At 34.8% G+C, this 72,089-nt stretch overlaps 20 non-coding genes across 20 annotated transcripts; all 20 read right to left on the reverse strand.

The window, feature by feature from the left end:
- Positions 1–7,647: 7,647 nt before the first annotated feature.
- On the reverse strand, positions 7,648–7,721 carry TRNAN-AUU (transfer RNA asparagine (anticodon AUU)). The gene has a single exon. It is a non-coding gene; the product is annotated as a tRNA-Asn (tRNA).
- Positions 7,722–9,993: 2,272 nt separating this feature from the next.
- On the reverse strand, positions 9,994–10,067 carry TRNAI-AAU (transfer RNA isoleucine (anticodon AAU)). The gene has a single exon. It is a non-coding gene; the product is annotated as a tRNA-Ile (tRNA).
- Positions 10,068–12,338: 2,271 nt separating this feature from the next.
- TRNAN-AUU (transfer RNA asparagine (anticodon AUU)) lies at positions 12,339–12,412 on the reverse strand. The gene has a single exon. It is a non-coding gene; the product is annotated as a tRNA-Asn (tRNA).
- Positions 12,413–14,685: 2,273 nt separating this feature from the next.
- On the reverse strand, positions 14,686–14,759 carry TRNAI-AAU (transfer RNA isoleucine (anticodon AAU)). The gene has a single exon. It is a non-coding gene; the product is annotated as a tRNA-Ile (tRNA).
- Positions 14,760–17,029: 2,270 nt separating this feature from the next.
- On the reverse strand, positions 17,030–17,103 carry TRNAI-AAU (transfer RNA isoleucine (anticodon AAU)). The gene has a single exon. It is a non-coding gene; the product is annotated as a tRNA-Ile (tRNA).
- A 1,106-nt stretch (positions 17,104–18,209) lies between these two features.
- On the reverse strand, positions 18,210–18,283 carry TRNAI-AAU (transfer RNA isoleucine (anticodon AAU)). Its single transcript has one exon. It is a non-coding gene; the product is annotated as a tRNA-Ile (tRNA).
- A 4,609-nt stretch (positions 18,284–22,892) lies between these two features.
- On the reverse strand, positions 22,893–22,966 carry TRNAI-AAU (transfer RNA isoleucine (anticodon AAU)). Its single transcript has one exon. It is a non-coding gene; the product is annotated as a tRNA-Ile (tRNA).
- Positions 22,967–27,572: 4,606 nt separating this feature from the next.
- TRNAN-AUU (transfer RNA asparagine (anticodon AUU)) lies at positions 27,573–27,646 on the reverse strand. The gene has a single exon. It is a non-coding gene; the product is annotated as a tRNA-Asn (tRNA).
- A 2,273-nt stretch (positions 27,647–29,919) lies between these two features.
- On the reverse strand, positions 29,920–29,993 carry TRNAI-AAU (transfer RNA isoleucine (anticodon AAU)). The gene has a single exon. It is a non-coding gene; the product is annotated as a tRNA-Ile (tRNA).
- Positions 29,994–32,269: 2,276 nt separating this feature from the next.
- TRNAI-AAU (transfer RNA isoleucine (anticodon AAU)) lies at positions 32,270–32,343 on the reverse strand. The gene has a single exon. It is a non-coding gene; the product is annotated as a tRNA-Ile (tRNA).
- A 2,272-nt stretch (positions 32,344–34,615) lies between these two features.
- On the reverse strand, positions 34,616–34,689 carry TRNAI-AAU (transfer RNA isoleucine (anticodon AAU)). The gene has a single exon. It is a non-coding gene; the product is annotated as a tRNA-Ile (tRNA).
- A 2,276-nt stretch (positions 34,690–36,965) lies between these two features.
- Positions 36,966–37,039, reverse strand: TRNAI-AAU (transfer RNA isoleucine (anticodon AAU)). Its single transcript has one exon. It is a non-coding gene; the product is annotated as a tRNA-Ile (tRNA).
- A 2,276-nt stretch (positions 37,040–39,315) lies between these two features.
- Positions 39,316–39,389, reverse strand: TRNAI-AAU (transfer RNA isoleucine (anticodon AAU)). Its single transcript has one exon. It is a non-coding gene; the product is annotated as a tRNA-Ile (tRNA).
- Positions 39,390–41,663: 2,274 nt separating this feature from the next.
- Positions 41,664–41,737, reverse strand: TRNAI-AAU (transfer RNA isoleucine (anticodon AAU)). Its single transcript has one exon. It is a non-coding gene; the product is annotated as a tRNA-Ile (tRNA).
- Positions 41,738–44,015: 2,278 nt separating this feature from the next.
- Positions 44,016–44,089, reverse strand: TRNAI-AAU (transfer RNA isoleucine (anticodon AAU)). The gene has a single exon. It is a non-coding gene; the product is annotated as a tRNA-Ile (tRNA).
- Positions 44,090–46,367: 2,278 nt separating this feature from the next.
- TRNAI-AAU (transfer RNA isoleucine (anticodon AAU)) lies at positions 46,368–46,441 on the reverse strand. Its single transcript has one exon. It is a non-coding gene; the product is annotated as a tRNA-Ile (tRNA).
- A 5,788-nt stretch (positions 46,442–52,229) lies between these two features.
- TRNAN-AUU (transfer RNA asparagine (anticodon AUU)) lies at positions 52,230–52,303 on the reverse strand. The gene has a single exon. It is a non-coding gene; the product is annotated as a tRNA-Asn (tRNA).
- Positions 52,304–53,399: 1,096 nt separating this feature from the next.
- On the reverse strand, positions 53,400–53,473 carry TRNAI-AAU (transfer RNA isoleucine (anticodon AAU)). The gene has a single exon. It is a non-coding gene; the product is annotated as a tRNA-Ile (tRNA).
- A 3,445-nt stretch (positions 53,474–56,918) lies between these two features.
- TRNAN-AUU (transfer RNA asparagine (anticodon AUU)) lies at positions 56,919–56,992 on the reverse strand. Its single transcript has one exon. It is a non-coding gene; the product is annotated as a tRNA-Asn (tRNA).
- Positions 56,993–66,278: 9,286 nt separating this feature from the next.
- On the reverse strand, positions 66,279–66,352 carry TRNAN-AUU (transfer RNA asparagine (anticodon AUU)). The gene has a single exon. It is a non-coding gene; the product is annotated as a tRNA-Asn (tRNA).
- Positions 66,353–72,089: the final 5,737 nt, after the last annotated feature.

Consider the following 72,089-nt stretch of genomic DNA (forward strand, 5'->3'; position numbering starts at 1 on the left):
AGCAATACAAAATGTACAAGTGATATATTAAAATCATCTTTCCAGCTTGAATTTCAATGATGCATTGGGGCAACGATTTTGTGAGAAACATCTTCACCTTTAAATAAAGATTTTCTTAATTCCTTACCTGTGTGCTAATTAGATATCACTTTGTTTTCACATTAAACAGACTTCCACATTAGAAAGCAGCAAGGATGCAGTGGCGTTAATGTTTCCTGGTGTCAACCTGTATTAATTCAGTAGACATTGAAATGAGGATGCATCTTGCTGCCTTTCCAATGAAGCAAGTTTAATTTAGTAATAGGTGAAAAACCATCCCTACAAAGGTGTTAATCAGAGACTTGGCTTTGTGGACACTTTTCAGAGAACAAATTTGTTAGCATAAAAATAAAGCCAGATAATGAAGAGCTGTTTAATCACTCAATTGGATATTTTCGCCAGCATATTTCTTTTTCTCTGCAACCCACTGCTAAATTGTGCTTCCTAGCTGTTTTTATAAAATCACTGAATCAAATCTAACTCTGATTACATCAGAGAAGGCCAGGTACCCTACACCATAACAGGGGGTTTGAAATTTTGACTTGTCTACTTAAAGATCACCAAAATCTGATAACAAGGTCAATTACGTCCCTGGGTGGGATTGAACCACCAACCTTTTGGTTAATAGCCGTACACACTAATTGATTGCGCCACAGCGACACTTTGCAAAAGCACATACTGACAAAGGCTAATAAGCATTCATCTAGAACGTTTCCTAGAAAAACTGTAAAAAGTCAATAATCTGGAGAGTTTTTGTAAGATGTTTCTTCCATCAACCAATGAAGAAACACATTGGTACTTTCCCATGATGAGTGAGTGCTTCAGGATCTCTTGCACTTACATGTGCAGCAGAGTACTGCAATGGAAGCATGCTTTGTCCATAACCCAGAGGTAGGCAGATTGAAACTATCCTCTGCTATATGCATTTTTTTTTTTATTTAAGTAATCCAAAACTGGGATTGATATTTTTGCTCTTTTATTTTTACTTAAAGTACAATAACTTTTACCATTTTAATTTGTTTTAATAGTATATTGACAGTATTGTTTTCTTTCAAAAATCCACTTAATTTTCTTTACCCTATTATTAAAATGGTAATTGACAAAAACAAACTACATTGTCACCAGAAGAGCAATACAAAATGTACAAGTGATATATTAAAATCATCTTTCCAGCTTGAATTTCAATGATGCATTGGGGCAACGATTTTGTGAGAAACATCTTCACCCTTAAATAAAGATTTTCTTAATTCCTTACCTGTGTGCTAATTAGATATCACCTTGTTTTCACATTAAACAGACTTCCATATGAGAGAGCAGCACAGATGTAGTGGCGTTAATGTTTCCTGGTGTCAACCTGTATTATTTCAGTAGATATTGAAATGAGGATGCATCTTGCTGCCTTTCCAATGAAGCACGTTTAATTTAGTAATAGGTGAAAAACCATCCCTACAAAGGTGTTAATCAGATACTTGGCTTTGTGGACACTTTTCAGAGAACAAATTTGTTAGCATAAAAATAAAGCCAGAAAATGAAGAGCTGTTTAATCACTCAATTGGATTTTTCTGCCAGCATATTTCTTTTTCTCTGCAACCCACTGCTAAATTGTGCTTCCTAGCTGTTTTTTTTTATAAAATCACTTAATCAAATCTAACTCTGATTACATCAGAGAAGGCCAGGTACCCTACACCATAAGAGGGGGTTTGAAATTTTGACTTGTCTACTTAAAGATCACCAAAATCTGATAACAAGGTCAATTACATTCCTGGGTGGGATTGAACCACCAACCCTTTGGTTAATAACCAAACACGCTAACCAATTGCGCCACAGAGACACTTTGCAAAAGTGCATACTGACAAAGGCTAATAAGCATTCATCTAGAACGTTTCCTAGAAAAACTTTAAATAGTCAATCTGGAGAGTTTTTGTAAGATGTTTCTTCCATCAACCAATGAAGAAACACATTGGTACTTTCCCATGATGAGTGAGTGAGTGCTTCAGGATCTCTTGCACTTACATGTGCAGCAGAGTACTGCAATGGAAGCATGCTGGGCCATTAACCCAGAGGTAGGCAGATTGAAACTATCCTCTGCTATATGCATTTTTTTTTTGTTAATTAAAGTAATCCAAAACTGGGATTGATATTTTTGCTCTTTTATTTTTACTTAAAGTACAATAACTTTTACCATTTTAATTTGTTTTAATAGTATATTGACAGTATTGTTTTCTTTCAAAAATCCACTTAATTTTCTTTACCCGATTATTAAAATGGTAATTGACAAAAACAAACTACATTGTCACCAGAAGAGCAATACAAAATGTACAAGTGATATATTAAAATCATCTTTCCAGCTTGAATTTCAATGATGCATTGGGGCAACGATTTTGTGAGAAACATCTTCACCTTTAAATAAAGATTTTCTTAATTCCTTACCTGTGTGCTTATTAGATATCACTTTGTTTTCACATTAAACAGACTTCCACATTAGAAAGCAGCAAGGATGCAGTGGCGTTAATGTTTCCTGGTGTCAACCTGTATTAATTCAGTAGACATTGAAATGAGGATGCATCTTGCTGCCTTTCCAATGAAGCAAGTTTAATTTAGTAATAGGTGAAAAACCATCCCTACAAAGGTGTTAATCAGAGACTTGGCTTTGTGGACACTTTTCAGAGAACAAATTTGTTAGCATAAAAATAAAGCCAGATAATGAAGAGCTGTTTAATCACTCAATTGGATATTTTTGCCAGCATATTTCTTTTTCTCTGCAACCCACTGCTAAATTGTGCTTCCTAGCTGTTTTTATAAAATCACTGAATCAAATCTAACTCTGATTACATCAGAGAAGGCCAGGTACCCTACACCATAACAGGGGGTTTGAAATTTTGACTTGTCTACTTAAAGATCACCAAAATCTGATAACAAGGTCAATTACGTCCCTGGGTGGGATTGAACCACCAACCTTTTGGTTAATAGCCGTACACGCTAACTGATTGCGCCACAGCGACACTTTGCAAAAGTACATACTGACAAAGGCTAATAAGCATTCATCTAGAACGTTTCCTAGAAAAACTTTAAAAAGTCAATAATCTGGAGAGTTTTTGTAAGATGTTTCTTCCATCAACCAATGAAGAAACACATTGGTACTTTCCCATGATGAGTGAGTGCTTCAGGATCTCTTGCACTTACATGTGCAGCAGAGTACTGCAATGGAAGCATGCTGGGTCCATAACCCAGAGGTAGGTAGATTGAAACTATCCTCTGCTATATGCATTTTTTTTTTAATTGAAGTAATCCAAAACTGGGATTGATATTTTTGCTCTTTTATTTTTACTTAAAGTACAATAACTTTTACCATTTTAATTTGTTTTAATAGTATATTGGCAGTATTGTTTTCTTTCAAAAATCCACTTAATTTTCTTTACCCTATTATTAAAATGGTAATTGACAAAAACAAACTACATTGTCACCAGAAGAGCAATACAAAATGTACAAGTGATATATTAAAATCATCTTTCCAGCTTGAATTTCAATGATGCATTGGGGCAACGATTTTGTGAGAAACATCTTCACACTTAAATAGAGATTTTCTTAATTCCTTACCTGTGTGCTAATTAGATATCACCTTGTTTTCACATTAAACAGACTTCCACATGAGAGAGCAGCACAGATGCAGTGGCGTTAATGTTTCCTGGTGTCAACCTGTATTATTTCAGTAGATATTGAAATGAGGATGCATCTTGCTGCCTTTCCAATGAAGCACGTTTAATTTAGTAATAGGTGAAAAACCATCCCTACAAAGGTGTTAATCAGATACTTGGCTTTGTGGACACTTTTCAGAGAACAAATTTGTTAGCATAAAAATAAAGCCAGAAAATGAAGAGCTGTTTAATCACTCAATTTGATTTTTCTGCCAGCATATTTCTTTTTCTCTGCAACCCACTGCTAAATTGTGCTTCCTAGCTGTTTTTATAAAATCACTGAATCAAATCTAACTCTGATTACATCAGAGAAGGCCAGGTACCCTACACCATAAGAGGGGGTTTGAAATTTTGACTTGTCTACTTAAAGATCACCAAAATCTGATAACAAGGTCAATTACTTCCCTGGGTGGGATTGAACCACCAACCCTTTGATTAATAACCAAACACGCTAACCAATTGCGCCACAGAGACACTTTGCAAAAGTGCATACTGACAAAGGCTAATAAGCATTCATCTAGAACGTTTCCTAGAAAAACTTTAAAAAGTCAATAATCTGGAGAGTTTTTGTAAAATGTTTCTTCCATCAACCAATGAAGAAACACATTGGTACTTTCCCATGATGAGTGAGTGAGTGCTTCAGGATCTCTTGCACTTACATGTGCAGCAGAGTACTGCAATGGAAGCATGCTGGGCCATTAACCCAGAGGTAGGCAGATTGAAACTATCCTCTGCTATATGCATTTTTTTTTTGTTAATTAAAGTAATCCAAAACTGGGATTGATATTTTTGCTCTTTTATTTTTACTTAAAGTACAATAACTTTTACCATTTTAATTTGTTTTAATAGTATATTGACAGTATTGTTTTCTTTCAAAAATCCACTTAATTTTCTTTACCCGATTATTAAAATGGTAATTGACAAAAACAAACTACATTGTCACCAGAAGAGCAATACAAAATGTACAAGTGATATATTAAAATCATCTTTCCAGCTTGAATTTCAATGATGCATTGGGGCAACGATTTTGTGAGAAACATCTTCACCTTTAAATAAAGATTTTCTTAATTCCTTACCTGTGTGCTAATTAGATATCACTTTGTTTTCACATTAAACAGACTTCCACATTAGAAAGCAGCAAGGATGCAGTGGCGTTAATGTTTCCTGGTGTCAACCTGTATTAATTCAGTAGACATTGAAATGAGGATGCATCTTGCTGCCTTTCCAATGAAGCAAGTTTAATTTAGTAATAGGTGAAAAACCATCCCTACAAAGGTGTTAATCAGAGACTTGGCTTTGTGGACACTTTTCAGAGAACAAATTTGTTAGCATAAAAATAAAGCCAGATAATGAATAGCTGTTTAATCACTCAATTGGATATTTTTGCCAGCATATTTCTTTTTCTCTGCAACCCACTGCTAAATTGTGCTTCCTAGCTGTTTTTATAAAATCACTGAATCAAATCTAACTCTGATTACATCAGAGAAGGCCAGGTACCCTACACCATAACAGGGGGTTTGAAATTTTGACTTGTCTACTTAAAGATCACCAAAATCTGATAACAAGGTCAATTACGTCCCTGGGTGGGATTGAACCACCAACCTTTTGGTTAATAGCCGTACACACTAACTGATTGCGCCACAGCGACACTTTGCAAAAGTACATACTGACAAAGGCTAATAAGCATTCATCTAGAACGTTTCCTAGAAAAACTGTAAAAAGTCAATAATCTGGATAGTTTTTGTAAGATGTTTCTTCCATCAACCAATGAAGAAACACATTGGTACTTTCCCATGATGAGTGAGTGCTTCAGGATCTCTTGCACTTACATGTGCAGCAGAGTACTGCAATGGAAGCATGCTGGGTCCATAACCCAGAGGTAGGCAGATTGAAACTATCCTCTGCTATATGCATTTTTTTTTTATTTAAGTAATCCAAAACTGGGATTGATATTTTTGCTCTTTTTTATTTTTACTTAAAGTACAATAACTTTTACCATTTTAATTTGTTTTAATAGTATATTGACAGTATTGTTTTCTTTCAAAAATCCACTTAATTTTCTTTACCCTATCATTAAAATGGTAATTGACAAAAACAAACTACATTGTCACCAGAAGAGCAATACAAAATGTACAAGTGATATATTAAAATCATCTTTCCAGCTTGAATTTCAATGATGCATTGGGGCAACGATTTTGTGAGAAACATCTTCACCTTTAAATAAAGATTTTCTTAATTCCTTACCTGTGTGCTTATTAGATATCACTTTGTTTTCACATTAAACAGACTTCCACATTAGAAAGCAGCAAGGATGCAGTGGCGTTAATGTTTCCTGGTGTCAACCTGTATTAATTCAGTAGACATTGAAATGAGGATGCATCTTGCTGCCTTTCCAATGAAGCAAGTTTAATTTAGTAATAGGTGAAAAACCATCCCTACAAAGGTGTTAATCAGAGACTTGGCTTTGTGGACACTTTTCAGAGAACAAATTTGTTAGCATAAAAATAAAGCCAGATAATGAAGAGCTGTTTAATCACTCAATTGGATATTTTTGCCAGCATATTTCTTTTTCTCTGCAACCCACTGCTAAATTGTGCTTCCTAGCTGTTTTTATAAAATCACTGAATCAAATCTAACTCTGATTATATCAGAGAAGGCCAGGTACCCTACACCATAACAGGGGGTTTGAAATTTTGACTTGTCTACTTAAAGATCACCAAAATCTGATAACAAGGTCAATTACGTCCCTGGGTGGGATTGAACCACCAACCTTTTGGTTAATAGCCGTACACGCTAACTGATTGCGCCACAGCGACACTTTGCAAAAGTACATACTGACAAAGGCTAATAAGCATTCATCTAGAACGTTTCCTAGAAAAACTTTAAAAAGTCAATAATCTGGAGAGTTTTTGTAAGATGTTTCTTCCATCAACCAATGAAGAAACACATTGGTACTTTCCCATGATGAGTGAGTGCTTCAGGATCTCTTGCACTTACATGTGCAGCAGAGTACTGCAATGGAAGCATGCTGGGTCCATAACCCAGAGGTAGGTAGATTGAAACTATCCTCTGCTATATGCATTTTTTTTTTAATTGAAGTAATCCAAAACTGGGATTGATATTTTTGCTCTTTTATTTTTACTTAAAGTACAATAACTTTTACCATTTTAATTTGTTTTAATAGTATATTGGCAGTATTGTTTTCTTTCAAAAATCCACTTAATTTTCTTTACCCTATTATTAAAATGGTAATTGACAAAAACAAACTACATTGTCACCAGAAGAGCAATACAAAATGTACAAGTGATATATTAAAATCATCTTTCCAGCTTGAATTTCAATGATGCATTGGGGCAACGATTTTGTGAGAAACATCTTCACACTTAAATAGAGATTTTCTTAATTCCTTACCTGTGTGCTAATTAGATATCACCTTGTTTTCACATTAAACAGACTTCCACATGAGAGAGCAGCACAGATGCAGTGGCGTTAATGTTTCCTGGTGTCAACCTGTATTATTTCAGTAGATATTGAAATGAGGATGCATCTTGCTGCCTTTCCAATGAAGCACGTTTAATTTAGTAATAGGTGAAAAACCATCCCTACAAAGGTGTTAATCAGATACTTGGCTTTGTGGACACTTTTCAGAGAACAAATTTGTTAGCATAAAAATAAAGGCAGAAAATAAAGAGCTGTTTAATCACTCAATTGGATTTTTCTGCCAGCATATTTCTTTTTCTCTGCAACCCACTGCTAAATTGTGCTTCCTAGCTGTTTTTTTTTATAAAATCACTTAATCAAATCTAACTCTGATTACATCAGAGAAAGCCAGGTACCCTACACCATAAGAGGGGGTTTGAAATTTTGACTTGTCTACTTAAAGATCACCAAAATCTGATAACAAGGTCAATTACATCCCTGGGTGGGATTGAACCACCAACCCTTTGGTTAATAACCAAACACGCTAACCAATTGCGCCACAGAGACACTTTGCAAAAGTGCATACTGACAAAGGCTAATAAGCATTCATCTAGAACGTTTCCTAGAAAAACTTTAAATAGTCAATAATCTGGAGAGTTTTTGTAAGATGTTTCTTCCATCAACCAATGAAGAAACACATTGGTACTTTCCCATGATGAGTGAGTGAGTGCTTCAGGATCTCTTGCACTTACATGTGCAGCAGAGTACTGCAATGGAAGCATGCTGGGCCATTAACCCAGAGGTAGGCAGATTGAAACTATCCTCTGCTATATGCATTTTTTTTTTGTTAATTAAAGTAATCCAAAACTGGGATTGATATTTTTGGTCTTTTATTTTTACTTAAAGTACAATAACTTTTACCATTTTAATTTGTTTTAATAGTATATTGACAGTATTGTTTTCTTTCAAAAATCCACTTAATTTTCTTTACCCGATTATTAAAATGGTAATTGACAAAAACAAACTACATTGTCACCAGAAGAGCAATACAAAATGTACAAGTGATATATTAAAATCATCTTTCCAGCTTGAATTTCAATGATGCATTGGGGCAACGATTTTGTGAGAAACATCTTCACCTTTAAATAAAGATTTTCTTAATTCCTTACCTGTGTGCTAATTAGATATCACTTTGTTTTCACATTAAACAGACTTCCACATTAGAAAGCAGCAAGGATGCAGTGGCGTTAATGTTTCCTGGTGTCAACCTGTATTAATTCAGTAGACATTGAAATGAGGATGCATCTTGCTGCCTTTCCAATGAAGCAAGTTTAATTTAGTAATAGGTGAAAAACCATCCCTACAAAGGTGTTAATCAGAGACTTGGCTTTGTGGACACTTTTCAGAGAACAAATTTGTTAGCATAAAAGTAAAGCCAGATAATGAAGAGCTGTTTAATCACTCAATTGGATATTTTTGCCAGCATATTTCTTTTTCTCTGCAACCCACTGCTAAATTGTGCTTCCTAGCTGTTTTTATAAAATCACTGAATCAAATCTAACTCTGATTACATCAGAGAAGGCCAGGTACCCTACACCATAACAGGGGGTTTGAAATTTTGACTTGTCTACTTAAAGATCACCAGATTCTGATAACAAGGTCAATTACGTCCCTGGGTGGGATTGAACCACCAACCTTTTGGTTAATAGCCGTACACGCTAACTGATTGCGCCACAGCGACACTTTGCAAAAGTACATACTGACAAAGGCTAATAAGCATTCATCTAGAACGTTTCCTAGAAAAACTTTAAAAAGTCAATAATCTGGAGAGTTTTTGTAAGATGTTTCTTCCATCAACCAATGAAGAAACACATTGGTACTTTCCCATGATGAGTGAGTGCTTCAGGATCTCTTGCACTTACATGTGCAGCAGAGTACTGCAATGGAAGCATGCTGGGTCCATAACCCAGAGGTAGGCAGATTGAAACTATCCTCTGCTATATGCATTTTTTTTTTTAATTTAAGTAATCCAAAACTGGGATTGATATTTTTGCTCTTTTATTTTTACTTAAAGTACAATAACTTTTACCATTTTAATTTGTTTTAATAGTATATTGACAGTATTGTTTTCTTTCAAAAATCCACTTAATTTTCTTTACCCTATTATTAAAATGGTAATTGACAAAAACAAACTACATTGTCACCAGAAGAGCAATACAAAATGTACAAGTGATATATTAAAATCATCTTTCCAGCTTGAATTTCAATGATGCATTGGGGCAACGATTTTGTGAGAAACATCTTCACCCTTAAATAAAGATTTTCTTAATTCCTTACCTGTGTGCTAATTAGATATCACCTTGTTTTCACATTAAACAGACTTCCACATGAGAGAGCAGCACAGATGCAGTGGCGTTAATGTTTCCTGGTGTCAACCTGTATTATTTCAGTAGATATTGAAATGAGGATGCATCTTGCTGCCTTTCCAATGAAGCACGTTTAATTTAGTAATAGGTGAAAAACCATCCCTACAAAGGTGTTAATCAGATACTTGGCATTGTGGACACTTTTCAGAGAACAAATTTGTTAGCATAAAAATAAAGCCAGAAAATGAAGAGCTGTTTAATCACTCAATTGGATTTTTCTGCCAGCATATTTCTTTTTCTCTGCAACCCACTGCTAAATTGTGCTTCCTAGCTGTTTTTTTTTATAAAATCACTTAATCAAATCTAACTCTGATTACATCAGAGAAGGCCAGGTACCCTACACCATAAGAGGGGGTTTGAAATTTTGACTTGTCTACTTAAAGATCACCAAAATCTGATAACCAGGTCAATTACATCCCTGGGTGGGATTGAACCACCAACCCTTTGGTTATTAACCAAACACGCTAACCAATTGCGCCACAGAGACACTTTGCAAAAGTGCATACTGACAAAGGCTAATAAGCATTCATCTAGAACGTTTCCTAGAAAAACTTTAAATAGTCAATAATCTGGAGAGTTTTTGTAAGATGTTTCTTCCATCAACCAATGAAGAAACACATTGGTACTTTCCCATGATGAGTGAGTGAGTGCTTCAGGATCTCTTGCACTTACATGTGCAGCAGAGTACTGCAATGGAAGCATGCTGGGCCATTAACCCAGAGGTAGGCAGATTCAAACTATCCTCTGCTATATGCATTTTTTTTTTGTTAAATAAAGTAATCCAAAACTGAGATTGATATTTTTGCTCTTTTATTTTTACTTAAAGTACAATAACTTTTACCATTTTAATTTGTTTTAATAGTATATTGACAGTATTGTTTTCTTTCAAAAATCCACTTAATTTTCTTTACCCGATTATTAAAATGGTAATTGACAAAAACAAACTACATTGTCACCAGAAGAGCAGTACAAAATGTACAAGTGATATATTAAAATCATCTTTCCAGCTTGAATTTCAATGATGCATTGGGGCAACGATTTTGTGAGAAACATCTTCACCTTTAAATAAAGATTTTCTTAATTCCTTACCTGTGTGCTAATTAGATATCACTTTGTTTTCACATTAAACAGACTTCCACATTAGAAAGCAGCAAGGATGCAGTGGCGTTAATGTTTCCTGGTGTCAACCTGTATTAATTCAGTAGACATTGAAATGAGGATGCATCTTGCTGCCTTTCCAATGAAGCAAATTTAATTTAGTAATAGGTGAAAAACCATCCCTACAAAGGTGTTAATCAGAGACTTGGCTTTGTGGACACTTTTCAGAGAACAAATTTGTTAGCATAAAAATAAAGCCAGATAATGAAGAGCTGTTTAATCACTCAATTGGATATTTTTGCCAGCATATTTCTTTTTCTCTGCAACCCACTGCTAAATTGTGCTTCCTAGCTGTTTTTATAAAATCACTGAATCAAATCTAACTCTGATTACATCAGAGAAGGCCAGGTACCCTACACCATAACAGGGGGTTTGAAATTTTGACTTGTCTACTTAAAGATCACCAAAATCTGATAACAAGGTCAATTACGTCCCTGGGTGGGATTGAACCACCAACCTTTTGGTTAATAGCCGTACACACTAACTGATTGCGCCACAGCGACACTTTGCAAAAGTACATACTGACAAAGGCTAATAAGCATTCATCTAGAACGTTTCCTAGAAAAACTGTAAAAAGTCAATAATCTGGAGAGTTTTTGTAAGATGTTTCTTCCATCAACCAATGAAGAAACACATTGGTACTTTCCCATGATGAGTGAGTGCTTCAGGATCTCTTGCACTTACATGTGCAGCAGAGTACTGCAATGGAAGCATGCTGGGTCCATAACCCAGAGGTAGGCAGATTGAAACTATCCTCTGCTATATGCATTTTTTTTTTAATTGAAGTAATCCAAAACTGGGATTGATATTTTTGCTCTTTTATTTTTACTTAAAGTACAATAACTTTTACCATTTTAATTTGTTTTAATAGTATATTGGCAGTATTGTTTTCTTTCAAAAATCCACTTAATTTTCTTTACCCTATTATTAAAATGGTAATTGACAAAAACAAACTACATTGTCACCAGAAGAGCAATACAAAATGTACAAGTGATATATTAAAATCATCTTTCCAGCTTGAATTTCAATGATGCATTGGGGCAACGATTTTGTGAGAAACATCTTCACACTTAAATAGAGATTTTCTTAATTCCTTACCTGTGTGCTAATTAGATATCACCTTGTTTTCACATTAAACAGACTTCCACATGAGAGAGCAGCACAGATGCAGTGGCGTTAATGTTTCCTGGTGTCAACCTGTATTATTTCAGTAGATATTGAAATGAGGATGCATCTTGCTGCCTTTCCAATGAAGCACGTTTAATTTAGTAATAGGTGAAAAACCATCCCTACAAAGGTGTTAATCAGATACTTGGCTTTGTGGACACTTTTCAGAGAACAAATTTGTTAGCATAAAAATAAAGGCAGAAAATAAAGAGCTGTTTAATCACTCAATTGGATTTTTCTGCCAGCATATTTCTTTTTCTCTGCAACCCACTGCTAAATTGTGCTTCCTAGCTGTTTTTTTTTATAAAATCACTTAATCAAATCTAACTCTGATTACATCAGAGAAAGCCAGGTACCCTACACCATAAGAGGGGGTTTGAAATTTTGACTTGTCTACTTAAAGATCACCAAAATCTGATAACAAGGTCAATTACATCCCTGGGTGGGATTGAACCACCAACCCTTTGGTTAATAACCAAACACGCTAACCAATTGCGCCACAGAGACACTTTGCAAAAGTGCATACTGACAAAGGCTAATAAGCATTCATCTAGAACGTTTCCTAGAAAAACTTTAAATAGTCAATAATCTGGAGAGTTTTTGTAAGATGTTTCTTCCATCAACCAATGAAGAAACACATTGGTACTTTCCCATGATGAGTGAGTGAGTGCTTCAGGATCTCTTGCACTTACATGTGCAGCAGAGTACTGCAATGGAAGCATGCTGGGCCATTAACCCAGAGGTAGGCAGATTGAAACTATCCTCTGCTATATGCATTTTTTTTTTGTTAATTAAAGTAATCCAAAACTGGGATTGATATTTTTGGTCTTTTATTTTTACTTAAAGTACAATAACTTTTACCATTTTAATTTGTTTTAATAGTATATTGACAGTATTGTTTTCTTTCAAAAATCCACTTAATTTTCTTTACCCGATTATTAAAATGGTAATTGACAAAAACAAACTACATTGTCACCAGAAGAGCAATACAAAATGTACAAGTGATATATTAAAATCATCTTTCCAGCTTGAATTTCAATGATGCATTGGGGCAACGATTTTGTGAGAAACATCTTCACCTTTAAATAAAGATTTTCTTAATTCCTTACCTGTGTGCTAATTAGATATCACTTTGTTTTCACATTAAACAGACTTCCACATTAGAAAGCAGCAAGGATGCAGTGGCGTTAATGTTTCCTGGTGTCAACCTGTATTAATTCAGTAGACATTGAAATGAGGATGCATCTTGCTGCCTTTCCAATGAAGCAAGTTTAATTTAGTAATAGGTGAAAAACCATCCCTACAAAGGTGTTAATCAGAGACTTGGCTTTGTGGACACTTTTCAGAGAACAAATTTGTTAGCATAAAAGTAAAGCCAGATAATGAAGAGCTGTTTAATCACTCAATTGGATATTTTTGCCAGCATATTTCTTTTTCTCTGCAACCCACTGCTAAATTGTGCTTCCTAGCTGTTTTTATAAAATCACTGAATCAAATCTAACTCTGATTACATCAGAGAAGGCCAGGTACCCTACACCATAACAGGGGGTTTGAAATTTTGACTTGTCTACTTAAAGATCACCAGATTCTGATAACAAGGTCAATTACGTCCCTGGGTGGGATTGAACCACCAACCTTTTGGTTAATAGCCGTACACGCTAACTGATTGCGCCACAGCGACACTTTGCAAAAGTACATACTGACAAAGGCTAATAAGCATTCATCTAGAACGTTTCCTAGAAAAACTTTAAAAAGTCAATAATCTGGAGAGTTTTTGTAAGATGTTTCTTCCATCAACCAATGAAGAAACACATTGGTACTTTCCCATGATGAGTGAGTGCTTCAGGATCTCTTGCACTTACATGTGCAGCAGAGTACTGCAATGGAAGCATGCTGGGTCCATAACCCAGAGGTAGGCAGATTGAAACTATCCTCTGCTATATGCATTTTTTTTTTTTAATTTAAGTAATCCAAAACTGGGATTGATATTTTTGCTCTTTTATTTTTACTTAAAGTACAATAACTTTTACCATTTTAATTTGTTTTAATAGTATATTGACAGTATTGTTTTCTTTCAAAAATCCACTTAATTTTCTTTACCCTATTATTAAAATGGTAATTGACAAAAACAAACTACATTGTCACCAGAAGAGCAATACAAAATGTACAAGTGATATATTAAAATCATCTTTCCAGCTTGAATTTCAATGATGCATTGGGGCAACGATTTTGTGAGAAACATCTTCACCCTTAAATAAAGATTTTCTTAATTCCTTACCTGTGTGCTAATTAGATATCACCTTGTTTTCACATTAAACAGACTTCCACATGAGAGAGCAGCACAGATGCAGTGGCGTTAATGTTTCCTGGTGTCAACCTGTATTATTTCAGTAGATATTGAAATGAGGATGCATCTTGCTGCCTTTCCAATGAAGCACGTTTAATTTAGTAATAGGTGAAAAACCATCCCTACAAAGGTGTTAATCAGATACTTGGCATTGTGGACACTTTTCAGAGAACAAATTTGTTAGCATAAAAATAAAGCCAGAAAATGAAGAGCTGTTTAATCACTCAATTGGATTTTTCTGCCAGCATATTTCTTTTTCTCTGCAACCCACTGCTAAATTGTGCTTCCTAGCTGTTTTTTTTTATAAAATCACTTAATCAAATCTAACTCTGATTACATCAGAGAAGGCCAGGTACCCTACACCATAAGAGGGGGTTTGAAATTTTGACTTGTCTACTTAAAGATCACCAAAATCTGATAACCAGGTCAATTACATCCCTGGGTGGGATTGAACCACCAACCCTTTGGTTATTAACCAAACACGCTAACCAATTGCGCCACAGAGACACTTTGCAAAAGTGCATACTGACAAAGGCTAATAAGCATTCATCTAGAACGTTTCCTAGAAAAACTTTAAATAGTCAATAATCTGGAGAGTTTTTGTAAGATGTTTCTTCCATCAACCAATGAAGAAACACATTGGTACTTTCCCATGATGAGTGAGTGAGTGCTTCAGGATCTCTTGCACTTACATGTGCAGCAGAGTACTGCAATGGAAGCATGCTGGGCCATTAACCCAGAGGTAGGCAGATTCAAACTATCCTCTGCTATATGCATTTTTTTTTTGTTAAATAAAGTAATCCAAAACTGAGATTGATATTTTTGCTCTTTTATTTTTACTTAAAGTACAATAACTTTTACCATTTTAATTTGTTTTAATAGTATATTGACAGTATTGTTTTCTTTCAAAAATCCACTTAATTTTCTTTACCCGATTATTAAAATGGTAATTGACAAAAACAAACTACATTGTCACCAGAAGAGCAGTACAAAATGTACAAGTGATATATTAAAATCATCTTTCCAGCTTGAATTTCAATGATGCATTGGGGCAACGATTTTGTGAGAAACATCTTCACCTTTAAATAAAGATTTTCTTAATTCCTTACCTGTGTGCTAATTAGATATCACTTTGTTTTCACATTAAACAGACTTCCACATTAGAAAGCAGCAAGGATGCAGTGGCGTTAATGTTTCCTGGTGTCAACCTGTATTAATTCAGTAGACATTGAAATGAGGATGCATCTTGCTGCCTTTCCAATGAAGCAAATTTAATTTAGTAATAGGTGAAAAACCATCCCTACAAAGGTGTTAATCAGAGACTTGGCTTTGTGGACACTTTTCAGAGAACAAATTTGTTAGCATAAAAATAAAGCCAGATAATGAAGAGCTGTTTAATCACTCAATTGGATATTTTTGCCAGCATATTTCTTTTTCTCTGCAACCCACTGCTAAATTGTGCTTCCTAGCTGTTTTTATAAAATCACTGAATCAAATCTAACTCTGATTACATCAGAGAAGGCCAGGTACCCTACACCATAACAGGGGGTTTGAAATTTTGACTTGTCTACTTAAAGATCACCAAAATCTGATAACAAGGTCAATTACGTCCCTGGGTGGGATTGAACCACCAACCTTTTGGTTAATAGCCGTACACACTAACTGATTGCGCCACAGCGACACTTTGCAAAAGTACATACTGACAAAGGCTAATAAGCATTCATCTAGAACGTTTCCTAGAAAAACTGTAAAAAGTCAATAATCTGGAGAGTTTTTGTAAGATGTTTCTTCCATCAACCAATGAAGAAACACATTGGTACTTTCCCATGATGAGTGAGTGCTTCAGGATCTCTTGCACTTACATGTGCAGCAGAGTACTGCAATGGAAGCATGCTGGGTCCATAACCCAGAGGTAGGCAGATTGAAACTATCCTCTGCTATATGCATTTTTTTTTTATTTAAGTAATCCAAAACTGGGATTGATACTTTTGCTCTTTTATTTTTACTTAAAGTACAATAACTTTTACCATTTTAATTTGTTTTAATAGTATATTGACAGTATTGTTTTCTTTCAAAAATCCACTTAATTTTCTTTACCCTATCATTAAAATGGTAATTGACAAAAACAAACTACATTGTCACCAGAAGAGCAATACAAAATGTACAAGTGATATATTAAAATCATCTTTCCAGCTTGAATTTCAATGATGCATTGGGGCAACGATTTTGTGAGAAACATCTTCACCCTTAAATAAAGATTTTCTTAATTCCTTACCTGTGTGCTAATTAGATATCACCTTGTTTTCACATTAAACAGACTTCCATATGAGAGAGCAGCACAGATGCAGTGGCGTTAATGTTTCCTGGTGTCAACCTGTATTATTTCAGTAGATATTGAAATGAGGATGCATCTTGCTGCCTTTCCAATGAAGCACGTTTAATTTAGTAATAGGTGAAAAACCATCCCTACAAAGGTGTTAATCAGATACTTGGCTTTGTGGACACTTTTCAGAGAACAAATTTGTTAGCATAAAAATAAAGCCAGAAAATAAAGAGCTGTTTAATCACTCAATTGGATTTTTCTGCAGGCATATTTCTTTTTCTCTGCAACCCACTGCTAAATTGTGCTTCCTAGCTGTTTTTTTTTATAAAATCACTTAATCAAATCTAACTCTGATTACATCAGAGAAGGCCAGGTACCCTACACCATAAGAGGGGGTTTGAAATTTTCACTTGTCTACTTAAAGATCACCAAAATCTGATAACCAGGTCAATTACATCCCTGGGTGGGATTGAACCACCAACCCTTTGGTTATTAACCAAACACGCTAACCAATTGCGCCACAGAGACACTTTGCAAAAGTGCATACTGACAAAGGCTAATAAGCATTCATCTAGAACGTTTCCTAGAAAAACTTTAAATAGTCAATAATCTGGAGAGTTTTTGTAAGATGTTTCTTCCATCAACCAATGAAGAAACACATTGGTACTTTCCCATGATGAGTGAGTGAGTGCTTCAGGATCTCTTGCACTTACATGTGCAGCAGAGTACTGCAATGGAAGCATGCTGGGCCATTAACCCAGAGGTAGGCAGATTGAAACTATCCTCTGCTATATGCATTTTTTTTTTTTGTTAATTAAAGTAATCCAAAACTGGGATTGATATTTTTGGTCTTTTATTTTTACTTAAAGTACAATAACTTTTACCATTTTAATTTGTTTTAATAGTATATTGACAGTATTGTTTTCTTTCAAAAATCCACTTAATTTTCTTTACCCGATTATTAAAATGGTAATTGACAAAAACAAACTACATTGTCACCAGAAGAGCAATACAAAATGTACAAGTGATATATTAAAATCATCTTTCCAGCTTGAATTTCAATGATGCATTGGGGCAACGATTTTGTGAGAAACATCTTCACCTTTATATAAAGATTTTCTTAATTCCTTACCTGTGTGCTAATTAGATATCACTTTGTTTTCACATTAAACAGACTTCCACATTAGAAAGCAGCAAGGATGCAGTGGCGTTAATGTTTCCTGGTGTCAACCTGTATTAATTCAGTAGACATTGAAATGAGGATGCATCTTGCTGCCTTTCCAATGAAGCAAGTTTAATTTAGTAATAGGTGAAAAACCATCCCTACAAAGGTGTTAATCAGAGACTTGGCTTTGTGGACACTTTTCAGAGAACAAATTTGTTAGCATAAAAGTAAAGCCAGATAATGAAGAGCTGTTTAATCACTCAATTGGATATTTTTGCCAGCATATTTCTTTTTCTCTGCAACCCACTGCTAAATTGTGCTTCCTAGCTGTTTTTTTTTATAAAATCACTTAATCAAATCTAACTCTGATTACATCAGAGAAGGCCAGGTACCCTACACCATAAGAGGGGGTTTGAAATTTTGACTTGTCTACTTAAAGATCACCAAAATCTGATAACCAGGTCAATTACATCCCTGGGTGGGATTGAACCACCAACCCTTTGGTTATTAACCAAACACGCTAACCAATTGCGCCACAGAGACACTTTGCAAAAGAGCATACTGACAAAGGCTAATAAGCATTCATCTAGAACGTTTCCTAGAAAAACTTTAAATAGTCAATAATCTGGAGAGTTTTTGTAAGATGTTTCTTCCATCAACCAATGAAGAAACACATTGGTACTTTCCCATGATGAGTGAGTGAGTGCTTCAGGATCTCTTGCACTTACATGTGCAGCAGAGTACTGCAATGGAAGCATGCTGGGCCATTAACCCAGAGGTAGGCAGATTGAAACTATCCTCTGCTATATGCATTTTTTTTTTGTTAAATAAAGTAATCCAAAACTGAGATTGATATTTTTGCTCTTTTATTTTTACTTAAAGTACAATAACTTTTACCATTTTAATTTGTTTTAATAGTATATTGACAGTATTGTTTTCTTTCAAAAATCCACTTAATTTTCTTTACCCGATTATTAAAATGGTAATTGACAAAAACAAACTACATTGTCACCAGAAGAGCAATACAAAATGTACAAGTGATATATTAAAATCATCTTTCCAGCTTGAATTTCAATGATGCATTGGGGCAACGATTTTGTGAGAAACATCTTCACCTTTAAATAAAGATTTTCTTAATTCCTTACCTGTGTGCTAATTAGATATCACTTTGTTTTCACATTAAACAGACTTCCACATTAGAAAGCAGCAAGGATGCAGTGGCGTTAATGTTTCCTGGTGTCAACCTGTATTATTTCAGTAGACATTGAAATGAGGATGCATCTTGCTGCCTTTCCAATGAAGCAAGTTTAATTTAGTAATAGGTGAAAAACCATCCCTACAAAGGTGTTAATCAGAGACTTGGCTTTGTGGACACTTTTCAGAGAACAAATTTGTTAGCATAAAAATAAAGCCAGATAATGAAGAGCTGTTTAATCACTCAATTGGATATTTTTGCCAGCATATTTCTTTTTCTCTGCAACCCACTGCTAAATTGTGCTTCCTAGCTGTTTTTATAAAATCACTGAATCAAATCTAACTCTGATTACATCAGAGAAGGCCAGGTACCCTACACCATAACAGGGGGTTTGAAATTTTGACTTGTCTACTTAAAGATCACCAAAATCTGATAACAAGGTCAATTACGTCCCTGGGTGGGATTGAACCACCAACCTTTTGGTTAAGAGCCGTACATGCTAACTGATTGCGCCACAGCGACACTTTGCAAAAGTACATACTGACAAAGGCTAATAAGCATTCATCTAGATCGTTTCCTAGAAAAACTTTAAAAAGTCAATAATCTGGAGAGTTTTTGTAAGATGTTTCTTCCATCAACCAATGAAGAAACACATTGGTACTTTCCCATGATGAGTGAGTGCTTCAGGATCTCTTGCACTTACATGTGCAGCAGAGTACTGCAATGGAAGCATGCTGGGTCCATAACCCAGAGGTAGGCAGATTGAAACTATCCTCTGCTATATGCATTTTTTTTTTTAATTGAAGTAATCCAAAACTGGGATTGATATTTTTGCTCTTTTATTTTTACTTAAAGTACAATAACTTTTACCATTTTAATTTGTTTTAATAGTATATTGACAGTATTGTTTTCTTTCAAAAATCCACTTAATTTTCTTTACCCGATTATTAAAATGGTAATTGACAAAAACAAACTACATTGTCACCAGAAGAGCAATACAAAATGTACAAGTGATATATTAAAATCATCTTTCCAGCTTGAATTTCAAAGATGCATTGGGGCAACGATTTTGTGAGAAACATCTTCACCTTTAAATAAAGATTTTCTTAATTCCTTACCTGTGTGCTAATTAGATATCACTTTGTTTTCACATTAAACAGACTTCCACATTAGAAAGCAGCAAGGATGCAGTGGCGTTAATGTTTCCTGGTGTCAACCTGTATTAATTCAGTAGACATTGAAATGAGGATGCATCTTGCTGCCTTTCCAATGAAGCAAGTTTAATTTAGTAATAGGTGAAAAACCATCCCTACAAAGGTGTTAATCAGAGACTTGGCTTTGTGGACACTTTTCAGAGAACAAATTTGTTAGCATAAAAATAAAGCCAGATAATGAAGAGCTGTTTAATCACTCAATTGGATATTTTTGCCAGCATATTTCTTTTTCTCTGCAACCCACTGCTAAATTGTGCTTCCTAGCTGTTTTTATAAAATCACTGAATCAAATCTAACTCTGATTACATCAGAGAAGGCCAGGTACCCTACACCATAACAGGGGGTTTGAAATTTTGACTTGTCTACTTAAAGATCACCAAAATCTGATAACAAGGTCAATTACGTCCCTGGGTGGGATTGAACCACCAACCTTTTGGTTAAGAGCCGTACACGCTAACTGATTGCGCCACAGCGACACTTTGCAAAAGTACATACTGACAAAGGCTAATAAGCATTCATCTAGAACGTTTCCTAGAAAAACTTTAAAATGTCAATAATCTGGAGAGTTTTTGTAAGATGTTTCTTCCATCAACCAATGAAGAAACACATTGGTACTTTCCCATGATGAGTGAGTGCTTCAGGATCTCTTGCACTTACATGTGCAGCAGAGTACTGCAATGGAAGCATGCTGGGTCCATAACCCAGAGGTAGGCAGATTGAAACTATCCTCTGCTATATGCATTTTTTTTTTTTAATTGAAGTAATCCAAAACTGGGATTGATATTTTTGCTCTTTTATTTTTACTTAAAGTACAATAACTTTTACCATTTTAATTTGTTTTAATAGTATATTGACAGTATTGTTTTCTTTCAAAAATCCACTTAATTTTCTTTACCCGATTATTAAAATGGTAATTGACAAAAACAAACTACATTGTCACCAGAAGAGCAATACAAAATGTACAAGTGATATATTAAAATCATCTTTCCAGCTTGAATTTCAATGATGCATTGGGGCAACGATTTTGTGAGAAACATCTTCACCTTTAAATAAAGATTTTCTTAATTCCTTACCTGTGTGCTAATTAGATATCACTTTGTTTTCACATTAAACAGACTTCCACATTAGAAAGCAGCAAGGATGCAGTGGCGTTAATGTTTCCTGGTGTCAACCTGTATTAATTCAGTAGACATTGAAATGAGGATGCATCTTGCTGCCTTTCCAATGAAGCAAGTTTAATTTAGTAATAGGTGAAAAACCATCCCTACAAAGGTGTTAATCAGAGACTTGGCTTTGTGGACACTTTTCAGAGAACAAATTTGTTAGCATAAAAATAAAGCCAGATAATGAAGAGCTGTTTAATCACTCAATTGGATATTTTTGCCAGCATATTTCTTTTTCTCTGCAACCCACTGCTAAATTGTGCTTCCTAGCTGTTTTTATAAAATCACTGAATCAAATCTAACTCTGATTACATCAGAGAAGGCCAGGTACCCTACAACATAACAGGGGGTTTGAAATTTTGACTTGTCTACTTAAAGATCACCAGATTCTGATAACAAGGTCAATTACGTCCCTGGGTGGGATTGAACCACCAACCTTTTGGTTAATAGCCGTACACGCTAACTGATTGCGCCACAGCGACACTTTGCAAAAGTACATACTGACAAAGGCTAATAAGCATTCATCTAGAACGTTTCCTAGAAAAACTTTAAAAAGTCAATAATCTGGAGAGTTTTTGTAAGATGTTTCTTCCATCAACCAATGAAGAAACACATTGGTACTTTCCCATGATGAGTGAGTGCTTCAGGATCTCTTGCACTTACATGTGCAGCAGAGTACTGCAATGGAAGCATGCTGGGTCCATAACCCAGAGGTAGGCAGATTGAAACTATCCTCTACTATATGCATTTTTTTTTTTAATTTAAGTAATCCAAAACTGGGATTGATATTTTTGCACTTTTATTTTTACTTAAAGTACAATAACTTTTACCATTTTAATTTGTTTTAATAGTATATTGACAGTATTGTTTTCTTTCAAAAATCCACTTAATTTTCTTTACCCTATTATTAAAATGGTAATTGACAAAAACAAACTACATTGTCACCAGAAGAGCAATACAAAATGTACAAGTGATATATTAAAATCATCTTTCCAGCTTGAATTTCAATGATGCATTGGGGCAACGATTTTGTGAGAAACATCTTCACCCTTAAATAAAGATTTTCTTAATTCCTTACCTGTGTGCTAATTAGATATCACCTTGTTTTCACATTAAACAGACTTCCACATGAGAGAGCAGCACAGATGCAGTGGCGTTAATGTTTCCTGGTGTCAACCTGTATTATTTCAGTAGATATTGAAATGAGGATGCATCTTGCTGCCTTTCCAATGAAGCACGTTTAATTTAGTAATAGGTGAAAAACCATCCCTACAAAGGTGTTAATCAGATACTTGGCTTTGTGGACACTTTTCAGAGAACAAATTTGTTAGCATAAAAATAAAGCCAGAAAATGAAGAGCTGTTTAATCACTCAATTGGATTTTTCTGCCAGCATATTTCTTTTTCTCTGCAACCCACTGCTAAATTGTGCTTCCTAGCTGTTTTATTTTATAAAATCACTTAATCAAATCTAACTCTGATTACATCAGAGAAGGCCAGGTACCCTACACCATAAGAGGGGGTTTGAAATTTTGACTTGTCTACTTAAAGATCACCAAAATCTGATAACCAGGTCAATTACATCCCTGGGTGGGATTGAACCACCAACCCTTTGGTTATTAACCAAACACGCTAACCAATTGCGCCACAGAGACACTTTGCAAAAGTGCATACTGACAAAGGCTAATAAGCATTCATCTAGAACGTTTCCTAGAAAAACTTTAAATAGTCAATAATCTGGAGAGTTTTTGTAAGATGTTTCTTCCATCAACCAATGAAGAAACACATTGGTACTTTCCCATGATGAGTGAGTGAGTGCTTCAGGATCTCTTGCACTTACATGTGCAGCAGAGTACTGCAATGGAAGCATGCTGGGCCATTAACCCAGAGGTAGGCAGATTGAAACTATCCTCTGCTATATGCATTTTTTTTTTGTTAAATAAAGTAATCCAAAACTGAGATTGATATTTTTGCTCTTTTATTTTTACTTAAAGTACAATAACTTTTACCATTTTAATTTGTTTTAATAGTATATTGACAGTATTGTTTTCTTTCAAAAATCCACTTAATTTTCTTTACCCGATTATTAAAATGGTAATTGACAAAAACAAACTACATTGTCACCAGAAGAGCAATACAAAATGTACAAGTGATATATTAAAATCATCTTTCCAGCTTGAATTTCAATGATGCATTGGGGCAACGATTTTGTGAGAAACATCTTCACCTTTAAATAAAGATTTTCTTAATTCCTTACCTGTGTGCTAATTAGATATCACTTTGTTTTCACATTAAACAGACTTCCACATTAGAAAGCAGCAAGGATGCAGTGGCGTTAATGTTTCCTGGTGTCAACCTGTATTATTTCAGTAGACATTGAAATGAGGATGCATCTTGCTGCCTTTCCAATGAAGCAAGTTTAATTTAGTAATAGGTGAAAAACCATCCCTACAAAGGTGTTAATCAGAGACTTGGCTTTGTGGACACTTTTCAGAGAACAAATTTGTTAGCATAAAAATAAAGCCAGATAATGAAGAGCTGTTTAATCACTCAATTGGATATTTTTGCCAGCATATTTCTTTTTCTCTGCAACCCACTGCTAAATTGTGCTTCCTAGCTGTTTTTATAAAATCACTGAATCAAATCTAACTCTGATTACATCAGAGAAGGCCAGGTACCCTACACCATAACAGGGGGTTTGAAATTTTGACTTGTCTACTTAAAGATCACCAAAATCTGATAACAAGGTCAATTACGTCCCTGGGTGGGATTGAACCACCAACCTTTTGGTTAAGAGCCGTACATGCTAACTGATTGCGCCACAGCGACACTTTGCAAAAGTACATACTGACAAAGGCTAATAAGCATTCATCTAGATCGTTTCCTAGAAAAACTTTAAAAAGTCAATAATCTGGAGAGTTTTTGTAAGATGTTTCTTCCATCAACCAATGAAGAAACACATTGGTACTTTCCCATGATGAGTGAGTGCTTCAGGATCTCTTGCACTTACATGTGCAGCAGAGTACTGCAATGGAAGCATGCTGGGTCCATAACCCAGAGGTAGGCAGATTGAAACTATCCTCTGCTATATGCATTTTTTTTTTAATTGAAGTAATCCAAAACTGGGATTGATATTTTTGCTCTTTTATTTTTACTTAAAGTACAATAACTTTTACCATTTTAATTTGTTTTAATAGTATATTGACAGTATTGTTTTCTTTCAAAAATCCACTTAATTTTCTTTACCCGATTATTAAAATGGTAATTGACAAAAACAAACTACATTGTCACCAGAAGAGCAATACAAAATGTACAAGTGATATATTAAAATCATCTTTCCAGCTTGAATTTCAAAGATGCATTGGGGCAACGATTTTGTGAGAAACATCTTCACCTTTAAATAAAGATTTTCTTAATTCCTTACCTGTGTGCTAATTAGATATCACTTTGTTTTCACATTAAACAGACTTCCACATTAGAAAGCAGCAAGGATGCAGTGGCGTTAATGTTTCCTGGTGTCAACCTGTATTAATTCAGTAGACATTGAAATGAGGATGCATCTTGCTGCCTTTCCAATGAAGCAAGTTTAATTTAGTAATAGGTGAAAAACCATCCCTACAAAGGTGTTAATCAGAGACTTGGCTTTGTGGACACTTTTCAGAGAACAAATTTGTTAGCATAAAAATAAAGCCAGATAATGAAGAGCTGTTTAATCACTCAATTGGATATTTTTGCCAGCATATTTCTTTTTCTCTGCAACCCACTGCTAAATTGTGCTTCCTAGCTGTTTTTATAAAATCACTGAATCAAATCTAACTCTGATTACATCAGAGAAGGCCAGGTACCCTACACCATAACAGGGGGTTTGAAATTTTGACTTGTCTACTTAAAGATCACCAAAATCTGATAACAAGGTCAATTACGTCCCTGGGTGGGATTGAACCACCAACCTTTTGGTTAAGAGCCGTACACGCTAACTGATTGCGCCACAGCGACACTTTGCAAAAGTATATACTGACAAAGGCTAATAAGCATTCATCTAGAACGTTTCCTAGAAAAACTTTAAAATGTCAATAATCTGGAGAGTTTTTGTAAGATGTTTCTTCCATCAACCAATGAAGAAACACATTGGTACTTTCCCATGATGAGTGAGTGCTTCAGGATCTCTTGCACTTACATGTGCAGCAGAGTACTGCAATGGAAGCATGCTGGGTCCATAACCCAGAGGTAGGCAGATTGAAACTATCCTCTGCTATATGCATTTTTTTTTTTTAATTGAAGTAATCCAAAACTGGGATTGATATTTTTGCTCTTTTATTTTTACTTAAAGTACAATAACTTTTACCATTTTAATTTGTTTTAATAGTATATTGACAGTATTGTTTTCTTTCAAAAATCCACTTAATTTTCTTTACCCGATTATTAAAATGGTAATTGACAAAAACAAACTACATTGTCACCAGAAGAGCAATACAAAATGTACAAGTGATATATTAAAATCATCTTTCCAGCTTGAATTTCAATGATGCATTGGGGCAACGATTTTGTGAGAAACATCTTCACCTTTAAATAAAGATTTTCTTAATTCCTTACCTGTGTGCTAATTAGATATCACTTTGTTTTCACATTAAACAGACTTCCACATTAGAAAGCAGCAAGGATGCAGTGGCGTTAATGTTTCCTGGTGTCAACCTGTATTAATTCAGTAGACATTGAAATGAGGATGCATCTTGCTGCCTTTCCAATGAAGCAAGTTTAATTTAGTAATAGGTGAAAAACCATCCCTACAAAGGTGTTAATCAGAGACTTGGCTTTGTGGACACTTTTCAGAGAACAAATTTGTTAGCATAAAAATAAAGCCAGATAATGAAGAGCTGTTTAATCACTCAATTGGATATTTTTGCCAGCATATTTCTTTTTCTCTGCAACCCACTGCTAAATTGTGCTTCCTAGCTGTTTTTATAAAATCACTGAATCAAATCTAACTCTGATTACATCAGAGAAGGCCAGGTACCCTACACCATAACAGGGGGTTTGAAATTTTGACTTGTCTACTTAAAGATCACCAAAATCTGATAACAAGGTCAATTACGTCCCTGGGTGGGATTGAACCACCAACCTTTTGGTTAATAACCGTACACACTAACTGATTGCGCCACAGCGACACTTTGCAAAAGTACATACTGACAAAGGCTAATAAGCATTCATCTAGAACGTTTCCTAGAAAAACTGTAAAAAGTCAATAATCTGGAGAGTTTTTGTAAGATGTTTCTTCCATCAACCAATGAAGAAACACATTGGTACTTTCCCATGATGAGTGAGTGCTTCAGGATCTCTTGCACTTACATGTGCAGCAGAGTACTGCAATGGAAGCATGCTGGGTCCATAACCCAGAGGTAGGCAGATTGAAACTATCCTCTGCTATATGCATTTTTTTTTTATTTAAGTAATCCAAAACTGGGATTGATATTTTTGCTCTTTTATTTTTACTTAAAGTACAATAACTTTTACCATTTTAATTTGTTTTAATAGTATATTGACAGTATTGTTTTCTTTCAAAAATCCACTTAATTTTCTTTACCCTATCATTAAAATGGTAATTGACAAAAACAAACTACATTGTCACCAGAAGAGCAATACAAAATGTACAAGTGATATATTAAAATCATCTTTCCAGCTTGAATTTCAATGATGCATTGGGGCAACGATTTTGTGAGAAACATCTTCACCCTTAAATAAAGATTTTCTTAATTCCTTACCTGTGTGCTAATTAGATATCACCTTGTTTTCACATTAAACAGACTTCCATATGAGAGAGCAGCACAGATGCAGTGGCGTTAATGTTTCCTGGTGTCAACCTGTATTATTTCAGTAGATATTGAAATGAGGATGCATCTTGCTGCCTTTCCAATGAAGCACGTTTAATTTAGTAATAGGTGAAAAACCATCCCTACAAAGGTGTTAATCAGATACTTGGCTTTGTGGACACTTTTCAGAGAACACATTTGTTAGCATAAAAATAAAGCCAGAAAATAAAGAGCTGTTTAATCACTCAATTGGATTTTTCTGCCAGCATATTTCTTTTTCTCTGCAACCCACTGCTAAATTGTGCTTCCTAGCTGTTTTTTTTTATAAAATCACTTAATCAAATCTAACTCTGATTACATCAGAGAAGGCCAGGTACCCTACACCATAAGAGGGGGTTTGAAATTTTGACTTGTCTACTTAAAGATCACCAAAATCTGATAACAAGGTCAATTACATCCCTGGGTGGGATTGAACCACCAACCCTTTGGTTAATAACCAAACACGCTAACCAATTGCGCCACAGAGACACTTTGCAAAAGTGCATACTGACAAAGGCTAATAAGCATTCATCTAGAACGTTTCCTAGAAAAACTTTAAATAGTCAATAATCTGGAGAGTTTTTGTAAGATGTTTCTTCCATCAACCAATGAAGAAACACATTGGTACTTTCCCATGATGAGTGAGTGAGTGCTTCAGGATCTCTTGCACTTACATGTGCAGCAGAGTACTGCAATGGAAGCATGCTGGGCCATTAACCCAGAGGTAGGCAGATTGAAACTATCCTCTGCTATATGCATTTTTTTTTTTGTTAATTAAAGTAATCCAAAACTGGGATTGATATTTTTGGTCTTTTATTTTTACTTAAAGTACAATAACTTTTACCATTTTAATTTGTTTTAATAGTATATTGACAGTATTGTTTTCTTTCAAAAATCCACTTAATTTTCTTTACCCGATTATTAAAATGGTAATTGACAAAAACAAACTACATTGTAACCAGAAGAGCAATACAAAATGTACAAGTGATATATTAAAATCATCTTTCCAGCTTGAATTTCAATGATGCATTGGGGCAACGATTTTGTGAGAAACATCTTCACCTTTAAATAAAGATTTTCTTAATTCCTTACCTGTGTGCTAATTAGATATCACTTTGTTTTCACATTAAACAGACTTCCACATTAGAAAGCAGCAAGGATGCAGTGGCGTTAATGTTTCCTGGTGTCAACCTGTATTAATTCAGTAGACATTGAAATGAGGATGCATCTTGCTGCCTTTCCAATGAAGCAAGTTTAATTTAGTAATAGGTGAAAAACCATCCCTACAAAGGTGTTAATCAGAGACTTGGCTTTGTGGACACTTTTCAGAGAACAAATTTGTTAGCATAAAAGTAAAGCCAGATAATGAAGAGCTGTTTAATCACTCAATTGGATATTTTTGCCAACATATCTCTTTTTCTCTGCAACCCACTGCTAAATTGTGCTTCCTAGCTGTTTTTATAAAATCACTGAATCAAATCTAACTCTGATTACATCAGAGAAGGCCAGGTACCCTACAACATAACAGGGGGTTTGAAATTTTGACTTGTCTACTTAAAGATCACCAGATTCTGATAACAAGGTCAATTACGTCCCTGGGTGGGATTGAACCACCAACCTTTTGGTTAATAGCCGTACACGCTAACTGATTGCGCCACAGCGACACTTTGCAAAAGTACATACTGACAATGGCTAATAAGCATTCATCTAGAACGTTTCCTAGAAAAACTTTAAAAAGTCAATAATCTGGAGAGTTTTTGTAAGATGTTTCTTCCATCAACCAATGAAGAAACACATTGGTACTTTCCCATGATGAGTGAGTGCTTCAGGATCTCTTGCACTTACATGTGCAGCAGAGTACTGCAATGGAAGCATGCTGGGTCCATAACCCAGAGGTAGGCAGATTGAAACTATCCTCTACTATATGCATTTTTTTTTTTTAATTTAAGTAATCCAAAACTGGGATTGATATTTTTGCACTTTTATTTTTACTTAAAGTACAATAACTTTTACCATTTTAATTTGTTTTAATAGTATATTGACAGTATTGTTTTCTTTCAAAAATCCACTTAATTTTCTTTACCCTATTATTAAAATGGTAATTGACAAAAACAAACTACATTGTCACCAGAAGAGCAATACAAAATGTACAAGTGATATATTAAAATCATCTTTCCAGCTTGAATTTCAATGATGCATTGGGGCAACGATTTTGTGAGAAACATCTTCACCCTTAAATAAAGATTTTCTTAATTCCTTACCTGTGTGCTAATTAGATATCACCTTGTTTTCACATTAAACAGACTTCCACATGAGAGAGCAGCACAGATGCAGTGGCGTTAATGTTTCCTGGTGTCAACCTGTATTATTTCAGTAGATATTGAAATGAGGATGCATCTTGCTGCCTTTCCAATGAAGCACGTTTAATTTAGTAATAGGTGAAAAACCATCCCTACAAAGGTGTTAATCAGATACTTGGCTTTGTGGACACTTTTCAGAGAACAAATTTGTTAGCATAAAAATAAAGCCAGAAAATGAAGAGCTGTTTAATCACTCAATTGGATTTTTCTGCCAGCATATTTCTTTTTCTCTGCAACCCACTGCTAAATTGTGCTTCCTAGCTGTTTTTTTTATAAAATCACTTAATCAAATCTAACTCTGATTACATCAGAGAAGGCCAGGTACCCTACACCATAAGAGGGGGTTTGAAATTTTGACTTGTCTACTTAAAGATCACCAAAATCTGATAACCAGGTCAATTACATCCCTGGGTGGGATTGAACCACCAACCCTTTGGTTATTAACCAAACACGCTAACCAATTGCGCCACAGAGACACTTTGCAAAAGTGCATACTGACAAAGGCTAATAAGCATTCATCTAGAACGTTTCCTAGAAAAACTTTAAATAGTCAATAATCTGGAGAGTTTTTGTAAGATGTTTCTTCCATAAACCAATGAAGAAACACATTGGTACTTTCCCATGATGAGTGAGTGAGTGCTTCAGGATCTCTTGCACTTACATGTGCAGCAGAGTACTGCAATGGAAGCATGCTGGGCCATTAACCCAGAGGTAGGCAGATTGAAACTATCCTCTGCTATATGCATTTTTTTTTTGTTAAATAAAGTAATCCAAAACTGAGATTGATATTTTTGCTCTTTTATTTTTACTTAAAGTACAATAACTTTTACCATTTTAATTTGTTTTAATAGTATATTGACAGTATTGTTTTCTTTCAAAAATCCACTTAATTTTCTTTACCCGATTATTAAAATGGTAATTGACAAAAACAAACTACATTGTCACCAGAAGAGCAATACAAAATGTACAAGTGATATATTAAAATCATCTTTCCAGCTTGAATTTCAATGATGCATTGGGGCAACGATTTTGTGAGAAACATCTTCACCTTTAAATAAAGATTTTCTTAATTCCTTACCTGTGTGCTAATTAGATATCACTTTGTTTTCACATTAAACAGACTTCCACATTAGAAAGCAGCAAGGATGCAGTGGCGTTAATGTTTCCTGGTGTCAACCTGTATTAATTCAGTAGACATTGAAATGAGGATGCATCTTGCTGCCTTTCCAATGAAGCAAGTTTAATTTAGTAATAGGTGAAAAACCATCCCTACAAAGGTGTTAATCAGAGACTTGGCTTTGTGGACACTTTTCAGAGAACAAATTTGTTAGCATAAAAATAAAGCCAGATAATGAAGAGCTGTTTAATCACTCAATTGGATATTTTTGCCAGCATATTTCTTTTTCTCTGCAACCCACTGCTAAATTGTGCTTCCTAGCTGTTTTTATAAAATCACTGAATCAAATCTAACTCTGATTACATCAGAGAAGGCCAGGTACCCTACACCATAACAGGGGGTTTGAAATTTTGACTTGTCTAGTTAAAGATCACCAAAATCTGATAACAAGGTCAATTACGTCCCTGGGTGGGATTGAACCACCAAGCTTTTGGTTAATAGCCGTACACACTAACTGATTGCGCCACAGCGACACTTTGCAAAAGTACATACTGACAAAGGCTAATAAGCATTCATCTAGAACGTTTCCTAGAAAAACTTTAAAAAGTCAATAATCTGGAGAGTTTTTGTAAGATGTTTCTTCCATCAACCAATGAAGAAACACATTGGTACTTTCCCATGATGAGTGAGTGCTTCAGGATCTCTTGCACTTACATGTGCAGCAGACTACTGCAATGGAAGCATGCTGGGTCCATAACCCAGAGGTAGGCAGATTGAAACTATCCTCTGCTATATGCATTTTTTTTTTTTGTTAATTAAAGTAATCCAAAACTGGGATTGATATTTTTGCTCTTTTATTTTTACTTAAAGTACAATAACTTTTACCATTTTAATTTGTTTTAATAGTATATTGACAGTATTGTTTTCTTTCAAAAATCCACTTAATTTTCTTTACCCTATTATTAAAATGGTAATTGACAAAAACAAACTACATTGTCACCAGAAGAGCAATACAAAATGTACAAGTGATATATTAAAATCATCTTTCCAGCTTGAATTTCAATGATGCATTGGGGCAACGATTTTGTGAGAAACATCTTCACCCTTAAATAAAGATTTTCTTAATTCCTTACCTGTGTGCTAATTAGATATCACCTTGTTTTCACATTAAACAGACTTCCACATGAGAGAGCAGCACAGATGCAGTGGCGTTAATGTTTCCTGGTGTCAACCTGTATTATTTCAGTAGATATTGAAATGAGGATGCATCTTGCTGCCTTTCCAATGAAGCACGTTTAATTTAGTAATAGGTGAAAAACCATCCCTACAAAGGTGTTAATCAGATACTTGGCTTTGTGGACACTTTTCAGAGAACAAATTTGTTAGCATAAAAATAAAGCCAGAAAATGAAGAGCTGTTTAATCACTCAATTGGATTTTTCTGCCAGCATATTTCTTTTTCTCTGCAACCCACTGCTAAATTGTGCTTCCTAGCTGTTTTATTTTATAAAATCACTTAATCAAATCTAACTCTGATTACATCAGAGAAGGCCAGGTACCCTACACCATAAGAGGGGGTTTGAAATTTTGACTTGTCTACTTAAAGATCACCAAAATCTGATAACCAGGTCAATTACATCCCTGGGTGGGATTGAACCACCAACCCTTTGGTTATTAACCAAACACGCTAACCAATTGCGCCACAGAGACACTTTGCAAAAGTGCATACTGACAAAGGCTAATAAGCATTCATCTAGAACGTTTCCTAGAAAAACTTTAAATAGTCAATAATCTGGAGAGTTTTTGTAAGATGTTTCTTCCATCAACCAATGAAGAAACACATTGGTACTTTCCCATGATGAGTGAGTGAGTGCTTCAGGATCTCTTGCACTTACATGTGCAGCAGAGTACTGCAATGGAAGCATGCTGGGCCATTAACCCAGAGGTAGGCAGATTGAAACTATCCTCTGCTATATGCATTTTTTTTTTTGTTAATTAAAGTAATCCAAAACTGGGATTGATATTTTTGCTCTTTTATTTTTACTTAAAGTACAATAACTTTTACCATTTTAATTTGTTTTAATAGTATATTGACAGTATTGTTTTCTTTCAAAAATCCACTTAATTTTCTTTACCCGATTATTAAAATGGTAATTGACAAAAACAAACTACATTGTCACCAGAAGAGCAATACAAAATGTACAAGTGATATATTAAAATCATCTTTCCAGCTTGAATTTCAATGATGCATTGGGGCAACGATTTTGTGAGAAACATCTTCACCTTTAAATAAAGATTTTCTTAATTCCTTACCTGTGTGCTAATTAGATATCACTTTGTTTTCACATTAAACAGACTTCCACATTAGAAAGCAGCAAGGATGCAGTGGCGTTAATGTTTCCTGGTGTCAACCTGTATTAATTCAGTAGACATTGAAATGAGGATGCATCTTGCTGCCTTTCCAATGAAGCAAGTTTAATTTAGTAATAGGTGAAAAACCATCCCTACAAAGGTGTTAATCAGAGACTTGGCTTTGTGGACACTTTTCAGAGAACAAATTTGTTAGCATAAAAATAAAGCCAGATAATGAAGAGCTGTTTAATCACTCAATTGGATATTTTTGCCAGCATATTTCTTTTTCTCTGCAACCCACTGCTAAATTGTGCTTCCTAGCTGTTTTTATAAAATCACTGAATCAAATCTAACTCTGATTACATCAGAGAAGGCCAGGTACCCTACACCATAACAGGGGGTTTGAAATTTTGACTTGTCTACTTAAAGATCACCAAAATCTGATAACAAGGTCAATTACGTCCCTGGGTGGGATTGAACCACCAACCTTTTGGTTAAGAGCCGTACACGCTAACTGATTGCACCACAGCGACACTTTGCAAAAGTACATACTGACAAAGGCTAATAAGCATTCATCTAGAACGTTTCCTAGAAAAACTTTAAAAAGTCAATAATCTGGAGAGTTTTTGTAAGATGTTTCTTCCATCAACCAATGAAGAAACACATTGGTACTTTCCCATGATGAGTGAGTGCTTCAGGATCTCTTGCACTTACATGTGCAGCAGAGTACTGCAATGGAAGCATGCTGGGTCCATAACCCAGAGGTAGGCAGATTGAAACTATCCTCTGCTATATGCATTTTTTTTTTAATTTAAGTAATCCAAAACTGGGATTGATATTTTTGCTCTTTTATTTTTACTTAAAGTACAATAACTTTTACCATTTTAATTTGTTTTAATAGTATATTGACAGTATTGTTTTCTTTCAAAAATCCACTTAATTTTCTTTACCCTATTATTAAAATGGTAATTGACAAAAACAAACTACATTGTCACCAGAAGAGCAATACAAAATGTACAAGTGATATATTAAAATCATCTTTCCAGCTTGAATTTCAATGATGCATTGGGGCAACGATTTTGTGAGAAACATCTTCACCCTTAAATAAAGATTTTCTTAATTCCTTACCTGTGTGCTAATTAGATATCACCTTGTTTTCACATTAAACAGACTTCCACATGAGAGAGCAGCACAGATGCAGTGGCGTTAATGTTTCCTGGTGTCAACCTGTATTATTTCAGTAGATATTGAAATGAGGATGCATCTTGCTGCCTTTCCAATGAAGCACGTTTAATTTAGTAATAGGTGAAAAACCATCCCTACAAAGGTGTTAATCAGATACTTGGCTTTGTGGACACTTTTCAGAGAACAAATTTGTTAGCATAAAAATAAAGCCAGAAAATGAAGAGCTGTTTAATCACTCAATTGGATTTTTCTGCCAGCATATTTCTTTTTCTCTACAACCCACTGCTAAATTGTGCTTCCTAGCTGTTTTTTTTTATAAAATCACTTAATCAAATCTAACTCTGATTACATCAGAGAAGGCCAGGTACCCTACACCATAAGAGGGGGTTTGAAATTTTGACTTGTCTACTTAAAGATCACCAAAATCTGATAACCAGGTCAATTACATCCCTGGGTGGGATTGAACCACCAACCCTTTGGTTATTAACCAAACACGCTAACCAATTGCGCCACAGAGACACTTTGCAAAAGTGCATACTGACAAAGGCTAATAAGCATTCATCTAGAACGTTTCCTAGAAAAACTTTAAATAGTCAATAATCTGGAGAGTTTTTGTAAGATGTTTCTTCCATCAACCAATGAAGAAACACATTGGTACTTTCCCATGATGAGTGAGTGAGTGCTTCAGGATCTCTTGCACTTACATGTGCAGCAGAGTACTGCAATGGAAGCATGCTGGGCCATTAACCCAGAGGTAGGCAGATTGAAACTATCCTCTGCTATATGCATTTTTTTTTTTGTTAATTAAAGTAATCCAAAACTGGGATTGATATTTTTGCTCTTTTATTTTTACTTAAAGAACAATAACTTTTACCATTTTAATTTGTTTTAATAGTATATTGACAGTATTGTTTTCTTTCAAAAATCCACTTAATTTTCTTTACCCGATTATTAAAATGGTAATTGACAAAAACAAACTACATTGTCACCAGAAGAGCAATACAAAATGTACAAGTGATATATTAAAATTATCTTTCCAGCTTGAATTTCAATGATGCATTGGGGCAACGATTTTGTGAGAAACATCTTCACCTTTAAATAAAGATTTTCTTAATTCCTTACCTGTGTGCTAATTAGATATCACTTTGTTTTCACATTAAACAGACTTCCACATTAGAAAGCAGCAAGGATGCAGTGGCGTTAATGTTTCCTGGTGTCAACCTGTATTAATTCAGTAGACATTGAAATGAGGATGCATCTTGCTGCCTTTCCAATGAAGCAAGTTTAATTTAGTAATAGGTGAAAAACCATCCCTACAAAGGTGTTAATCAGAGACTTGGCTTTGTGGACACTTTTCAGAGAACAAATTTGTTAGCATAAAAATAAAGCCAGATAATGAAGAGCTGTTTAATCACTCAATTGGATATTTTTGCCAGCATATTTCTTTTTCTCTGCAACCCACTGCTAAATTGTGCTTCCTAGCTGTTTTTATAAAATCACTGAATCAAATCTAACTCTGAGTACATCAGAGAAGGCCAGGTACCCTACACCATAACAGGGGGTTTGAAATTTTGACTTGTCTACTTAAAGATCACCAAAATCTGATAACAAGGTCAATTACGTCCCTGGGTGGGATTGAACCACCAACCTTTTGGTTAAGAGCCGTACACGCTAACTGATTGCGCCACAGCGACACTTTGCAAAAGTACATACTGACAAAGGCTAATAAGCATTCATCTAGAACGTTTCCTAGAAAAACTTTAAAAAGTCAATAATCTGGAGAGTTTTTGTAAGATGTTTCTTCCATCAACCAATGAAGAAACACATTGGTACTTTCCCATGATGAGTGAGTGCTTCAGGATCTCTTGCACTTACATGTGCAGCAGAGTACTGCAATGGAAGCATGCTGGGTCCATAACCCAGAGGTAGGCAGATTGAAACTATCCTCTGCTATATGCATTTTTTTTTTTGTTAATTAAAGTAATCCAAAACTGGGATTGATATTTTTGCTCTTTTATTTTTACTTAAAGTACAATAACTTTTACCATTTTAATTTGTTTTAATAGTATATTGACAGTATTGTTTTCTTTCAAAAATCCACTTAATTTTCTTTACCCTATTATTAAAATGGTAATTGACAAAAACAAACTACATTGTCACCAGAAGAGCAATACAAAATGTACAAGTGATATATTAAAATCATCTTTCCAGCTTGAATTTCAATGATGCATTGGGGCAACGATTTTGTGAGAAACATCTTCACCCTTAAATAAAGATTTTCTTAATTCCTTACCTGTGTGCTAATTAGATATCACCTTGTTTTCACATTAAACAGACTTCCACATGAGAGAGCAGCACAGATGCAGTGGCGTTAATGTTTCCTGGTGTCAACCTGTATTATTTCAGTAGATATTGAAATGAGGATGCATCTTGCTGCCTTTCCAATGAAGCACGTTTAATTTAGTAATAGGTGAAAAACCATCCCTACAAAGGTGTTAATCAGATACTTGGCTTTGTGGACACTTTTCAGAGAACAAATTTGTTAGCATAAAAATAAAGCCAGAAAATGAAGAGCTGTTTAATCACTCAATTGGATTTTTCTGCCAGCATATTTCTTTTTCTCTGCAACCCACTGCTAAATTGTGCTTCCTAGCTGTTTTTTTTTATAAAATCACTTAATCAAATCTAACTCTGATTACATCAGAGAAGGCCAGGTACCCTACACCATAAGAGGGAGTTTGAAATTTTGACTTGTCTACTTAAAGATCACCAAAATCTGATAACCAGGTCAATTACATCCCTGGGTGGGATTGAACCACCAACCCTTTGGTTATTAACCAAACACGCTAACCAATTGCGCCACAGAGACACTTTGCAAAAGTGCATACTGACAAAGGCTAATAAGCATTCATCTAGAACGTTTCCTAGAAAAACTTTAAATAGTCAATAATCTGGAGAGTTTTTGTAAGATGTTTCTTCCATCAACCAATGAAGAAACACATTGGTACTTTCCCATGATGAGTGAGTGAGTGCTTCAGGATCTCTTGCACTTACATGTGCATTAGAGTACTGCAATGGAAGCATGCTGGGCCATTAACCCAGAGGTAGGCAGATTGAAACTATCCTCTGCTATATGCATTTTTTTTTTTGTTAATTAAAGTAATCCAAAACTGGGATTGATATTTTTGCTCTTTTATTTTTACTTAAAGTACAATAACTTTTACCATTTTAATTTGTTTTAATAGTATATTGACAGTATTGTTTTATTTCAAAAATCCACTTAATTTTCTTTACCCGATTATTAAAATGGTAATTGACAAAAACAAACTACATTGTCACCAGAAGAGCAATACAAAATGTACAAGTGATATATTAAAATCATCTTTCCAGCTTGAATTTCAATGATGCATTGGGGCAACGATTTTGTGAGAAACATCTTCACCTTTAAATAAAGATTTTCTTAATTCCTTACCTGTGTGCTAATTAGATATCACTTTGTTTTCACATTAAACAGACTTCCACATTAGAAAGCAGCAAGGATGCAGTGGCGTTAATGTTTCCTGGTGTCAACCTGTATTAATTCAGTAGACATTGAAATGAGGATGCATCTTGCTGCCTTTCCAATGAAGCAAGTTTAATTTAGTAATAGGTGAAAAACCATCCCTACAAAGGTGTTAATCAGAGACTTGGCTTTGTGGACACTTTTCAGAGAACAAATTTGTTAGCATAAAAATAAAGCCAGATAATGAAGAGCTGTTTAATCACTCAATTGGATATTTTTGCCAGCATATTTCTTTTTCTCTGCAACCCACTGCTAAATTGTGCTTCCTAGCTGTTTTTATAAAATCACTGAATCAAATCTAACTCTGATTACATCAGAGAAGGCCAGGTACCCTACACCATAACAGGGGGTTTGAAATTTTGACTTGTCTACTTAAAGATCACCAAAATCTGATAACAAGGTCAATTACGTCCTTGGGTGGGATTGAACCACCAACCTTTTGGTTAAGAGCCGTACACGCTAACTGATTGCGCCACAGCGACACTTTGCAAAAGTACATACTGACAAAGGCTAATAAGCATTCATCTAGAACGTTTCCTAGAAAAACTTTAAAAAGTCAATAATCTGGAGAGTTTTTGTAAGATGTTTCTTCCATCAACCAATGAAGAAACACATTGGTACTTTCCCATGATGAGTGAGTGCTTCAGGATCTCTTGCACTTACATGTGCAGCAGAGTACTGCAATGGAAGCATGCTGGGTCCATAACCCAGAGGTAGGCAGATTGAAACTATCCTCTGCTATATGCATTTTTTTTTTTTGTTAATTAAAGTAATCCAAAACTGGGATTGATATTTTTGCTCTTTTATTTTTACTTAAAGTACAATAACTTTTACCATTTTAATTTGTTTTAATAGTATATTGACAGTATTGTTTTCTTTCAAAAATCCACTTAATTTTCTTTACCCTATTATTAAAATGGTAATTGACAAAAACAAACTACATTGTCACCAGAAGAGCAATACAAAATGTACAAGTGATATATTAAAATCATCTTTCCAGCTTGAATTTCAATGATGCATTGGGGCGACGATTTTGTGAGAAACATCTTCACCCTTAAATAAAGATTTTCTTAATTCCTTACCTGTGTGCTAATTAGATATCACCTTGTTTTCACATTAAACAGACTTCCACATGAGAGAGCAGCACAGATGCAGTGGCGTTAATGTTTCCTGGTGTCAACCTGTATTATTTCAGTAGATATTGAAATGAGGATGCATCTTGCTGCCTTTCCAATGAAGCACGTTTAATTTAGTAATAGGTGAAAAACCATCCCTACAAAGGTGTTAATCAGATACTTGGCTTTGTGGACACTTTTCAGAGAACAAATTTGTTAGCATAAAAATAAAGCCAGAAAATGAAGAGCTGTTTAATCACTCAATTGGATTTTTCTGCCAGCATATTTCTTTTTCTCTGCAACCCACTGCTAAATTGTGCTTCCTAGCTGTTTTTTTTATAAAATCACTTAATCAAATCTAACTCTGATTACATCAGAGAAGGCCAGGTACCCTACACCATAAGAGGGGGTTTGAAATTTTGACTTGTCTACTTAAAGATCACCAAAATCTGATAACAAGGTCAATTACATCCCTGGGTGGGATTGAACCACCAACCCTTTGGTTATTAACCAAACACGCTAACCAATTGCGCCACAGAGACACTTTGCAAAAGTGCATACTGACAAAGGCTAATAAGCATTCATCTAGAACGTTTCCTAGAAAAACTTTAAATAGTCAATAATCTGGAGAGTTTTTGTAAGATGTTTCTTCCATCAACCAATGAAGAAACACATTGGTACTTTCCCATGATGAGTGAGTGAGTGCTTCAGGATCTCTTGCACTTACATGTGCAGCAGAGTACTGCAATGGAAGCATGCTGGGCCATTAACCCAGAGGTAGGCAGATTGAAACTATCCTCTGCTATATGCATTTTTTTTTGTTAATTAAAGTAATCCAAAACTGGGATTGATATTTTTGCTCTTTTATTTTTACTTAAAGTACAATAACTTTTACCATTTTAATTTGTTTTAATAGTATATTGACAGTATTGTTTTCTTTCAAAAATCCACTTAATTTTCTTTACCCGATTATTAAAATGGTAATTGACAAAAACAAACTACATTGTCACCAGAAGAGCAATACAAAATGTACAAGTGATATATTAAAATCATCTTTCCAGCTTGAATTTCAATGATGCATTGGGGCAACGATTTTGTGAGAAACATCTTCACCTTTAAATAAAGATTTTCTTAATTCCTTACCTGTGTGCTAATTAGATATCACTTTGTTTTCACATTAAACAGACTTCCACATTAGAAAGCAGCAAGGATGCAATGGCGTTAATGTTTCCTGGTGTCAACCTGTATTAATTCAGTAGACATTGAAATGAGGATGCATCTTGCTGCCTTTCCAATGAAGCAAGTTTAATTTAGTAATAGGTGAAAAACCATCCCTACAAAGGTGTTAATCAGAGACTTGGCTTTGTGGACACTTTTCAGAGAACAAATTTGTTAGCATAAAAATAAAGCCAGATAATGAAGAGCTGTTTAATCACTCAATTGGATATTTTTGCCAGCATATTTCTTTTTCTCTGCAACCCACTGCTAAATTGTGCTTCCTAGCTGTTTTTATAAAATCACTGAATCAAATCTAACTCTGATTACATCAGAGAAGGCCAGGTACCCTACACCATAACAGGGGGTTTGAAATTTTGACTTGTCTACTTAAAGATCACCAAAATCTGATAACAAGGTCAATTACGTCCCTGGGTGGGATTGAACCACCAACCTTTTGGTTAAGAGCCGTACACGCTAACTGATTGCGCCACAGCGACACTTTGCAAAAGTACATACTGACAAAGGCTAATAAGCATTCATCTAGAACGTTTCCTAGAAAAACTTTAAAAAGTCAATAATCTGGAGAGTTTTTGTAAGATGTTTCTTCCATCAACCAATGAAGAAACACATTGGTACTTTCCCATGATGAGTGAGTGCTTCAGGATCTCTTGCACTTACATGTGCAGCAGAGTACTGCAATGGAAGCATGCTGGGTCCATAACCCAGAGGTAGGCAGATTGAAACTATCCTCTGCTATATGCATTTTTTTTTTTGTTAATTAAAGTAATCCAAAACTGGGATTGATATTTTTGCTCTTTTATTTTTACTTAAAGTACAATAACTTTTACCATTTTAATTTGTTTTAATAGTATATTGACAGTATTGTTTTCTTTCAAAAATCCACTTAATTTTCTTTACCCTATTATTAAAATGGTAATTGACAAAAACAAACTACATTGTCACCAGAAGAGCAATACAAAATGTACAAGTGATATATTAAAATCATCTTTCCAGCTTGAATTTCAATGATGCATTGGGGCAACGATTTTGTGAGAAACATCTTCACCCTTAAATAAAGATTTTCTTAATTCCTTACCTGTGTGCTAATTAGATATCACCTTGTTTTCACATTAAACAGACTTCCACATGAGAGAGCAGCACAGATGCAGTGGCGTTAATGTTTCCTGGTGTCAACCTGTATTATTTCAGTAGATATTGAAATGAGGATGCATCTTGCTGCCTTTCCAATGAAGCACGTTTAATTTAGTAATAGGTGAAAAACCATCCCTACAAAGGTGTTAATCAGATACTTGGCTTTGTGGACACTTTTCAGAGAACAAATTTGTTAGCATAAAAATAAAGCCAGAAAATGAAGAGCTGTTTAATCACTCAATTGGATTTTTCTGCCAGCATATTTCTTTTTCTCTGCAACCCACTGCTAAATTGTGCTTCCTAGCTGTTTTTTTTTATAAAATCACTTAATCAAATCTAACTCTGATTACATCAGAGAAGGCCAGGTACCCTACACCATAAGAGGGAGTTTGAAATTTTGACTTGTCTACTTAAAGATCACCAAAATCTGATAACCAGGTCAATTACATCCCTGGGTGGGATTGAACCACCAACCCTTTGGTTATTAACCAAACACGCTAACCAATTGCGCCACAGAGACACTTTGCAAAAGTGCATACTGACAAAGGCTAATAAGCATTCATCTAGAACGTTTCCTAGAAAAACTTTAAATAGTCAATAATCTGGAGAGTTTTTGTAAGATGTTTCTTCCATCAACCAATGAAGAAACACATTGGTACTTTCCCATGATGAGTGAGTGAGTGAGTGCTTCAGGATCTCTTGCACTTACATGTGCATTAGAGTACTGCAATGGAAGCATGCTGGGCCATTAACCCAGAGGTAGGCAGATTGAAACTATCCTCTGCTATATGCATTTTTTTTTTTGTTAATTAAAGTAATCCAAAACTGGGATTGATATTTTTGCTCTTTTATTTTTACTTAAAGTACAATAACTTTTACCATTTTAATTTGTTTTAATAGTATATTGACAGTATTGTTTTCTTTCAAAAATCCACTTAATTTTCTTTACCCGATTATTAAAATGGTAATTGACAAAAACAAACTACATTGTCACCAGAAGAGCAATACAAAATGTACAAGTGATATATTAAAATCATCTTTCCAGCTTGAATTTCAATGATGCATTGGGGCAACGATTTTGTGAGAAACATCTTCACCTTTAAATAAAGATTTTCTTAATTCCTTACCTGTGTGCTAATTAGATATCACTTTGTTTTCACATTAAACAGACTTCCACATTAGAAAGCAGCAAGGATGCAGTGGCGTTAATGTTTCCTGGTGTCAACCTGTATTAATTCAGTAGACATTGAAATGAGGATGCATCTTGCTGCCTTTCCAATGAAGCAAGTTTAATTTAGTAATAGGTGAAAAACCATCCCTACAAAGGTGTTAATCAGAGACTTGGCTTTGTGGACACTTTTCAGAGAACAAATTTGTTAGCATAAAAATAAAGCCAGATAATGAAGAGCTGTTTAATCACTCAATTGGATATTTTTGCCAGCATATTTCTTTTTCTCTGCAACCCACTGCTAAATTGTGCTTCCTAGCTGTTTTTATAAAATCACTGAATCAAATCTAACTCTGATTACATCAGAGAAGGCCAGGTACCCTACACCATAACAGGGGGTTTGAAATTTTGACTTGTCTACTTAAAGATCACCAAAATCTGATAACAAGGTCAATTACGTCCTTGGGTGGGATTGAACCACCAACCTTTTGGTTAAGAGCCGTACACGCTAACTGATTGCGCCACAGCGACACTTTGCAAAAGTACATACTGACAAAGGCTAATAAGCATTCATCTAGAACGTTTCCTAGAAAAACTTTAAAAAGTCAATAATCTGGAGAGTTTTTGTAAGATGTTTCTTCCATCAACCAATGAAGAAACACATTGGTACTTTCCCATGATGAGTGAGTGCTTCAGGATCTCTTGCACTTACATGTGCAGCAGAGTACTGCAATGGAAGCATGCTGGGTCCATAACCCAGAGGTAGGCAGATTGAAACTATCCTCTGCTATATGCATTTTTTTTTTGTTAATTAAAGTAATCCAAAACTGGGATTGATATTTTTGCTCTTTTATTTTTACTTAAAGTACAATAACTTTTACCATTTTAATTTGTTTTAATAGTATATTGACAGTATTGTTTTCTTTCAAAAATCCACTTAATTTTCTTTACCCTATTATTAAAATGGTAATTGACAAAAACAAACTACATTGTCACCAGAAGAGCAATACAAAATGTACAAGTGATATATTAAAATCATCTTTCCAGCTTGAATTTCAATGATGCATTGGGGCAACGATTTTGTGAGAAACATCTTCACCCTTAAATAAAGATTTTCTTAATTCCTTACCTGTGTGCTAATTAGATATCACCTTGTTTTCACATTAAACAGACTTCCACATGAGAGAGCAGCACAGATGCAGTGGCGTTAATGTTTCCTGGTGTCAACCTGTATTATTTCAGTAGATATTGAAATGAGGATGCATCTTGCTGCCTTTCCAATGAAGCACGTTTAATTTAGTAATAGGTGAAAAACCATCCCTACAAAGGTGTTAATCAGATACTTGGCTTTGTGGACACTTTTCAGAGAACAAATTTGTTAGCATAAAAATAAAGCCAGAAAATGAAGAGCTGTTTAATCACTCAATTGGATTTTTCTGCCAGCATATTTCTTTTTCTCTGCAACCCACTGCTAAATTGTGCTTCCTAGCTGTTTTTTTTATAAAATCACTTAATCAAATCTAACTCTGATTACATCAGAGAAGGCCAGGTACCCTACACCATAAGAGGGGGTTTGAAATTTTGACTTGTCTACTTAAAGATCACCAAAATCTGATAACAAGGTCAATTACATCCCTGGGTGGGATTGAACCACCAACCCTTTGGTTATTAACCAAACACGCTAACCAATTGCGCCACAGAGACACTTTGCAAAAGTGCATACTGACAAAGGCTAATAAGCATTCATCTAGAACGTTTCCTAGAAAAACTTTAAATAGTCAATAATCTGGAGAGTTTTTGTAAGATGTTTCTTCCATCAACCAATGAAGAAACACATTGGTACTTTCCCATGATGAGTGAGTGAGTGCTTCAGGATCTCTTGCACTTACATGTGCAGCAGAGTACTGCAATGGAAGCATGCTGGGCCATTAACCCAGAGGTAGGCAGATTGAAACTATCCTCTGCTATATGCATTTTTTTTTGTTAAATAAAGTAATCCAAAACTGGGATTGATATTTTTGCTCTTTTATTTTTACTTAAAGTACAATAACTTTTACCATTTTAATTTGTTTTAATAGTATATTGACAGTATTGTTTTCTTTCAAAAATCCACTTAATTTTCTTTACCCGATTATTAAAATGGTAATTGACAAAAACAAACTACATTGTCACCAGAAGAGCAATACAAAATGTACAAGTGATATATTAAAATCATCTTTCCAGCTTGAATTTCAATGATGCATTGGGGCAACGATTTTGTGAGAAACATCTTCACCTTTAAATAAAGATTTTCTTAATTCCTTACCTGTGTGCTAATTAGATATCACTTTGTTTTCACATTAAACAGACTTCCACATTAGAAAGCAGCAAGGATGCAATGGCGTTAATGTTTCCTGGTGTCAACCTGTATTAATTCAGTAGACATTGAAATGAGGATGCATCTTGCTGCCTTTCCAATGAAGCAAGTTTAATTTAGTAATAGGTGAAAAACCATCCCTACAAAGGTGTTAATCAGAGACTTGGCTTTGTGGACACTTTTCAGAGAACAAATTTGTTAGCATAAAAATAAAGCCAGATAATGAAGAGCTGTTTAATCACTCAATTGGATATTTTTGCCAGCATATTTCTTTTTCTCTGCAACCCACTGCTAAATTGTGCTTCCTAGCTGTTTTTATAAAATCACTGAATCAAATCTAACTCTGATTACATCAGAGAAGGCCAGGTACCCTACACCATAACAGGGGGTTTGAAATTTTGACTTGTCTACTTAAAGATCACCAAAATCTGATAACAAGGTCAATTACGTCCCTGGGTGGGATTGAACCACCAACCTTTTGGTTAAGAGCCGTACACGCTAACTGATTGCGCCACAGCGACACTTTGCAAAAGTACATACTGACAAAGGCTAATAAGCATTCATCTAGAACGTTTCCTAGAAAAACTTTAAAAAGTCAATAATCTGGAGAGTTTTTGTAAGATGTTTCTTCCATCAACCAATGAAGAAACACATTGGTACTTTCCCATGATGAGTGAGTGCTTCAGGATCTCTTGCACTTACATGTGCAGCAGAGTACTGCAATGGAAGCATGCTGGGTCCATAACCCAGAGGTAGGCAGATTGAAACTATCCTCTGCTATATGCATTTTTTTTTTTTTTTGTTAATTAAAGTAATCCAAAACTGGGATTGATATTTTTGCTCTTTTATTTTTACTTAAAGTACAATAACTTTTACCATTTTAATTTGTTTTAATAGTATATTGACAGTATTGTTTTCTTTCAAAAATCCACTTAATTTTCTTTACCCTATTATTAAAATGGTAATTGACAAAAACAAACTACATTGTCACCAGAAGAGCAATACAAAATGTACAAGTGATATATTAAAATCATCTTTCCAGCTTGAATTTCAATGATGCATTGGGGCAACGATTTTGTGAGAAACATCTTCACCCTTAAATAAAGATTTTCTTAATTCCTTACCTGTGTGCTAATTAGATATCACCTTGTTTTCACATTAAACAGACTTCCACATGAGAGAGCAGCACAGATGCAGTGGCGTTAATGTTTCCTGGTGTCAACCTGTATTATTTCAGTAGATATTGAAATGAGGATGCATCTTGCTGCCTTTCCAATGAAGCACGTTTAATTTAGTAATAGGTGAAAAACCATCCCTACAAAGGTGTTAATCAGATACTTGGCTTTGTGGACACTTTTCAGAGAACAAATTTGTTAGCATAAAAATAAAGCCAGAAAATGAAGAGCTGTTTAATCACTCAATTGGATTTTTCTGCCAGCATATTTCTTTTTCTCTGCAACCCACTGCTAAATTGTGCTTCCTAGCTGTTTTTTTTTATAAAATCACTTAATCAAATCTAACTCTGATTACATCAGAGAAGGCCAGGTACCCTACACCATAAGAGGGGGTTTGAAATTTTGACTTGTCTACTTAAAGATCACCAAAATCTGATAACAAGGTCAATTACATCCCTGGGTGGGATTGAACCACCAACCCTTTGGTTATTAACCAAACACGCTAACCAATTGCGCCACAGAGACACTTTGCAAAAGTGCCTACTGACAAAGGCTAATAAGCATTCATCTAGAACGTTTCCTAGAAAAACTTTAAATAGTCAATAATCTGGAGAGTTTTTGTAAGATGTTTCTTCCATCAACCAATGAAGAAACACATTGGTACTTTCCCATGATGAGTGAGTGAGTGCTTCAGGATCTCTTGCACTTACATGTGCAGCAGAGTACTGCAATGGAAGCATGCTGGGCCATTAACCCAGAGGTAGGCAGATTGAAACTATCCTCTGCTATATGCATTTTTTTTTTTGTTAATTAAAGTAATCCAAAACTGGGATTGATATTTTTGCTCTTTTATTTTTACTTAAAGTACAATAACTTTTACCATTTTAATTTGTTTTAATAGTATATTGACAGTATTGTTTTCTTTCAAAAATCCACTTAATTTTCTTTACCCGATTATTAAAATGGTAATTGACAAAAACAAACTACATTGTCACCAGAAGAGCAATACAAAATGTACAAGTGATATATTAAAATCATCTTTCCAGCTTGAATTTCAATGATGCATTGGGGCAACGATTTTGTGAGAAACATCTTCACCTTTAAATAAAGATTTTCTTAATTCCTTACCTGTGTGCTAATTAGATATCACTTTGTTTTCACATTAAACAGACTTCCACATTAGAAAGCAGCAAGGATGCAGTGGCGTTAATGTTTCCTGGTGTCAACCTGTATTAATTCAGTAGACATTGAAATGAGGATGCATCTTTCTGCCTTTCCAATGAAGCAAGTTTAATTTAGTAATAGGTGAAAAACCATCCCTACAAAGGTGTTAATCAGAGACTTGGCTTTGTGGACACTTTTCAGAGAACAAATTTGTTAGCATAAAAATAAAGCCAGATAATGAAGAGCTGTTTAATCACTCAATTGGATATTTTTGCCAGCATATTTCTTTTTCTCTGCAACCCACTGCTAAATTGTGCTTCCTAGCTGTTTTTATAAAATCACTGAATCAAATCTAACTCTGATTACATCAGAGAAGGCCAGGTACCCTACACCATAAGAGGGGGTTTGAAATTTTGACTTGTCTACTTAAAGATCACCAAAATCTGATAACAAGGTCAATTACGTCCCTGGGTGGGATTGAACCACCAACCTTTTGGTTAAGAGCCGTACACGCTAACTGATTGCGCCACAGCGACACTTTGCAAAAGTACATACTGACAAAGGCTAATAAGCATTCATCTAGAACGTTTCCTAGAAAAACTTTAAAAAGTCAATAATCTGGAGAGTTTTTGTAAGATGTTTCTTCCATCAACCAATGAAGAAACACATTGGTACTTTCCCATGATAAATGAGTGCTTCAGGATCTCTTGCACTTACATGTGCAGCAGAGTACTGCAATGGAAGCATGCTGGGTCCATAACCCAGAAGTAGGCAGATTGAAACTATCCTCTGCTATATGCATTTTTTTTTTTAATTTAAGTAATCCAAAACTGGGATTGATATTTTTGCTCTTTTATTTTTACTTAAAGTACAATAACTTTTACCATTTTAATTTGTTTTAATAGTATATTGACAGTATTGTTTTCTTTCAAAAATCCACTTAATTTTCTTTACCCTATTATTAAAATGGTAATTGACAAAAACAAACTACATTGTCACCAGAAGAGCAATACAAAATGTACAAGTGATATATTAAAATCATCTATCCAGCTTGAATTTCAATGATGCATTGGGGCAACGATTTTGTGAGAAACATCTTTACCCTTAAATAAAGATTTTCTTAATTCCTTACCTGTGTGCTAATTAGATATCACCTTGTTTTCACATTAAACAGACTTCCACATGAGAGAGCAGCACAGATGCAGTGGCGTTAATGTTTCCTGGTGTCAACCTGTATTATTTCAGTAGATATTGAAATGAGGATGCATCTTGCTGCCTTTCCAATGAAGCACGTTTAATTTAGTAATAGGTGAAAAACCATCCCTACAAAGGTGTTAATCAGATACTTGGCTTTGTGGACACTTTTCAGAGAACAAATTTGTTAGCATAAAAATAAAGCCAGAAAATGAAGAGCTGTTTAATCACTCAATTTGATTTTTCTGCCAGCATATTTCTTTTTCTCTGCAACCCACTGCTAAATTGTGCTTCCTAGCTGTTTTTTTTTTATAAAATCACTTAATCAAATTTAACTCTGATTACATCAGAGAAGGCCAGGTACCCTACACCATAAGAGGGGGTTTGAAATTTTGACTTGTCTACTTAAAGATCACCAAAATCTGATAACAAGGTCAATTACATCCCTGGGTGGGATTGAACCACCAACCCTTTGGTAAATAACCAAACACGCTAACCAATTGCGCCACAGAGACACTTTGCAAAAGTGCATACTGACAAAGGCTAATAAGCATTCATCTAGAACGTTTCCTAGAAAAACTGTAAAAAGTCAATAATCTGGAGAGTTTTTGTAAGATGTTTCTTCCATCAACCAATGAAGAAACACATTGGTACTTTCCCATGATGAGTGAGTGCTTCAGGATCTCTTGCACTTACATGTGCAGCAGAGTACTGCAATGGAAGCATGCTGGGTCCATAACCCAGAGGTAGGCAGATTGAAACTATCCTCTGCTATATGCATTTTTTTTTTTTAATTTAAGTAATCCAAAACTGGGATTGATATTTTTGCTCTTTTATTTTTACTTAAAGTACAATAACTTTTACCATTTTAATTTGTTTTAATAGTATATTGACAGTATTGTTTTCTTTCAAAAATCCACTTAATTTTCTTTACCCTATTATTAAAATGGTAATTGACAAAAACAAACTACATTGTCACCAGAAGAGCAATACAAAATGTACAAGTGATATATTAAAATCATCTTTCCAGCTTGAATTTCAATGATGCATTGGGGCAACGATTTTGTGAGAAACATCTTCACCCTTAAATAAAGATTTTCTTAATTCCTTACCTGTGTGCTAATTAGATATCACCTTGTTTTCACATTAAACAGACTTCCACATGAGAGAGCAGCACAGATGCAGTGGCGTTAATGTTTCCTGGTGTCAACCTGTATTATTTCAGTAGATATTGAAATGAGGATGCATCTTGCTGCCTTTCCAATGAAGCACGTTTAATTTAGTAATAGGTGAAAAACCATCCCTACAAAGGTGTTAATCAGATACTTGGCTTTGTGGACACTTTTCAGAGAACAAATTTGTTAGCATAAAAATAAAGCCAGAAAATGAAGAGCTGTTTAATCACTCAATTGGATTTTTCTGCCAGCATATTTCTTTTTCTCTGCAACCCACTGCTAAATTGTGCTTCCTAGCTGTTTTTTTTTATAAAATCACTTAATCAAATCTAACTCTGATTACATCAGAGAAGGCCAGGTACCCTACACCATAAGAGGGGGTTTGAAATTTTGACTTGTCTACTTAAAGATCACCAAAATCTGATAACAAGGTCAATTACATCCCTGGGTGGGATTGAACCACCAACCCTTTGGTTAATAACCAAACACGCTAACCAATTGCACCACAGAGACACTTTGCAAAAGTGCATACTGACAAAGGCTAATAAGCATTCATCTAGAACGTTTCCTAGAAAAACTTTAAATAGTCAAAAATCTGGAGAGTTTTTGTAAGATGTTTCTTCCATCAACCAATGAAGAAACACATTGGTACATTCCCATGATGAGTGAGTGCTTCAGGATCTCTTGCACTTACATGTGCAGCAGAGTACTGCAATGGAAGCATGCTGGGCCATTAACCCAGAGGTAGGCAGATTGAAACTATCCTCTGCTATATGCATTTTTTTTTTGTTAATTAAAGTAATCCAAAACTGGGATTGATATTTTTGCTCTTTTATTTTTACTTAAAGTACAATAACTTTTACCATTTTAATTTGTTTTAATAGTATATTAACAGTATTGTTTTCTTTCAAAAATCCACTTAATTTTCTTTACCCGATTATTAAAATGGTAATTGACAAAAACAAACTACATTGTCACCAGAAGAGCAATACAAAATGTACAAGTGATATATTAAAATCATCTTTCCAGCTTGAATTTCAATGATGCATTGGGGCAACGATTTTGTGAGAAACATCTTCACCCTTAAATAAAGATTTTCTTAATTCCTTACCTGTGTGCTAATTAGATATCACCTTGTTTTCACAATAAACAGACTTCCACATGAGAAAGAAGCAAGGATGCAGTGGCGTTAATGTTTCCTGGTGTCAACCTGTATTATTTCAGTAGACATTGAAATGAGGATGGATCTTGCTGCCTTTCCAATGAAGCAAGTTTAATTTAGTAATAGGTGAAAAACCATCCCTACAAAGGTGTTAATCAGAGACTTGGCTTTGTGGACACTTTTCAGAGAACAAATTTGTTAGCATAAAAATAAAGTCAGATAATGAAGAGCTGTTTAATCACTCAATTGGATATTTTTGCCAGCATATTTCTTTTTCTCTGCAACCCACTGCTAAATTGTGCTTCCTAGCTGTTTTTATAAAATCACTGAATCAAATCTAACTCTGATTACATCAGAGAAGGCCAGGTACCCTACACCATAAGAGGGGGTTTGAAATTTTGACTTGTCTACTTAAAGAACACCAAAATCTGATAACAAGGTCAATTACTTCCCTGGGTGGGATTGAACCACCAACCCTTTGGTTAATAACCAAACACACTAACCAATTGCGCCACAGAGACACTTTGCAAAAGTGCATACTGACAAAGGCTAATAAGCATTCATCTAAAACGTTTTCTAGAAAAACTTTAAAAAGTCAATAATCTGGAGAGTTTTTGTAAGATGTTTCTTCCATCAACCAATGAAGAAACACATTGGTACTTTCCCATGATGAGTGAGTGCTTCAGGATCTCTTGCACTTACATGTGCAGCAGAGTACTGCAATGGAAGCATGCTGGGTCCATAACCCAGAGGTAGGCAGATTGAAACTATCCTCTGCTATATGCATTTTTTTGTTAATTTAAGTAATCCAAAACTGGGATTGATATTTTTGCTCTTTTATTTTTACTTAAAGTACAATAACTTTTACCATTTTAATTTGTTTTAATAGTATATTGACAGTATTGTTTTCTTTCAAAAATCCACTTAATTTTCTTTACCCTATTATTAAAATGGTAATTGACAAAAACAAACTACATTGTCACCAGAAGAGCAATACAAAATGTACAAGTGATATATTAAAATCATCTTTCCAGCTTGAATTTCAATGATGCATTGGGGCAACGATTTTGTGAGAAACATCTTCACCCTTAAATAAAGATTTTCTTAATTCCTTACCTGTGTGCTAATTAGATATCACCTTGTTTTCACATTAAACAGACTTCCACATGAGAGAGCAGCACAGATGCAGTGGCGTTAATGTTTCCTGGTGTCAAACTTTATTATTTCAGTAGATATTGAAATGAGGATGCATCTTGCTGCCTTTCCAATGAAGCACGTTTAATTTAGTAATAGGTGAAAAACCATCCCTACAAAGGTGTTAATCAGATACTTGGCTTTGTGGACACTTTTCAGAGAACAAATTTGTTAGCATAAAAATAAAGCCAGAAAATGAAGAACTGTTTAATCACTCAATTGGATTTTTCTGCCAGCATATTTCTTTTTCTCTGCAACCCACTGCTAAATTGTGCTTCCTAGCTGTTTTTTTTTATAAAATCACTTAATCAAATCTAACTCTGATTACATCAGAGAAGGCCAGGTACCCTACACCATAAGAGGGGGTTTGAAATTTTGACTTGTCTACTTAAAGATCACCAAAATCTGATAACAAGGTCAATTACATCCCTGGGTGGGATTGAACCACCAACCCTTTGGTTAATAACCAAACACGCTAACCAATTGCGCCACAGAGACACTTTGCAAAAGTGCATACTGACAAAGGCTAATAAGCATTCATCTAGAACGTTTCCTAGAAAAACTTTAAATAGTCAAAAATCTGGAGAGTTTTTGTAAGATGTTTCTTCCATCAACCAATGAAGAAACACATTGGTACATTCCCATGATGAGTGAGTGCTTCAGGATCTCTGGCACTTACATGTGCAGCAGAGTACTGCAATGGAAGCATGCTGGGCTATTAACCCAGAGGTAGGCAGATTGAAACTATCCTCTGCTATATGCATTTTTTTTTTGTTAATTAAAGTAATCCAAAACTGGGATTGATATTTTTGCTCTTTTATTTTTACTTAAAGTACAATAACTTTTACCATTTTAATTTGTTTTAATAGTATATTAACAGTATTGTTTTCTTTCAAAAATCCACTTAATTTTCTTTACCCGATTATTAAAATGGTAATTGACAAAAACAAACTACATTGTCACCAGAAGAGCAATACAAAATGTACAAGTGATATATTAAAATCATCTTTCCAGCTTGAATTTCAATGATGCATTGGGGCAACGATTTTGTGAGAAACATCTTCACCCTTAAATAAAGATTTTCGTAATTCCTTACCTGTGTGCTAATTAGATATCACCTTGTTTTCACATTAAACAGACTTCCACATGAGAAAGCAGCAAGGATGCAGTGGTGTTAATGTTTCCTGGTGTCAACCTGTATTATTTCAGTAGACATTGAAATGAGGATGCATCTTGCTGCCTTTCCAATGAAGCAAGTTTAATTTAGTAATAGGTGAAAAACCATCCCTACAAAGGTGTTAATCAGAGACTTGGCTTTGTGGACACTTTTCAGAGAACAAATTTGTTAGCATAAAAATAAAGTCAGATAATGAAGAGCTGTTTAATCACTCAATTGGATATTTTTGCCAGCATATTTCTTTTTCTCTGCAACCCACTGCTAAATTGTGCTTCCTAGCTGTTTTTATAAAATCACTGAATCAAATCTAACTCTGATTACATCAGAGAAGGCCAGGTAACCTACACCATAAGAGGGGGTTTGAAATTTTGACTTGTCTACTTAAAGATCACCAAAATCTGATAACCAGGTCAATTACATCCCTGGGTGGGATTGAACCACCAACCCTTTGGTTATTAACCAAACACGCTAACCAATTGCGCCACAGAGACACTTTGCAAAAGTGCATACTGACAAAGGCTAATAAGCATTCATCTAGAACGTTTCCTAGAAAAACTTTAAAAAGTCAATAATCTGGAGAGTTTTTGTAAAATGTTTCTTCCATCAACCAATGAAGAAACACATTGGTACTTTCCCATGATTAGTGAGTGAGTGCTTCAGGATCTCTTGCACTTACATGTGCAGCAGAGTACTGCAATGGAAGCATGCTGGGCCATTAACCCAGAGGTAGGCAGATTGAAACTATCCTCTGCTATATGCATTTTTTTTTGTTAATTAAAGTAATCCAAAACTGGGATTGATATTTTTGCTTTTTTATTTTTACTTAAAGTACAATAACTTTTACCATTTTAATTTGTTTTAATAGTATATTGACAGTATTGTTTTCTTTCAAAAATTCACTTAATTTTCTTTACCCGATTATTAAAATGGTAATTGACAAAAACAAACTACATTGTCACCAGAAGAGCAATACAAAATGTACAAGTGATATATTAAAATCATCTTTCCAGCTTGAATTTCAATGATGCATTGGGGCAACGATTTTGTGAGAAACATCTTCACCTTTAAATAAAGATTTTCTTAATTCCTTACCTGTGTGCTAATTAGATATCACTTTGTTTTCACATTAAACAGACTTCCACATTAGAAAGCAGCAAGGATGCAGTGGCGTTAATGTTTCCTGGTGTCAACCTGTATTAATTCAATAGACATTGAAATGAGGATGCATCTTGCTGCCTTTCCAATGAAGCAAGTTTAATTTAGTAATAGGTGAAAAACCATCCCTACAAAGGTGTTAATCAGAGACTTGGCTTTGTGGACACTTTTCAGAGAACAAATTTGTTAGCATAAAAATAAAGCCAGATAATGAAGAGCTGTTTAATCACTCAATTGGATATTTTTGCCAGCATATTTCTTTTTCTCTGCAACCCACTGCTAAATTGTGCTTCCTAGCTGTTTTTATAAAATCACTGAATCAAATCTAACTCTGATTACATCAGAGAAGGCCAGGTACCCTACACCATAACAGGGGGTTTGAAATTTTGACTTGTCTACTTAAAGATCACCAAAATCTGATAACAAGGTCAATTACGTCCCTGGGTGGGATTGAACCACCAACCTTTTGGTTAATAGCCGTACACACTAACTGATTGCGCCACAGCGACACTTTGAAAAAGTACATACTGACAAAGGCTAATAAGCATTCATATAGAACGTTTCCTAGAAAAACTGTAAAAAGTCAATAATCTGGAGAGTTTTTGTAAGATGTTTCTTCCATCAACCAATGAAGAAACACATTGGTACTTTCCCATGATGAGTGAGTGCTTCAGGATCTCTTGCACTTACATGTGCAGCAGAGTACTGCAATGGAAGCATGCTGGGTCCATAACCCAGAGGTAGGCAGATTGAAACTATCCTCTGCTATATGCATTTTTTTTTTTATTTAAGTAATCCAAAACTGGGATTGATATTTTTGCTCTTTTATTTTTACTTAAAGTACAATAACTTTTACCATTTTAATTTGTTTTAATAGTATATTGACAGTATTGTTTTCTTTCAAAAATCCACTTAATTTTCTTTACCTGATTATTAAAATGGTAATTGACAAAAACAAACTACATTGTCACCAGAAGAGCAATACAAAATGTACAAGTGATATATTAAAATCATCTTTCCAGCTTGAATTTCAATGATGCATTGGGGCAACGATTTTGTGAGAAACATCTTCACCCTTAAATAAAGATTTTCTTAATTCCTTACCTGTGTGCTAATTAGATATCACCTTGTTTTCACATTAAACAGACTTCCACATGAGAAAGCAGCAAGGATGCAGTGGCGTTAATGTTTCCTGGTGTCAACCTGTATTATTTCAGTAGACATTGAAATGAGGATGCATCTTGCTGCCTTTCCAATGAAGCAAGTTTAATTTAGTAATAGGTGAAAAACCATCCCTACAAAGGTGTTAATCAGAGACTTGGCTTTGTGGACACTTTTCAGAGAACAAATTTGTTAGCATAAAAATAAAGTCAGATAATGAAGAGCTGTTTAATCACTCAATTGGATATTTTTGCCAGCATATTTCTTTTTCTCTGCAACCCACTGCTAAATTGTGCTTCCTAGCTGTTTTTATAAAATCACTGAATCAAATCTAACTCTGATTACATCAGAGAAGGCCAGGTACCCTACACCATAAGAGGGGGTTTGAAATTTTGACTTGTCTACTTAAAGATCACCAAAATCTGATAACAAGGTCAATTACTTCCCCAGGTGGGATTGAACCACCAACCCTTTGGTTAATAACCAAACACGCTAACCAATTGCGCCACAGAGACACTTTGCAAAAGTGCATACTGACAAAGGCTAATAAGCATTCATCATAAACGTTTCCTAGAAAAACTTTAAAAAGTCAATAATCTGGAGAGTTTTTGTAAGATGTTTCTTCCATCAACCAATGAAGAAACACATTGGTACTTTCCCATGATGAGTGAGTGAGTGCTTCAGGATCTCTTGCACTTACATGTGCAGCAGAGTACTGCAATGGAAGCATGCTGGGCCATTAACCCAGAGGTAGGCAGATTGAAACTATCCTCTGCTATATGCATTTTTTTTTTTGTTAATTAAAGTAATCCAAAACTGGGATTGATATTTTTGCTCTTTTATTTTTACTTAAAGTACAATAACTTTTACCATTTTAATTTGTTTTAATAGTATATTGACAGTATTGTTTTCTTTCAAAAATCTACTTAATTTTCTTTACCCGATTATTAAAATGGTAATTGACAAAAACAAACTACATTGTCACCAGAAGAGCAATACAAAATGTACAAGTGATATATTAAAATCATCTTTCCAGCTTGAATTTCAATGATGCATTGGGGCAACGATTTTGTGAGAAACATCTTCACCCTTAAATAAAGATTTTCTTAATTCCTTACCTGTGTGCTAATTAGATATCACCTTGTTTTCACATTAAACAGACTTCCACATGAGAGAGCAGCACAGATGCAGTGGCGTTAATGTTTCCTGGTGTCAAACTTTATTATTTCAGTAGATATTGAAATGAGGATGCATCTTGCTGCCTTTCCAATGAAGCACGTTTAATTTAGTAATAGGTGAAAAACCATCCCTACAAAGGTGTTAATCAGATACTTGGCTTTGTGGACACTTTTCAGAGAACAAATTTGTTAGCATAAAAATAAAGCCAGAAAATGAAGAACTGTTTAATCACTCAATTGGATTTTTCTGCCAGCATATTTCTTTTTCTCTGCAACCCACTGCTAAATTGTGCTTCCTAGCTGTTTTTTTTTATAAAATCACTTAATCAAATCTAACTCTGATTACATCAGAGAAGGCCAGGTACCCTACACCATAAGAGGGGGTTTGAAATTTTGACTTGTCTACTTAAAGATCACCAAAATCTGATAACAAGGTCAATTACATCCCTGGGTGGGATTGAACCACCAACCCTTTGGTTAATAACCAAACACGCTAACCAATTGCGCCACAGAGACACTTTGCAAAAGTGCATACTGACAAAGGCTAATAAGCATTCATCTAGAACGTTTCCTAGAAAAACTTTAAATAGTCAAAAATCTGGAGAGTTTTTGTAAGATGTTTCTTCCATCAACCAATGAAGAAACACATTGGTACATTCCCATGATGAGTGAGTGCTTCAGGATCTCTGGCACTTACATGTGCAGCAGAGTACTGCAATGGAAGCATGCTGGGCTATTAACCCAGAGGTAGGCAGATTGAAACTATCCTCTGCTATATGCATTTTTTTTTTGTTAATTAAAGTAATCCAAAACTGGGATTGATATTTTTGCTCTTTTATTTTTACTTAAAGTACAATAACTTTTACCATTTTAATTTGTTTTAATAGTATATTAACAGTATTGTTTTCTTTCAAAAATCCACTTAATTTTCTTTACCCGATTATTAAAATGGTAATTGACAAAAACAAACTACATTGTCACCAGAAGAGCAATACAAAATGTACAAGTGATATATTAAAATCATCTTTCCAGCTTGAATTTCAATGATGCATTGGGGCAACGATTTTGTGAGAAACATCTTCACCCTTAAATAAAGATTTTCGTAATTCCTTACCTGTGTGCTAATTAGATATCACCTTGTTTTCACATTAAACAGACTTCCACATGAGAAAGCAGCAAGGATGCAGTGGTGTTAATGTTTCCTGGTGTCAACCTGTATTATTTCAGTAGACATTGAAATGAGGATGCATCTTGCTGCCTTTCCAATGAAGCAAGTTTAATTTAGTAATAGGTGAAAAACCATCCCTACAAAGGTGTTAATCAGAGACTTGGCTTTGTGGACACTTTTCAGAGAACAAATTTGTTAGCATAAAAATAAAGTCAGATAATGAAGAGCTGTTTAATCACTCAATTGGATATTTTTGCCAGCATATTTCTTTTTCTCTGCAACCCACTGCTAAATTGTGCTTCCTAGCTGTTTTTATAAAATCACTGAATCAAATCTAACTCTGATTACATCAGAGAAGGCCAGGTAACCTACACCATAAGAGGGGGTTTGAAATTTTGACTTGTCTACTTAAAGATCACCAAAATCTGATAACAAGGTCAATTACTTCCCTGGGTGGGATTGAACCACCAACCCTTTGATTAATAACCAAACACGCTAACCAATTGCGCCACAGAGACACTTTGCAAAAGTGCATACTGACAAAGGCTAATAAGCATTCATCTAGAACGTTTCCTAGAAAAACTTTAAAAAGTCAATAATCTGGAGAGTTTTTGTAAAATGTTTCTTCCATCAACCAATGAAGAAACACATTGGTACTTTCCCATGATTAGTGAGTGAGTGCTTCAGGATCTCTTGCACTTACATGTGCAGCAGAGTACTGCAATGGAAGCATGCTGGGCCATTAACCCAGAGGTAGGCAGATTGAAACTATCCTCTGCTATATGCATTTTTTTTTGTTAATTAAAGTAATCCAAAACTGGGATTGATATTTTTGCTTTTTTATTTTTACTTAAAGTACAATAACTTTTACCATTTTAATTTGTTTTAATAGTATATTGACAGTATTGTTTTCTTTCAAAAATTCACTTAATTTTCTTTACCCGATTATTAAAATGGTAATTGACAAAAACAAACTACATTGTCACCAGAAGAGCAATACAAAATGTACAAGTGATATATTAAAATCATCTTTCCAGCTTGAATTTCAATGATGCATTGGGGCAACGATTTTGTGAGAAACATCTTCACCTTTAAATAAAGATTTTCTTAATTCCTTACCTGTGTGCTAATTAGATATCACTTTGTTTTCACATTAAACAGACTTCCACATTAGAAAGCAGCAAGGATGCAGTGGCGTTAATGTTTCCTGGTGTCAACCTGTATTAATTCAATAGACATTGAAATGAGGATGCATCTTGCTGCCTTTCCAATGAAGCAAGTTTAATTTAGTAATAGGTGAAAAACCATCCCTACAAAGGTGTTAATCAGAGACTTGGCTTTGTGGACACTTTTCAGAGAACAAATTTGTTAGCATAAAAATAAAGCCAGATAATGAAGAGCTGTTTAATCACTCAATTGGATATTTTTGCCAGCATATTTCTTTTTCTCTGCAACCCACTGCTAAATTGTGCTTCCTAGCTGTTTTTATAAAATCACTGAATCAAATCTAACTCTGATTACATCAGAGAAGGCCAGGTACCCTACACCATAACAGGGGGTTTGAAATTTTGACTTGTCGACTTAAAGATCACCAAAATCTGATAACAAGGTCAATTACGTCCCTGGGTGGGATTGAACCACCAACCTTTTGGTTAATAGCCGTACACACTAACTGATTGCGCCACAGCGACACTTTGAAAAAGTACATACTGACAAAGGCTAATAAGCATTCATATAGAACGTTTCCTAGAAAAACTGTAAAAAGTCAATAATCTGGAGAGTTTTTGTAAGATGTTTCTTCCATCAACCAATGAAGAAACACATTGGTACTTTCCCATGATGAGTGAGTGCTTCAGGATCTCTTGCACTTACATGTGCAGCAGAGTACTGCAATGGAAGCATGCTGGGTCCATAACCCAGAGGTAGGCAGATTGAAACTATCCTCTGCTATATGCATTTTTTTTTTTTATTTAAGTAATCCAAAACTGGGATTGATATTTTTGCTCTTTTATTTTTACTTAAAGTACAATAACTTTTACCATTTTAATTTGTTTTAATAGTATATTGACAGTATTGTTTTCTTTCAAAAATCCACTTAATTTTCTTTACCTGATTATTAAAATGGTAATTGACAAAAACAAACTACATTGTCACCAGAAGAGCAATACAAAATGTACAAGTGATATATTAAAATCATCTTTCCAGCTTGAATTTCAATGATGCATTGGGGCAACGATTTTGTGAGAAACATCTTCACCCTTAAATAAAGATTTTCTTAATTCCTTACCTGTGTGCTAATTAGATATCACCTTGTTTTCACATTAAACAGACTTCCACATGAGAAAGCAGCAAGGATGCAGTGGCGTTAATGTTTCCTGGTGTCAACCTGTATTATTTCAGTAGACATTGAAATGAGGATGCATCTTGCTGCCTTTCCAATGAAGCAAGTTTAATTTAGAAATAGGTGAAAAACCATCCCTACAAAGGTGTTAATCAGAGACTTGGCTTTGTGGACACTTTTCAGAGAACAAATTTGTTAGCATAAAAATAAAGCCAGATAATGAAGAGCTGTTTAATCACTCAATTGGATATTTTTGCCAGCATATTTCTTTTTCTCTGCAACCCACTGCTAAATTGTGCTTCCTAGCTGTTTTTATAAAATCACTGAATCAAATCTAACTCTGATTACATCAGAGAAGGCAAGGTACCCTACACCATAACAGGGGGTTTGAAATTTTGACTTGTCGACTTAAAGATCACCAAAATCCGATAACAAGGTCAATTACGTCCCTGGGTGGGATTGAACCACCAACCTTTTGGTTAATAGCCGTACACACTAACTGATTGCGCCACAGCGACACTTTGAAAAAGTACATACTGACAAAGGCTAATAAGCATTCATATAGAACGTTTCCTAGAAAAACTGTAAAAAGTCAATAATCTGGAGAGTTTTTGTAAGATGTTTCTTCCATCAACCAATGAAGAAACACATTGGTACTTTCCCATGATGAGTGAGTGCTTCAGGATCTCTTGCACTTACATGTGCAGCAGAGTACTGCAATGGAAGCATGCTGGGTCCATAACCCAGAGGTAGGCAGATTGAAACTATCCTCTGCTATATGCATTTTTTTTTTATTTAAGTAATCCAAAACTGGGATTGATATTTTTGCTCTTTTATTTTTACTTAAAGTACAATAACTTTTACCATTTTAATTTGTTTTAATAGTATATTGACAGTATTGTTTTCTTTCAAAAATCCACTTAATTTTCTTTACCTGATTATTAAAATGGTAATTGACAAAAACAAACTACATTGTCACCAGAAGAGCAATACAAAATGTACAAGTGATATATTAAAATCATCTTTCCAGCTTGAATTTCAATGATGCATTGGGGCAACGATTTTGTGAGAAACATCTTCACCCTTAAATAAAGATTTTCTTAATTCCTTACCTGTGTGCTAATTAGATATCACCTTGTTTTCACATTAAACAGACTTCCACATGAGAAAGCAGCAAGGATGCAGTGGCGTTAATGTTTCCTGGTGTCAACCTGTATTATTTCAGTAGACATTGAAATGAGGATGCATCTTGCTGCCTTTCCAGTGAAGCAAGTTTAATTTAGTAATAGGTGAAAAACCATCCCTACAAAGGTGTTAATCAGAGACTTGGCTTTGTGGACACTTTTCAGAGAACAAATTTGTTAGCATAAAAATAAAGTCAGATAATGAAGAGCTGTTTAATCACTCAATTGGATATTTTTGCCAGCATATTTCTTTTTCTCTGCAACCCACTGCTAAATTGTGCTTCCTAGCTGTTTTTATAAAATCACTGAATCAAATCTAACTCTGATTACATCAGAGAAGGCCAGGTACCCTACACCATAAGAGGGGGTTTGAAATTTTGACTTGTCTACTTAAAGATCACCAAAATCTGATAACAAGGTCAATTACTTCCCCAGGTGGGATTGAACCACCAACCCTTTGGTTAATAACCAAACACGCTAACCAATTGCGCCACAGAGACACTTTGCAAAAGTGCATACTGACAAAGGCTAATAAGCATTCATCATAAACGTTTCCTAGAAAAACTTTAAAAAGTCAATAATCTGGAGAGTTTTTGTAAGATGTTTCTTCCATCAACCAATGAAGAAACACATTGGTACTTTCCCATGATGAGTGAGTGAGTGCTTCAGGATCTCTTGCACTTACATGTGCAGCAGAGTACTGCAATGGAAGCATGCTGGGCCATTAACCCAGAGGTAGGCAGATTGAAACTATCCTCTGCTATATGCATTTTTTTTTTGTTAATTAAAGTAATCCAAAACTGGGATTGATATTTTTGCTCTTTTATTTTTACTTAAAGTACAATAACTTTTACCATTTTAATTTGTTTTAATAGTATATTGACAGTATTGTTTTCTTTCAAAAATCTACTTAATTTTCTTTACCCGATTATTAAAATGGTAATTGACAAAAACAAACTACATTGTCACCAGAAGAGCAATACAAAATGTACAAGTGATATATTAAAATCATCTTTCCAGCTTGAATTTCAATGATGCATTGGGGCAACGATTTTGTGAGAAACATCTTCACCTTTAAATAAAGATTTTCTTAATTCCTTACCTGTGTGCTAATTAGATATCACTTTGTTTTCACATTAAACAGACTTCCACATGAGAAAGCAGCAAGGATGCAGTGGCGTTAATGTTTCCTGGTGTCAACCTGTATTAATTCAGTAGACATTGAAATGAGGATGCATCTTGCTGCCTTTCCAATGAAGCAAGTTTAATTTAGTAATAGGTGAAAAACCATCCCTACAAAGGTGTTAATCAGAGACTTGGCTTTGTGGACACTTTTCAGAGAACAAATTTGTTAGCATAAAAATAAAGCCAGATAATGAAGAGCTGTTTAATCACTCAATTGGATATTTTTGCCAGCATATTTCTTTTTCTCTGCAACACACTGCTAAATTGTGCTTCCTAGCTGTTTTTATAAAATCACTGAATCAAATCTCACTCTGATTACATCAGAGAAGGCCAGGTACCCTACACCATAACAGGGGGTTTGAAATTTTGACTTGTCTACTTAAAGATCACCAAAATCTGATAACAAGGTCAATAACGTCCCTGGGTGGGATTGAACCACCAACCTTTTGGTTAATAGCCGTACACACTAACTGATTGCGCCACAGCGACACTTTGCAAAAGTACATACTGACAAAGGCTAATAAGCATTCATCTAGAACGTTTCCTAGAAAAACTGTAAAAAGTCAATAATCTGGAGAGTTTTTGTAAGATGTTTCTTCCATCAACCAATGAAGAAACACATTGGTACTTTCCCATGATGAGTGAGTGCTTCAGGATCTCTTGCACTTACATGTGCAGCAGAGTACTGCAATGGAAGCATGCTGGGTCCATAACCCAGAGGTAGGCAGATTGAAACTATCCTCTGCTATATGCATTTTTTTTTTATTTAAGTAATCCAAAACTGGGATTGATATTTTTGCTCTTTTATTTTTACTTAAAGTACAATAACTTTTACCATTTTAATTTGTTTTAATAGTATATTGACAGTATTGTTTTCTTTCAAAAATCCACTTAATTTTCTTTACCTGATTATTAAAATGGTAATTGACAAAAACAAACTACATTGTCACCAGAAGAGCAATACAAAATGTACAAGTGATATATTAAAATCATCTTTCCAGCTTGAATTTCAATGATGCATTGGGGCAACGATTTTGTGAGAAACATCTTCACCCTTAAATAAAGATTTTCTTAATTCCTTACCTGTGTGCTAATTAGATATCACCTTGTTTTCACATTAAACAGACTTCCACATGAGAAAGCAGCAAGGATGCAGTGGCGTTAATGTTTCTGGTGTCAACCTGTATTATTTCAGTAGACATTGAAATGAGGATGCATCTTGCTGCCTTTCCAATGAAGCAAGTTTAATTTAGTAATAGGTGAAAAACCATCCCTACAAAGGTGTTAATCAGAGACTTGGCTTTGTGGACACTTTTCAGAGAACAAATTTGTTAGCATAAAAATAAAGTCAGATAATGAAGAGCTGTTTAATCACTCAATTGGATATTTTTGTCAGCATATTTCTTTTTCTCTGCAACCCACTGCTAAATTGTGCTTCCTAGCTGTTTTTATAAAATCACTGAATCAAATCTAACTCTGATTACATCAGAGAAGGCCAGGTACCCTACACCATAAGAGGGGGTTTGAAATTTTGACTTGTCTACTTAAAGATCACCAAAATCTGATAACAAGGTCAATTACTTCCCCGGGTGGTATTGAACCACCAACCCTTTGGTTAATAACCAAACACGCTAACCAATTGCGCCACAGAGACACTTTGCAAAAATGCATACTGACAAAGGCTAATAAGCATTCATCATAAACGTTTCCTAGAAAAACTTTAAAAAGTCAATAATCTGGAGAGTTTTTGTAAGATGTTTCTTCCATCAACCAATGAAGAAACACATTGGTACTTTCCCATGATGAGTGAGTGAGTGCTTCAGGATCTCTTGCACTTACATGTGCAGCAGAGTACTGCAATGGAAGCATGCTGGGCCATTAACCCAGAGGTAGGCAGATTGAAACTATCCTCTGCTATATGCATTTTTTTTTTTGTTAATTAAAGTAATCCAAAACTGGGATTGATATTTTTGCTCTTTTATTTTTACTTAAAGTACAATAACTTTTACCATTTTAATTTGTTTTAATAGTATATTGACAGTATTGTTTTCTTTCAAAAATCTACTTAATTTTCTTTACCCGATTATTAAAATGGTAATTGACAAAAACAAACTACATTGTCACCAGAAGAGCAATACAAAATGTACAAGTGATATATTAAAATCATCTTTCCAGCTTGAATTTCAATGATGCATTGGGGCAACGATTTTGTGAGAAACATCTTCACCTTTAAATAAAGATTTTCTTAATTCCTTACCTGTGTGCTAATTAGATATCACTTTGTTTTCACATTAAACAGACTTCCACATGAGAAAGCAGCAAGGATGCAGTGGCGTTAATGTTTCCTGGTGTCAACCTGTATTAATTCAGTAGACATTGAAATGAGGATGCCTCTTGCTGCCTTTCCAATGAAGCAAGTTTAATTTAGTAATAGGTGAAAAACCATCCCTACAAAGGTGTTAATCAGAGACTTGGCTTTGTGGACACTTTTCAGAGAACAAATTTGTTAGCATAAAAATAAAGCCAGATAATGAAGAGCTGTTTAATCACTCAATTGGATATTTTTGCCAGCATATTTCTTTTTCTCTGCAACACACTGCTAAATTGTGCTTCCTAGCTGTTTTTATAAAATCACTGAATCAAATCTCACTCTGATTACATCAGAGAAGGCCAGGTACCCTACACTATAACAGGGGGTTTGAAATTTTGACTTGTCTACTTAAAGATCACCAAAATCTGATAAAAAGGTCAATTACGTCCCTGGGTGGGATTGAACCACCAACCTTTTGGTTAATAGCCGTACACACTAACTGATTGCGCCACAGCGACACTTTGCAAAAGTACATACTGACAAAGACTAATAAGCATTCATCTAGAACGTTTCCTAGAAAAACTGTAAAAAGTCAATAATCTGGAGAGTTTATGTAAGATGTTTCTTCCATCAACCAATGAAGAAACACATTGGTACTTTCCCATGATGAGTGAGTGCTTCAGGATCTCTTGCACTTACATGTGCAGCAGAGTACTACAATGGAAGCATGCTGGGTCCATAACCCAGAGGTAGGCAGATTGAAACTATCCTCTGCTATATGCATTTTTTTTTATTTAAGTAATCCAAAACTGGGATTGATATTTTTGCTCTTTTATTTTTACTTAAAGTACAATAACTTTTACCATTTTAATTTGTTTTAATAGTATATTGACAGTATTGTTTTCTTTCAAAAATCCACTTAATTTTCTTTACCGTATTATTAAAATGGTAATTGACAAAAACAAACTACATTGTCACCAGAAGAGCAATACAAAATGTACAAGTGATATATTAAAATCATCTTTCCAGCTTGAATTTCAATGATGCATTGGGGCAACGATTTTGTGAGAAACATCTTCACCCTTAAATAAAGATTTTCTTAATTCCTTACCTGTGTGCTAATTAGATATCACCTTGTTTTCACATTAAACAGACTTCCATATGAGAGAGCAGCACAGATGCAGTGGCGTTAATGTTTCCTGGTGTCAACCTGTATTATTTCAGTAGATATTGAAATGAGGATGCATCTTGCTGCCTTTCCAATGAAGCACGTTTAATTTAGTAATAGGTGAAAAACCATCCCTACAAAGGTGTTAATCAGATACTTGGCTTTGTGGACACTTTTCAGAGAACAAATTTGTTAGCATAAAAATAAAGCCAGAAAATGAAGAGCTGTTTAATCACTCAATTGGATTTTTCTGCCAGCATATTTCTTTTTCTCTGCAACCCACTGCTAAATTGTGCTTCCTAGCTGTTTTTTTTTATAAAATCACTTAATCAAATCTAACTCTGATTACATCAGAGAAGGCCAGGTACCCTACACCATAAGAGGGGGTTTGAAATTTTGACATGTCTACTTAAAGATCACCAAAATCTGATAACAAGGTCAATTACATCCCTGGGTGGGATTGAACCACCAACCCTTTGGTTAATAACCAAACACGCTAACCAATTGCGCCACAGAGACACTTTGCGAAACTGCATACTGACAAAGGCTAATAAGCATTCATCTAGAACGTTTCCTAGAAAAACTTTAAATAGTCAATAATCTGGAGAGTTTTTGTAAGATGTTTCTTCCATCAACCAATGAAGAAACACATTGGTACATTCCCATGATGAGTGAGTGCTTCAGGATCTCTTGCACTTACATGTGCAGCAGAGTACTGCAATGGAAGCATGCTGGGCCATTAACCCAGAGGTAGGCAGATTGAAACTATCCTCTGCTATATGCATTTTTTTTTGTTAATTAAAGTAATCCAAAACTGGGATTGATATTTTTGCTCTTTTATTTTTACTTAAAGTACAATAACTTTTACCATTTTAATTTGTTTTAATAGTATATTGACAGTATTGTTTTCTTTCAAAAATCCACTTAATTTTCTTTACCCGATTATTAAAATGGTAATTGACAAAAACAAACTACATTGTCACCAGAAGAGCAATACAAAATGTACAAGTGATATATTAAAATCATCTTTCCAGCTTGAATTTCAATGATGCATTGGGGCAACGATTTTGTGAGAAACATCTTCACCCTTAAATAAAGATTTTCTTAATTCCTTACCTGTGTGCTAATTAGATATCACCTTGTTTTCACATTAAACAGACTTCCACATGAGAAAGCAGCAAGGATGCAGTGGCGTTAATGTTTCCTGGTGTCAACCTGTATTATTTCAGTAGACATTGAAATGAGGATGCATCTTGCTGCCTTTCCAATGAAGCAAGTTTAATTTAGTAATAGGTGAAAAACCATCCCTACAAAGGTGTTAATCAGAGACTTGGCTTTGTGGACACTTTTCAGAGAACAAATTTGTTAGCATAAAAATAAAGTCAGATAATGAAGAGCTGTTTAATCACTCAATTGGATATTTTTGCCAGCATATTTCTTTTTCTCTGCAACCCACTGCTAAATTGTGCTTCCTAGCTGTTTTTATAAAATCACTGAATCAAATCTAACTCTGATTACATCAGAGAAGGCCAGGTAACCTACACCATAAGAGGGGGTTTGAAATTTTGACTTGTCTACTTAAAGATCACCAAAATCTGATAACAAGGTCAATTACTTCCCTGGGTGGGATTGAACCACCAACCCTTTGATTAATAACCAAACACACTAACCAATTGCGCCACAGAGACACTTTGCAAAAGTGCATACTGACAAAGGCTAATAAGCATTCATCTAGAACGTTTCCTAGAAAACTTTAAATAGTCAATAATCTGGAGAGTTTTTGTAAGATGTTTCTTCCATCAACCAATGAAGAAACACATTGGTACATTCCCATGATGAGTGAGTGCTTCAGGATCTCTTGCACTTACATGTGCAGCAGAGTACTGCAATGGAAGCATGCTGGGCCATTAACCCAGAGGTAGGCAGATTGAAACTATCCTCTGCTATATGCATTTTTTTTTTGTTAATTAAAGTAATCCAAAACTGGGATTGATATTTTTGCTCTTTTATTTTTACTTAAAGTACAATAACTTTTACCATTTTAATTTGTTTTAATAGTATATTGACAGTATTGTTTTCTTTCAAAAATCCACTTAATTTTCTTTACCTGATTATTAAAATGGTAATTGACAAAAACAAACTACATTGTCACCAGAAGAGCAATACAAAATGTACAAGTGATATATTAAAATCATCTTTCCAGCTTGAATTTCAATGATGCATTGGGGCAACGATTTTGTGAGAAACATCTTCACCCTTAAATAAAGATTTTCTTAATTCCTTACCTGTGTGCTAATTAGATATCACCTTGTTTTCACATTAAACAGACTTCCACATGAGAAAGCAGCAAGGATGCAGTGGCGTTAATGTTTCCTGGTGTCAACCTGTATTATTTCAGTAGACATTGAAATGAGGATGCATCTTGCTGCCTTTCCAATGAAGCAAGTTTAATTTAGTAATAGGTGAAAAACCATCCCTACAAAGGTGTTAATCAGAGACTTGGCTTTGTGGACACTTTTCAGAGAACAAATTTGTTAGCATAAAAATAAAGTCAGATATTGAAGAGCTGTTTAATCACTCAATTGGATATTTTTGCCAGCATATTTCTTTTTCTCTGCAACCCACTGCTAAATTGTGCTTCCTAGCTGTTTTTATAAAATCACTGAATCAAATCTAACTCTGATTACATCAGAGAAGGCCAGGTACCCTACACCATAAGAGGGGGTTTGAAATTTTGACTTGTCTACTTAAAGATCACCAAAATCTGATAACAAGGTCAATTACTTCCCCAGGTGGGATTGAACCACCAACCCTTTGGTTAATAACCAAACACGCTAACCAATTGCGCCACAGAGACACTTTGCAAAAGTGCATACTGACAAAGGCTAATAAGCATTCATCATAAACGTTTCCTAGAAAAACTTTAAAAAGTCAATAATCTGGAGAGTTTTTGTAAGATGTTTCTTCCATCAACCAATGAAGAAACACATTGGTACTTTCCCATAATGAGTGAGTGAGTGCTTCAGGATCTCTTGCACTTACATGTGCAGCAGAGTACTGCAATGGAAGCATGCTGGGCCATTAACCCAGAGGTAGGCAGATTGAAACTATCCTCTGCTATATGCATTTTTTTTTTTGTTAATTAAAGTAATCCAAAACTGGGATTGATATTTTTGCTCTTTTATTTTTACTTAAAGTACAATAACTTTTACCATTTTAACTTGTTTTAATAGTATATTGACAGTATTGTTTTCTTTCAAAAATCTACTTAATTTTCTTTACCCGATTATTAAAATGGTAATTGACAAAAACAAACTACATTGTCACCAGAAGAGCAATACAAAATGTACAAGTGATATATTAAAATCATCTTTCCAGCTTGAATTTCAATGATGCATTGGGGCAACGATTTTGTGAGAAACATCTTCACCTTTAAATAAAGATTTTCTTAATTCCTTACCTGTGTGCTAATTAGATATCACTTTGTTTTCACATTAAACAGACTTCCACATGAGAAAGCAGCAAGGATGCAGTGGCGTTAATGTTTCCTGGTGTCAACCTGTATTAATTCAGTAGACATTGAAATGAGGATGCATCTTGCTGCCTTTCCAATGAAGCAAGTTTAATTTAGTAATAGGTGAAAAACCATCCCTACAAAGGTGTTAATCAGAGACTTGGCTTTGTGGACACTTTTCAGAGAACAAATTTGTTAGCATAAAAATAAAGCCAGATAATGAAGAGCTGTTTAATCACTCAATTGGATATTTTTGCCAGCATATTTCTTTTTCTCTGCAACACACTGCTAAATTGTGCTTCCTAGCTGTTTTTATAAAATCACTGAATCAAATCTCACTCTGATTACATCAGAGAAGGCTAGGTACCCTACACCATAACAGGGGGTTTGAAATTTTGACTTGTCTACTTAAAGATCACCAAAATCTGATAACAAGGTCAATAACGTCCCTGGGTGGGATTGAACCACCAACCTTTTGGTTAATAGCCGTACACACTAACTGATTGCGCCACAGCGACACTTTGCACAAGTACATACTGACAAAGGCTAATAAGCATTCATCTAGAACGTTTCCTAGAAAAACTGTAAAAAGTCAATAATCTGGAGAGTTTTTGTAAGATGTTTCTTCCATCAACCAATGAAGAAACACATTGGTACTTTCCCATGATGAGTGAGTGCTTCAGGATCTCTTGCACTTACATGTGCAGCAGAGTACTGCAATGGAAGCATGCTGGGTCCATAACCCAGAGGTAGGCAGATTGAAACTATCCTCTGCTATATGCATTTTTTTTTTATTTAAGTAATCCAAAACTGGGATTGATATTTTTGCTCTTTTATTTTTACTTAAAGTACAATAACTTTTACCATTTTAATTTGTTTTAATAGTATATTGACAGTATTGTTTTCTTTCAAAAATCCACTTAATTTTCTTTACCTGATTATTAAAATGGTAATTGACAAAAACAAACTACATTGTCACCAGAAGAGCAATACAAAATGTACAAGTGATATATTAAAATCATCTTTCCAGCTTGAATTTCAATGATGCATTGGGGCAACGATTTTGTGAGAAACATCTTCACCCTTAAATAAAGATTTTCTTAATTCCTTACCTGTGTGCTAATTAGATATCACCTTGTTTTCACATTAAACAGACTTCCACATGAGAAAGCAGCAAGGATGCAGTGGCGTTAATGTTTCCTGGTGTCAACCTGTATTATTTCAGTAGACATTGAAATGAGGATGCATCTTGCTGCCTTTCCAATGAAGCAAGTTTAATTTAGTAATAGGTGAAAAACCATCCCTACAAAGGTGTTAATCAGAGACTTGGCTTTGTGGACACTTTTCAGAGAACAAATTTGTTAGCATAAAAATAAAGTCAGATAATGAAGAGCTGTTTAATCACTCAATTGGATATTTTTGCCAGCATATTTCTTTTTCTCTGCAACCCACTGCTAAATTGTGCTTCCTAGCTGTTTTTATAAAATCACTGAATCAAATCTAACTCTGATTACATCAGAGAAGGCCAGGTACCCTACACCATAAGAGGGGGTTTGAAATTTTGACTTGTCTACTTAAAGATCACCAAAATCTGATAACAAGGTCAATTACTTCCCCGGGTGGGATTGAACCACCAACCCTTTGGTTAATAACCAAACACGCTAACCAATTGCGCCACAGAGACACTTTGCAAAAATGCATACTGACAAAGGCTAATAAGCATTCATCATAAACGTTTCCTAGAAAAACTTTAAAAAGTCAATAATCTGGAGAGTTTTTGTAAGATGTTTCTTCCATCAACCAATGAAGAAACACATTGGTACTTTCCCATGATGAGTGAGTGAGTGCTTCAGGATCTCTTGCACTTACATGTGCAGCAGAGTACTGCAATGGAAGCATGCTGGGCCATTAACCCAGAGGTAGGCAGATTGAAACTATCCTCTGCTATATGCATTTTTTTTTTGTTAATTAAAGTAATCCAAAACTGGGATTGATATTTTTGCTCTTTTATTTTTACTTAAAGTACAATAACTTTTACCATTTTAATTTGTTTTAATAGTATATTGACAGTATTGTTTTCTTTCAAAAATCTACTTAATTTTCTTTACCCGATTATTAAAATGGTAATTGACAAAAACAAACTACATTGTCACCAGAAGAGCAATACAAAATGTACAAGTGATATATTAAAATCATCTTTCCAGCTTGAATTTCAATGATGCATTGGGGCAACGATTTTGTGAGAAACATCTTCACCTTTAAATAAAGATTTTCTTAATTCCTTACCTGTGTGCTAATTAGATATCACTTTGTTTTCACATTAAACAGACTTCCACATGAGAAAGCAGCAAGGATGCAGTGGCGTTAATGTTTCCTGGTGTCAACCTGTATTAATTCAGTAGACATTGAAATGAGGATGCATCTTGCTGCCTTTCCAATGAAGCAAGTTTAATTTAGTAATAGGTGAAAAACCATCCCTACAAAGGTGTTAATCAGAGACTTGGCTTTGTGGACACTTTTCAGAGAACAAATTTGTTAGCATAAAAATAAAGCCAGATAATGAAGAGCTGTTTAATCACTCAATTGGATATTTTTGCCAGCAGATTTCTTTTTCTCTGCAACACACTGCTAAATTGTGCTTCCTAGCTGTTTTTATAAAATCACTGAATCAAATCTCACTCTGATTACATCAGAGAAGGCCAGGTACCCTACACCATAACAGGGGGTTTGAAATTTTGACTT

Source organism: Pseudophryne corroboree, chromosome 10 (assembly GCF_028390025.1).
Source record: "Pseudophryne corroboree isolate aPseCor3 chromosome 10, aPseCor3.hap2, whole genome shotgun sequence".
Taxonomy (NCBI): domain Eukaryota; kingdom Metazoa; phylum Chordata; class Amphibia; order Anura; family Myobatrachidae; genus Pseudophryne; species Pseudophryne corroboree.